Source organism: Salvia miltiorrhiza, chromosome 2, assembly GCF_028751815.1.
Source record: "Salvia miltiorrhiza cultivar Shanhuang (shh) chromosome 2, IMPLAD_Smil_shh, whole genome shotgun sequence".
Taxonomy (NCBI): Eukaryota; Viridiplantae; Streptophyta; class Magnoliopsida; order Lamiales; family Lamiaceae; genus Salvia; species Salvia miltiorrhiza.
In genome coordinates this window covers 45,844,658-45,910,288 of record NC_080388.1, presented here as the reverse complement: position 1 = coordinate 45,910,288, position 65,631 = coordinate 45,844,658, and the positions used below count along the sequence as shown (strand labels likewise).

The 65,631-nt window shown below is 34.8% G+C and overlaps 4 protein-coding genes across 9 annotated transcripts; 1 reads left to right on the top strand and 3 right to left on the bottom strand.

Annotated features, from left to right (window-relative positions):
- Positions 1-6,720: 6,720 nt before the first annotated feature.
- Positions 6,721-9,530, bottom strand: LOC131011691 (early nodulin-like protein 3). Its single transcript, XM_057939484.1, has 4 exons — positions 9,008-9,530; positions 8,827-8,942; positions 8,406-8,750; positions 6,721-7,026 (listed from the first exon to the last, which is right to left on the bottom strand). The coding sequence occupies exons 1-4, from the start codon at positions 9,135-9,137 to the stop codon at positions 6,970-6,972; spliced, it is 648 nt and encodes a 215-aa protein (XP_057795467.1). The 5' UTR covers positions 9,138-9,530; the 3' UTR covers positions 6,721-6,969.
- A 28,283-nt stretch (positions 9,531-37,813) lies between these two features.
- On the top strand, positions 37,814-39,047 carry LOC131011690 (F-box/LRR-repeat protein At3g59200-like). The gene has a single exon (XM_057939483.1). It carries the CDS (start codon positions 37,842-37,844, stop codon positions 39,045-39,047), a length of 1,206 nt encoding a protein of 401 aa, XP_057795466.1. The 5' UTR covers positions 37,814-37,841.
- Positions 39,048-43,315: 4,268 nt separating this feature from the next.
- LOC131011689 (ubiquitin carboxyl-terminal hydrolase 18-like) lies at positions 43,316-46,545 on the bottom strand. 6 transcript variants are annotated; one of them, XM_057939477.1, is made up of 7 exons: positions 46,089-46,545; positions 45,106-45,184; positions 44,919-45,014; positions 44,375-44,496; positions 44,033-44,164; positions 43,859-43,949; positions 43,316-43,775 (listed from the first exon to the last, which is right to left on the bottom strand). In XM_057939477.1, exons 1-7 carry the CDS (start codon positions 46,221-46,223, stop codon positions 43,726-43,728), a joined length of 705 nt encoding a protein of 234 aa, XP_057795460.1. In that variant the 5' UTR covers positions 46,224-46,545; the 3' UTR covers positions 43,316-43,725. The 6 variants fall into 6 exon arrangements, 5 of the variants coding, with proteins under 5 accessions (XP_057795460.1, XP_057795464.1, XP_057795462.1 ...); XM_057939481.1 differs by lacking the exon at positions 46,089-46,545 and adding an exon at positions 45,431-45,664 and having other exon boundaries at positions 45,096-45,184; XM_057939479.1 differs by lacking the exon at positions 46,089-46,545 and adding an exon at positions 45,431-45,664.
- An 8,002-nt stretch (positions 46,546-54,547) lies between these two features.
- Positions 54,548-56,993, bottom strand: LOC131009605 (beta-1,2-xylosyltransferase XYXT1-like). Its single transcript, XM_057937020.1, has 4 exons — positions 56,801-56,993; positions 56,300-56,446; positions 56,100-56,204; positions 54,548-55,701 (listed from the first exon to the last, which is right to left on the bottom strand). The coding sequence occupies exons 1-4, from the start codon at positions 56,958-56,960 to the stop codon at positions 54,548-54,550; spliced, it is 1,566 nt and encodes a 521-aa protein (XP_057793003.1). The 5' UTR covers positions 56,961-56,993.
- Positions 56,994-65,631: the final 8,638 nt, after the last annotated feature.

Below are 65,631 nucleotides of genomic sequence, written 5' to 3'. Positions count from 1 at the left end.
TTCTTCATGATTAAAAAAATAAAAAACTTATATTTTATTCTTTACATAAAATACATATTTTACTATTTTTGTGAAAAATATTCTTGACCATTTAATGTTTTAGCATGATTCAAAAAATAATTAACTTTTTTTTTTTACTTTTTTGACCATTTAATGTTTTAACATGGTTTTAAAAATATTTCTTTACTGTAATTTTTCAAATATTCAAAGAATTTTTATCTTAAACTTAAGCCTCAAATAATTTGGGCGGTAAACTGAGCTGATGTTTTAAAACTTGGGCCTCCAACATGGAGCCAAAATTCAAATTTCAAAATTCACCTTAAAATTTGCTTATAAATACAAGCAGCATCAGCTCATTTTCGAAAAAGGTTTTCAAAATTCATTTTCCCAAAGCTGACTTTGTCTCTCTATTCTTGATTGTTCTAATTCTCTATTATTTTTATTTTGTTTAGAATCTGCTTATTTACTATTAGTCTCAATTACAACTCACATACTAATTATGCTTTTATGAATAAAATTATTCCATACTTTTGTGTAATTAATGAAGTTGATTTCTCTTAAGGTATAATGTTGTGTTGGGTATGGACCATAAGTTTCATTGATTATTTTGCACAAACATAATCGTGCAATTGGTTATCTTTCACATTTAACTTTTTATGTAATAAACATGCTTTTTATTCTATGAGTTACTGATTATTGATTATTTCATAGGTTGAATTTTTTTTAGGTTGCACATTGATTATTCCATGGGTTGGATTCATTTTATATTCATATATCAATGGTTACTAATTATGATATTTGAAACTTCAAAATTTTTTATTCTCAATAATATTGCTTATATGGAATTCTATGGAATTGATTTGTGTAAGATAATTTTTTGTTTATTATATATATTTTATTTTATTTAATATTATATTTTTTCTTATATTTATAATTATATTTCATGTATTTGTGTAATTTCGTATCCGTGCGTATGCACGGGTAAAATTCTAGTAAACTATTTAAAATAAGCGTAACAAACATCCTCGGAGTCATCTCATTGACCCCAACAATTGCTTACATGCTACGCATTTGCGCGTAAAATTATGGCAAATGGCATAGATTGCACAGAAAATGATGGGATTGAAACTATTATTTGTAGCATAGGACATAACATTAGATAAGGAAAATAAAGATGAATATTTAGTCGCTGTTAGACGTCCATTTGATTTGTGGAAGTGACATGAGTATAAAGTTGTTTGGAGTCTTACAAAAATTTCTAAAGCGTTATTAATTTTTTTTGAGGAAAGCGTTATTAATGTTTCATGTCATATCATCCTTTTTTCTTTGTCATCTTTATTTCCTACTTTTGATTAATGAATAATTAAATTTGAAATTCCTTTAACTTCGCATATTAAACATTCAGCACACGCACTTTTTACTTGGTACTTTAAATAATTAATAACGTATACCTTATTAGGTGCATGTGTGCAAAATGAAAACGAATCAAAGCTGGAAAAACTGTGTTTTCTGGCAACCAAATATGGGCAGAGTTTAAAATTCGGTAGCGTAGCGATCTTATTCTTCTTCACTTTTTATTTATTTTTATTTTGTGATGTAATTTCTCAATTTCATATTCCTGAAACTCCATCTCGTATTAATAACCTTTTATGTCTAATGGATCATATTATTGAATTTCATAATAATGTAAATATCGGTTACCCATAGTATAAAGTATAAACTATTTGGAATCATGGGATTATTATTTACTAAATTTACAGTAATTATCACGTAACAAAAAAGTTGTGAAAACTGGAGAGAGTACTAATTTTTGAAATTGTATTTGATGTAAACCATTGGAATTGCCCCTGGATCACATCAGAAAGAAAAAATAATAAAAATTTATGGCAACCACAAGTTTTAAAGTTGTATAGACTATGTGCAAATAACCGAAAACAAGAAAAATAGGAAGTACAAACCCAATGCCAATGCCCTTGACGAAGTTAAATGTATTGGGGGAAAAAAAAAGCCAAATTTCGGCACAAATGACATACAAGTAACTAATTTAGTTGTGAGAAAAATTGTTGAGCTAAAGTGTGATTTGGGTTTGTATATAGAGTTAATGGTAGTTTTTACCCAATTTCAAAGACAAAAATAAAAATATATTCATTATAAAAGAAATGTATAAAATGTATTCATTTTAGGGTTGAAAGTACTAAGATACCCTTAAAACAAAAAAGAAATACCAAACAAATCCCCTTGCTCGCCACGCTCGACATCTCCGCCTTGCTCGACGTTCGATAACTCGAGGTGATTGCTCGCCTTGCTCGACAGTTCTAAAATGCTCGACATTCAATGTTCGACGCTCGATGCTCGAAGTGTCGAGCATCGACACCTCGATGCTCGATAGTTGAATGCTCGACGCTTCAGCGTCGAGCAATGCGCGTATTACACCTAAGGGTAAAAATATCCTACATGGATAGATTTTATTGTTTTGAAAAAAGTGGGTATATTTTATATTTCATCTTTCAAAAAGAATATATCTCATTTTAGCTCCTGTATATATTAGGAGTGTTGAATAAAATGGTAAAGCTGACGAAACAAGCGAGCTAGAACTGACCCAACATATGTCAAATCAGCCCAACATCCCAAATTCAGCCCAACTTATTTTTGACATGAAGTATATGAGCAATAATTTGTAGCTAAAATATTTGTCTGTCATTCATAAAATTTCCGACTGAAGAAACATATACAGATTTGTGATTGGAATAGAATGGAAAGGAATGATAACAACTTATATTTGACAAAGATAATAAAGATCAAATAAAAATCCCATTTAATGTAAAAATTATGAATCGTTTCCACTTACCATATAAAGTATCTACAGGATCACAAAAATGCAATTACTTTATTCAAAAAATTAAATTATTACTTTAATTTAACCATACTTACTAAAATGATTAATTTTTTTGGGTCACTGCATATTGTATTAGTATAATAACCTAATTTATTTTAGAATTGATATGAAAATCTAATTCTAAACAAGTGATCAGGTAAATCACCTTATACTCGGGTGCTAAAAGCATCTGCATTGGGGGTTCCTTGATAGCCTACTTGATAGCCTACTTAATAGTGTTTGTGTTATTGAGTAGGTAGTGCTGCATTGGGGTTCCTTGATAGCCTACTTGATAATATTAGTTTTGATTTTATGTTTTTCATTTAAATTTTATTGCATAATTTAAATAGCATATTTTTGTAATAGTTAAATACTGGATTAAACATAAAATTTAAAATTACTTAAAACATAAAAAAAAATACATAAAAATTTAAAAACACCTAAAAAAATTACATAAAAATTTAAAAAACCTAAAACATCATTAAAATCACATTCCTTGATAGCCTAGGATAGACCACGACGCCTGAGCACGTCGGCGACCATGGACGCGTGCAATGCACGTTGTGCGTCCGTCATGTGCGTCGTATCCGTGTTCAGGAGCTGCATATCGAGCTCCCTCTCCCGGATATCGTTCATCCGCTGGTACTGGGCGGTGAATGCCCTCATCTGCTCGTCGGTCCTCTCCAACCTCTTCACTATTTCTGGTGGAGGATCCGAGCTCGTATGCGACGCTGCTGCCTTCCCTTTCCCTTTGGCCGCCGCCTTGTTGCCAATGGGCCGGGCAGAAGAGATCTCCTCGCCCGACGCCGAGGTGGTGAAGCCGCCCTCTTCCGTAGTCTTTGTCCTCTTGGAGGCATGCACGTCTCCAAGGAGGTACATCGACTTGAACTTGGGATTGTTCCGGAGAACTCTCCACGCGTTCCAGAAATTGAAGGAGGCCCTGTGTGGGCTTCGAGCCTTGAAGAGGGTTTGGGCCTTTTCACGAATCATATCATCCGAATGACCGGACGGCCAATTGTTGCGCGTCTCCACCCAAACAGCTTCCCAGAGACGCACATCCGCGCTCACCCGGGACCAGTGGCCTTGAAGTTGCTTGATCTTAAGGTCGACGCCGAGGATGAGGTTCACACGTTCGCGGATCCGGCCCCAATATGCCTCTCCCTTCTGATCCGTCCCACGGATCGAGTCGTTGGTCTCCTCCGCCCAAATTTGGACGATGAGATCCGTATGCTGTGAAAGGTAAGTATGACGGTACCTAGCTTCCTTGTCGTGCTTGATTTTGGTAGCCTTTTCCTTCCTCCGACCGCCTTTCTTTGGTGGGGAGACACTCTGCTGAGCACTGACCGGTTCCTCCTCGGGCGGGCTCTCCTCCAAGTTGATTCCTCCCATATCGGGATGATAATCGGAGGAGAGATCGGGGCACCAATTTGGATCGTAGAAAGGGTTGTGTGGATCCATGACGGAGAAAATTGTAGGAGAAGAAGAGGTGTGGAGAGAAGAAAATTGGAGAAGAAGAGGTGTGAAGATTGTGGGGGAGAAGGTGGGGTTTTTTAAAGAAGAGAAGAAGAAAAAAAAAAAATTGAAAACGGTCCGTCAAAGGTGCGCAAATCGAGGAGGTGCAGTCAAAATTCGAATAAAATTCGAATTTTCCAATTTTTCCTTTTTTTTTTTTTAATTGGGTGCGTGCATTGCACGCGCCATCCATTCTCCCCTATCGAGCATACCCGATAACTCGGGTACTCCTCGAGGAGCTCCCCCCCGCATCGCCCTCCTCGACCGGCTCCCTCTCCTCGAGGAGCCACTCGAGTACCCGCGTTGCGGGTGCTCTAATAACCTTACTGAAGCCATGATTTTTAGGGGTGGTAAACCGGTTCCGGTTATCCGGTTAAAACCGTAACCGAACCGAAAAAACCGATTATTGGTTAACCGATAATCGGTTTTTATCGATTCGGTTCGATTTTCGGTTAGTTTGTTTCCAGTTAACCGGTTAATCGGTTTAACCGGTCGGTTAACCGGTTAAACTGACTAACCGGTTTATTTTATCAAATTAATTAATACATTTAGGGCTAGGGCATTAGAATCAGAATTTTGAATTCAGATTCAGCCCATCTCTCAACTCTCACGTCTTTCCCGTCTCTGGCTCCACGCCCTTCCGTCTGCCTCCAGCGACCGGTGCTCTGTCCCACCGGCCATCGGCGCCGGTGGAATCTCCAGCGCCGCCGTGCCCATCTCCCTCTGCACCCTCTCTTCTCTCTCTCACCTCTCTCCAACGCTGCCGCGCCCGTCTGCCGGAATCTCGCCACCCTCGACCTCTTCCAGAATCTGCTCGTGAGCCCCCTCACGCCCTCCCTCTCCGAAGTCCGACCTCCATTTTCTCAGGTAAGAAAAAGAAGAAGCAGACGCAAGTGACGCAATTCTCACACCCAATTCATTTAGATATTTCTTGCATGTTCTTGATTTTAATTCAAGTTTTTTAATTTTATTCTTTTACTTTTGGTGATTCGAATCTATTTGGCAAAAGTGCAGAAATAATTTTAATTCTAAAATAATAGAACCAATTGGTTTAGAATACATGTGCTTGTTCATGGGAAATAGATAGTACATCTTTTAACTCTTGGAGTGGTACTTTAGCTTCTTCTGATTTGCTAACTAATTGAACTCAGTATTCAAATAAGAAAAGGTAGATACTATTGTCAAGTTTTCAGTTTCATCTACATAGTTCTTTGGTGTTGGCAGATGATATATATTGTGCAGATGATATATATTATCGATCTACATGTGAAGTAGCTATATAATGTTGCTTTCAGCCTTTACTTGTTACTGCTATAGCAAATTATTTGCTAGATAGGATTTTAGAATTGAGATTAATGTTAGCTTGTTTACTTTAATTGTGCTTAAATTGTTGCTTAGGTTGGGAATTTATTTATTAGAGTTGTTCTTTTTTAAAAAAAAATATAACATTACAAGTCTGTATAAATTATTTTTTTGTTCTAAATAAACATAAAATATTAGTTGGTGGAGTGGATAGGACCTCATCCCTTCTTTGAAAGGGCTAAAGGTTCGAATCCTAGTGCCTACAATATTAAATTTGAATTTTTTGCAATAATCCGATTAATTCGGGTTAAATTCGGTTAACCGGATTAACCGATTTTCTTCGCGAAATTGAAAGTCATCGAATTTATCGGTTAATTCAGTTAACCGGACCGGTTATTCGGTTAATCGGTATATTATTTGGTTCAGTTACCGGTTAGGCATTTAGGGCTTAGCCGGTTCCGGTTAACCGGTTCGGTTAAAACCGAACCGACTGGTTTACCAGCCCTAATGATTTTAATGTATTTAAGACAATTAAGAGCTTGTTCTCTTTTGTGAGTAAATTTATCATGAGAAAATAAAATAATACTAATAATAATTTCTAACTTTTTCTTTCTTTCTTTCTTTCTTTTTCTTTTATTTTCTACAAAAGAAATTTTTATCATCTCATTCCTTCTTTTCACTCCGAGGATAGTATTGTCTTTCTATTTTGGTGTGATAATATATCCCTCTTTGAAGTAAAGAAAAAATATATGAAAAATGACAGAAACTATCTTTTGTAAAAAATCAGGAGTAAAAAAGTGATGTAAAAAGAAAAAGAATTTAATATCTCTATTTTTTTTTCTCATAATAAACTAATCAATAAAAAAGAACACACTCCCACCTATCTTGAAACAATTTTTATTTTGGGTGCCCTATCTATCTTGAGACCTTTACTTATTTGACAAAAAGTTATGCCCTTTATTCACTTGTTCATCTACACACAAAACACTATTTTCTTAATTTCCGTATCAAAAAAAAAAATCAAGATAGTCGGGACAAAGGAAGTAAAATATTTATCATATAAAATATACAAATTTATGATACCTAGTCTATGTCCATCTCAATTAAACCAAATCAGATTGAGGAAGAAGTAAGAAGAAATAATTGATTGTTTTACCAAAACTAAGAGAGTAAAGAACAAAGTGGCAATGATTCCAAAGTAGGGTGAAGGACAGCAATATTACATATGGTATCATCATCACCCTTAAAGCTACTTTTGATTCACAACTCTCTCTCTCTCTCTACACCATCATTAGTAACAAAATTACACAGCTCACTGCTCTCTCAACTCCCAGCACCTGCATTGCCCACACACACCACAAAATTGAGTCATCAATCAAAATCAGCATTATCTCTCTACTTTAGATTTATACAATATGAAGACTAAAATCAACATGTTATCATTGCACAACTACATGCCAAAACAAAATAATATATGCACCACACCCACAATATTTACAGCAAAAAAAGTATATAGGCAGACTCCAACCTAATAACTGGATAAACTCATTTACAGATAAAAGGAGGAGATAATAAAATGTACCATCTCAGGTTCCAAATTCAAGGAATCCAAAATCTTTTATTTTCCAATTTCAATAAATAGGACTATAAGAATATTAAATGCATATACTTTTTTTGATAAATTAATAATTAATTACATAAATAAATTTAAAGACAGCGATACGATGGACTTGATTTCTAACACCTCGAACCTTAGTCATTACCTTAGGCATTAATGCATATAATTTTATGATAGGGCACTTGTGTGTCCTTCCCGAACTTATAATAAGGTGTGATAGATTACACCTTATTCATTTTCATATTGGTTCCCATTCACATAAAAATAATATAAATTAAATAGTTCATGAGCATCATCATATTTCTGAGAATTTATAAATTAAATGTGGCCCATCAATATATAGAGACCAAAGTAATAAATGAATGCTTCTTGAGCCCACATAACTATAATAGTGAAAATGAGAAATCACATGCATGGCATTAAATGCTGCGCCAAATTTCATGTCATCGTGTTTTGATCGTGAATACTTGAATGCTTAGTTATTGCATAAAAATTGCAAAAAGATAAAACTAAAAATAAAAATTATATATATACTAAATAATAAAACAAACAACATCATATTTTTATTTTAAATAAAATATTTAAATATATTAAATTTAAAGATATTAAGACCAAATAGCATCACTCTTGTATGTTAGTTCGATTTTTTAGCATCAACCACTGATACTTCCCAGTATACTAGATTCATTGTGCAAATGATTTTCTTAAATATTTGTGACATTTAAATGTGGGTATTATAATGCCAAGAGTAACGTTGGTGGTGTTGCGTGCTGCAACAGTAGCAAAAGGTGACAGACACAGTAGCAGGACGAGACATAAAAGAGACAACGGAAAGTAAAAGGGTGAAAAAAGATCACAACATTAAAATTTAAAATTGTGAATGATTTACCATCTTCTCTTTTTAGCTTCCTAATACCATTAATTATATCACAAGTACTACGTTGAATGGGAAAATAAATACTGACTTTTCAAGTTATTCTGATTAAAATAAGTAACCACTTCACTTCAGTTGGCAAGATTATAACTAAAATTATTTAATTAATTTTGATCGAGAAGGAAGCCAAAACATTAATTTAAAATTTCAAGAAAATAAAAAACCTGTTTGGATTGTTGGTGTGCAGACGTAGGCAAAGGACGAATGGTGGCGGTGTCAACTTCGCCGGTGGGCAGAGGCACCGCCGGATTACTGTTGATAAACGGGATGCCTTCTCTCTCCGGCGCCACCGGGCCAGGGGCGGCGCTCGGCGGAGGAGCCCCGTCCCGCGGCTGAAACGGCCAAGGGAACGCCGGAGACGACGCCACGTAGCCTCCCGAGGTCGGAGGCGGCGTCGGCGCCTCGGCCGCTGATGTCACCTTCACGGCGAGCTTCTCACCTTCCAAGCATGCTTGCTTCGACCCGTTGTAGAAGGAGAAGTAGAAGAATCCTGGCCGTGATGTGCGCCACTGCAATATTTTTGGGTGAATTAACTTCATTTTATTTCACCAAATTTAGATATTAATAAAAGGAGGTGTGACTTACAGTGTAAACTGAGGAGTTGGGGTTTGTCAAGATTGTGGCTTGAGTGAAGTTGCAGAGAGAGAAAGCTTCTTGGTTCTTGAAAATGTAGAGGCTGTAGTGATATTTGTGCTGGAAAACTGAGAATAAATTAAATTAAATGTTGGTTTTTTTTACTATGTAGAATCAGCAGAGAGAAACTTACTGACACAATCTCCTATTTGAAGCTCTGGATTTTTCCACTCTGATACTCCGTCAACCACAACTGTTGCAGACTCTGAGATTTGAAGTAGTTGCACAGAAAATACGAGGATCAAAATGTAGGAGAAAACCATGTTTTTTATGGCAATATTTTGAATAAATTTTGGAGTGGTAAGTTGGAGCAATGCAGCTACTAAATTTCCTGAAATTTGTAGGAATGCAAGTAAATAAGTGAATAAATAGAAATGGTGGGATCCTTATTCACACACAAGTGTGTGTGTGTGTGAGTTGTCAGAAGTGTTGGGCTTTTCAGAACTAAAGGAGTTTGAATGGTGAACAGAGATGGGAGAGTGTGTATAAATTAAATTAGTGAGGAACAATGTATATTTTTCACAGTAAAAGTTGGAATGATTTTGTCATTGTAAAAATAGTTTCTCCAAAGTAAAAATATGTATAAAGAATGAGGGGAAAGAGCATTTATTTGTGGTGGGATTTGATACTGATGATGGGCATTATCATTCTAAAATGATTCATGTTGTGATTATCAACATGTTGCATAGTAGTAGTATAATAAAAGTACCCATACTAAATGTGAACTTTATGTGGTGGAGGGAGTCCCATTTTATGATTATTTGGTTTCTACTTTATGTTGTTATATATGTACAACAACAGGATTTGTAGATTCACAATGATTCTTGTAAAATTATTTAGGATGAGGTTTCCTAGGAAACATGAGGGTGGGCTTTTTGGAGAAACCGTCCATTCACAATTTTCACATTAATTAAGGATTTGTTTACTTTGAGAATTCATAATTTAGTTGATTAAATTTTTATGTCTTCAATGTCGTGATATATTACTTCAAATACATTTTGTAAAATGTGTGGCATCGAAGGTGACACGCTGAAGTATATTCCAGATATTAGCTGTTAAGTTGAAGTTGCTATTTTTGGTTTTACGTTTTATAGCTAACGATGTCGTTTCAATTAATTGTACTCCCTCCGTGAGTCTTGACACGTTTTTCTTTTTGGGCCGTCCCACGAATCTTGACACGTTTCCTTTTTTGGCAATAATTATTACCTTCTCTCTCCTACTTTATCACCTTTATTATATTCTCTCTCCTACTTTATCACTTTTATTACCTTCTCTTTCCTACTTTATCAATTTTATACTTTATTAATTACACACTTAAAACACTAATCTACAACTCCTTAATTCCCGTGCCGAACTCAAATGTGTCAAGACTCGCGGGATGGAGGGAGTACTGTACAACTATTAATTAAGAGTTAGTTAGTTAGTTGAATATCTTCTTCTTCTTCCTTGTGCGTGAGTTGTAAGCTCAGAGAGAAATAGGGATTGAGAGATATTGTGATCGAGTCGAGTTTCTCGTTGTACTGTTGTAATTCCGGCGTTCTCTCCGGCGAAGTAATAAAAGATTCCGGTTGACCCTCCGTGGACGTAGGCTACGGCCGAACCACGTAACCCACTGTGTGTTGTATTGCTTTCTCAATATTTAGCTTCAAATTCAGTTCGTGTTTTCAACACATTTCATGTATATTTTGATAGATTAACTAGAAAGAGGTAAAATTAACGACACATCACATCTTAAGTGAGATACAAATTTCTTCATTTGTCTCATATAATTTGAAATGTATTTTTTTTCAAGTTATTTCATTTGATTCTGAGTTGTTTCTTATTTAGACAATTACATTGTGCTATATCGACTATAGGGTGCTATATTTAATTTACTTAATTTAAGAAAGCAAGATACTTTATTCATCCACGATAAATGTGGTACAATATGAATGACACAGGTTTTAATAAATAATTGGTAGATATATTTTAAATGAACACATTAACATTGATAATTTGTTCAATGGTATAAATTATTTGTAATGGAAAGTAATGAATATTTGTCGGGAAAAATTAGTGGATTTTATATAATGAAGATTATCAAGAGCGATTTGCGAAATCATATAAAAATTTAATGAGTGGATGAATGACAGTTTGCTCGTGTACATTGAAGAATATTCTTTCAATAATTGACAACAAGAAAATCTTATAATGTTTTCAATTGATGAATACACGTTGAAATCGATTATTATTGATTTCTCAAAAACATTATTTATTTTTAGAGTATTTATAATGTATTAGAATTATTTAATTTATAAAAACATTATTTATTGTTATTATTTTTGAAAGAAGAAAAAAAAAACAAAGCGTATAAGCTAAAATAAATTTAAGTCGAAGACTACCGCCTTTAAACCCTCGTACAAGTTTAATCGCCCTCATAATAATTTCTAGAAAATAAAAAGAGGGTGCAAGAATTCTAAGGTGAAGTATATATGTAAGACAAGAAGCAAAATTACGAGGTAGAAGACGCCAAAAACAAATTTACACAGGCTTGGAAATCTCATGTAACCAAACAACCGCTACAAAACAAATTTCACGAATGATTTCGAAACGTCCAACTTCAATTATCATTTTCATATAATTTTCTTTCCATATCGTCGAAGATTAATAAGTTAATACAAGAATTATATATGCCAAAAGTGTTCGTACTTTGAGGAAGTTCAAAAAATAAATAAATAAATAAAAAACGTAAAATAGAGTTAATTTGATGAAATGGTTGTCTGTTTCTTATCTGACTTGTTGCATACTCGCGTGCGCCCAAATCACTAATCGAGGTATCATACTTTTCGTCACACACTTACCCAATTTTCACTCTGCTCAGATTATAGAGAATTTTTTGTTACAAAGATATGTTATTTATCAATTTTATTTCTTTGATAAAAAATTCGACTACTTTTGTCGTTTTGGAATTTAGTACTGATACGAAATATCAAAAAGAATAATTAAGCTTTAAAAGATATCGGAAATTTTATAGTATTTATTAAATGACGATTTTATATAAAAAAGAAAAGAAAAAAAAAAAAAAAAAAACCTTGAAAGTAAATAATTTTGCGGTGAACTAACGATTACATGCTATGAAAATAAGAACTAAAATTAATATAGGGGAAGACTAAAATAAGAACGCTTTTTAAAATATAAATTAAGAACCATTTTCAATCCTTAGATTGTCAAGATATACGGTTGATTCATCAACCCGTTGGATGAATTCATGGTCCTGAGTTCGAATTCCAAATATTGCAAAAATTTATTTTTCGCAATTCATACTTTTATACAGTGAATTCATATTATACATTTTTGCTGGTTCGTAATTCTTAAAATAAGGGTGGTTTATTAAATAAACCCCATATATATATATATATATATATATATATATATATATATATATATATAGGGTTGAGATCTATGAAGAAGGCCCTTAGATTAGAGATTTAAGAATAAATCTAGACCATTAATCTAGTGAAAATCAATGGTTGGGATCCCAATTAATCTCGGTCCAATTAATGAGAAAAACACAACAAATTATTACAAATTAATATTAAAATACGCTTAAGGGTTTTTTGGAGAATGCATATTTACTGAATAACAGCTAAAAATATAACTAAGCGGTAATTTCGGGATTTACTACCTCAACAAACCCACGTCTGAAACCCTAGGTATACCAAACTGACGACTCACTCCAACCATTGTGCAGCGGCGATTTTCCCAAAAGCTTGAACGGCCGATTGATTCCAGTGATTTCCGGCGAGGACACGATAAAAGAAGGTAATTTATCGCAAAGCAAATCGACGTGCCATTCTGTTGGGAAAATCGGTTTTATGGCTTTCTAAATTTATGTTACTTCTAGCAGAGATAATGTTGTTGGTTTATGGCTTAAATTTTGAGCAGTTAGCTTTCTTCTTGTTGGACTGCATTTTCTGTTGATGCTCTTGTTAATTTGGGTTTTGGCTGAATGTATTTGAATGATTAGTTCTTGTAATTAGAGCCCAATTGGTAGTATATGTTGTGATTTCGATGTTTGAACAAGATGAGATTCTTGTTGTTTTTTAATAGCATTGCTAAGTTGAAGTTGAATTCTATTTTTTCTGATTTGTTATCTATCGATCAGGCTCCATTAGGTATATAGAAGAGTCTGATTCCATGAGCAAGACAAGATGATTGTTTTAGTGAAAGTTGTCAAGGTGGGATGAGTGATCGTCCAAAAAAGGGATATGCAAGCAGGATTTGTGGCTTCGGAATGAGTTGAACAACTATTCATAATGTCAAAGTAGATATTCGATTCTTTTGTTTACTTATTCATAATATGTTCATTCATAAAAATATGTAATATATTAATTTAATTTAACTTATTGTTCAGAATTTATTGTGTGATATTCATTACTGAATAATATTTATTCAGAACTTATTCATGTTATTCAGAATTTATTCATGTTATTCAGTTTCATGTTTCACTTATTCGATTAATAACAAAGTGGTATTCGATGAATTTTCAATATTATTTACTAATTTTAGTGAATTATGCAGTTAGCTTATGTGTTATTCAGTATATATTGTAGTTTATTTGTTAAATTTATATATTTATTCAGTATAATTTATAGTTGTATTTGCAAAATTTATTATAAATCATTTTGCACCTAAAAATATATATATGTGTACTTATATCAGGATATAATTTCATTTTATAATATTAGTCTTACTGAATGGATCTATATTAACATATCAACTTTCAATGTTTGAGAATAAAGAGAAAAATATATTGAATATGTTACAACATATGAAATACAGACTCTGCTGAATGAACCTTTAACTGATCTGAATAATTTAACATATTGTATTTATAAACTGAATAAACTTTCAATGTTTGAGAATAAAGTTAAAAATATATTGAACATGTTACAAAATATGAAATATAGACTCTGCTGAATGAACCTTTAACTGATCTGAAAAATTTAACATATTGTATTTATAAACTGAATAAACTTTCAAGTTGTGCGAATAATGTGAACAATCTACTGAATATGTTTCAAAACGCGAATAATGATCACTCTCTCTCTCTCTCAATCGAACTCCCTCTGAACCTTCAGCCGCCATCTCCATCATCCACCAGCCACGCCGCCGCCGAGCACCGTCTGAGGACGACTACATCAATACTCGTGCAACAGCAGCAACCGCTGCTCACCACCGCCTTCGAGCCTCTCTCCCCGTCTCGCACGGACTGCCGCCACCGCCTCATGCCATCGCCACCTCCGGACAGCAGCGGCAGAAGCACACCACTAGCACGGCAGCAGCGCAGAAACAACCGCTACACCGCTGCTTCATCATCCGTCTTCCCTTCCACCGAGCTCCATCTCCCCCTCCCCGAGCTCACGCACTGAATGCATCCCTCTCAAGCTCGCCGCCTCCGTCGCTCCGACTCATGTCGTTCAACCACCGCAACTCCAGATTCTCATTAAAAAATGGTTCTTTGTGAAGACGTCAATGGCGTGCGAAAATAAAAAATAAGAAGACATGAGAGAAAATAAAATATGCAGAGATAGAATAGAAAGATTAAGCACAAACTATGGGATACACCAAATCTTACCATACTTTTCATTGATATTTTCGGTTACTAATTGTATTGATAATGACTAATCTAACCTTTTCGAAATTAAGATGGTAATAAAATCTGGCAAAGCTCAGCCGTGTGATTGAGCTAAATCAATGAATAGGATTAATTCTTTATTCTTCCTACATTTAGCTTTCTTTTTTGATCCATTCCCTATATATATATATATATATATATAGGGGGCCGCTCCAATGAGACCCCCTAATTTTAGTGAGATCTAGGGCACGATCTGGTGCGTTTATTTTATCAATCCTATGGCTGATATTGTATTTGGAGGGTGATTTTTTTTCACAGGGTTCGAATCCTGGAGGGAGCAGAATATTTTAAATTTTGTTATTCATCAGCATATACTGCATTGTTCATCAGTATATACGGCCCTGTTCATCAGTATATATGTCTTATTCATTACGAATTTTTTAAATTTTATTTTTCATCAGTATATACATCTTGTTCATTAGATACACGTTTTGTTCATTAGTATTATATGTCTTATTCATTGTCCTAGTGTTTCACGAAAATTATGGGGTCTCACTGGAGCGCGCCCCTATATATATATATATATATATATATATATATATATATGGAGTGGATCAATTGAGAAGCTCAAATGTGTTGAGAAGCAATCTAATAGATGAACATGTTAGTACATTTTGATGAGCATGACAATTAGACCCTAGATTAATAAATTATTTGAACATACCAAATATAATTGACGAACATACGAATCTATTTAATTTGTTAAAAAATACGTTACTGCCAAGGATCGAACCCCAGATCAAACTCGTGTTCATAAAAACTAATTGACATATTCATCTATTAGATTGCTTCTCAACACATTTGAGCTTCTCAATAAAACATAACCATATATATATATATATATATAGGGGTGAGATACCGTGAGAGCACATTTTAAAATAAGAAATAAGAGCAATTTTTAATATATCAATTTTATGTAGAATACGTATGAATTCGTTGTATAAAGGTATGAATTGTGAAAAATATTTTTTTGCTACCTTTGGGATTCGAACTCAGGACCATAAATCCATCCAACAAAGTTACGAATCAACCGTAGATCTTGATGATCTAAAGGCTGAAAATGATTCTTATTTTATATCGTAAGAAGTGCACTTATTTTAGCTCTCCCCTATATATATATATATATATATATATATATATATATATATAGGGTGTGGTTCTAGAGAGAACTACATTATATGTGAGAACGTGAGAACCATCAAATCTAATGCATTCACTGTAAAAATTAATGCACTCAAAAAAATAAAAAAAATATCTCCCTTCAGGATTCGAACCCAGGATCTGCATTCATCCAACAAGATGATACATCTACCGTAGATCTTGATGATCGAATGGCTGAAAATGGTTCTCCGTTCTTTTTTTATTTATGGTTCTTTCTTGAACCCCTCCCTATATATATATATATATATATATATATATATGGCCGCGCTCCAGTGAGACCCTCTATTTTTCGTGTAACATGAGGACAATGAATAAGACATATAATACTAATGAACAAGACGTATGTCTAACGAACAAGATGTATATACTGATGAAAAACGAAATTTAAAAAATTGGTAATGAATAAGACATATATATTGATGAACAAGACAATATATACTGATGAACAATGCAATATATACTGATGAATAACAAAATTTAAAATATTCTGCTCCCTCCAGGATTCGAACCCTGCGAAAAAAATCTTCATCCAGATACAATATCAGTCATAGGATTGATAAAATAAACGCACCAGATCGTACCCTAGATTTCACTAAAATTAGGGGGTCTCATTGGAGCGACCCCCTTATATATATATATATATATATATATATATATATATATATATATATATATATATATATATATATAAGATGGAGTTCTATGGAGACCACTTCTTATATAGAGAATGAAGATCAAATATTGTGCGACGATCTTGCTTAATCTAACGGTGATCATTTGTAACGACCCGACTTTTTATTAAGGATCATATACTTTTAATTACTGATTTAAGGATTGATTATGGTAATTAGAGTTCAGCATCCATTAATAAAATACGAACTTATATGAATTTGATAATTTATATATGTGATGATTTATATTTTTTTTATTTTCAATAGATGATGCACTCAAAATATATTTTGAGTCCATTAATTTATTGTGGAGAATTTAACACTGAAGTGTTAAATATGAATCTTTTATCGATTATTTACTTAAGCCCATGAGTAATTTAATTTATGTTAGAAGCAAGCTCAAATGGATTTTATGCTTCAATAAGAATTAGGCTTATATGTCTTAATGTATTTAAATGAGTTTGGAACCATATAATTAATATATTAATCTCTTAGATTTTTTTTTTAATAATTAAAGTTGAATAATCCTAAGCATGCTGAATCCTAAGCATGCTGAAGAAATTCTTACTACGCATGCTGAAGGAAATTCTTCAGTCTTACATGCCAGCTGAAGAGTTCATACCTGTAAGTTGAAAAAAATTCCACAATCCTCATCCATCCAAACCACCCCATTTTTCTTTAAAACCACAGCCACTTTCACCATTCTCACACCACCATTTTCAACTACTGCAGCCCAATTTCACAGCCAATTTTAAGGTAATGCAACAAAGAAATTTCTGCATCTTTCCATTCTCTTCCCAAATTGATTCCTAATTTTTGTGATATACAATATCTGCAGAGACTATTATCCACCTACTCAAGGTATCATCAACCTCAGGGAACCACCAATTCATACCAATTCATACGGCTGTTCAGATATTTCACAACATGTTTACATATGCACATATGAACTGAAATTTATAGACTAGTTCAGTTTCAAGAAAAGAATTTCAGATTTCAATAAGCATTTACAGTATTTGATTTCTGCTCAAAATCCTATGCTATTTTGTGAACTAAATTGTGGCTTGAACCTACTGTGTGTGTGAGTCGAAATCAGAGGGGACGGCAGCCGCGGTGGCTGCCGGCGGTCGACGGTCGGCGACGGAGCCGAGGTTGTCTCCGATCTGCCAAGAAAAAGAGATGAGTATTTCCGATTTTTAATTTAGAAAATGAAAAAGAAAGGATGAGGGAAGGAAAAAGAAAAGGAGAGAAAGGAAATTTGAGTACCTATTTTCAGACGGCGGTCAGCGGCGGAGCCTTGGTGGCTCGTCGTCGGCGGCGGCGGCAGTAACGTGACAGCCGTGACGTCGCCGTTGCTCCGATTCAGCCAAATCAAAAGAGATCGAGAGGAAGTTGAGAGTTAGGGATAGAGAAAATCAGGGCGGGCAGGCGGCGGCCGTGCTCTTCCACGGCCAGGCGATGGCCGTGAACATCCGCGGCGTTGAACGGCGGCGGCGGATCTGCCATGGAGGAGAGGCGGAGGCGACGGAGCGGCGGCGTGGTTGCGCTGCTGCGCCTGGTTCCAGCGGCCGAGGGAGCGAGGGAGTCGAGGGTGGCGACACCTGGTGGCTGGTCGCGGTGGCCGAAGGAGAGGAGGGGAGGAGGCGACGGCGAGGCGGCGCGCCGGAGGCGGCGCCGCCCTCAGCCGAACAGAGAGGGAAAGGCGAGAGAGAGAGGTCCGAGAGTTAGAGAGAGAGAGAAGCTTGAATGTGTGTGTTTGAGTGTTTGTGTGTGTATATTTAGGTTAGAAAAGGGAGCCGGGTTTGGGCCGGGTTTCAGCCGGGTTTGGGCCGGGTTTGAGCCGGGTTTGGGCCGAAAATTTTGGGCTTTCTTATTTGGGCTTATTTTAATTTAATTGTTTGGGCCTTATTCAAAGAAAAACATGATAGACTTAATTTATCTAATTAATTTGGGCTTATATCTATTTAAATTATTTGAGCTCTTAATTATTAATTTAAATTGAGCTTGATTAATTTAATTATATATTGACCTTTAAATTAATTATTTAAATGGAGTTCTTTATTTCAAGTATTTATAAAGGGATTATAAAATAAAATATTTTGAGTTAAACTCTCATTTAAATTAATTCTTTTCAAACGACTTATTAATATGGATTATTTGAAAAGGATTAAATTGTTTTATGTATGAGAAAGCATGATCTATGATGATATAATTTATCTATGTAATATTATAGGTTTTGTTTTTAAATGACGGAATATTTGACTTGATGACATAAATAGAACGAGTTATGATTAATGCGCATGTTGATGTTCGAATAAATAGTTTCGAACCTAAATGATAGTATGTGATAATGTTTTGAGTCTAAGGTTTTGACGAGATAAGATTAATATTAAAATTTACTAATTATTTTAAGGATGATGATGGGCTCACTTATTGGGCTTCATGATTTTATTATCTTGGGCCTCATTTGTTGGGCTCTAGAATTTAATTGATGTTGGGCCTAATATTATTAATGCACTGGGCTTCGAATTTGTTCATTTGGGCTCGAATTAAATTCCTTTTGGGCCTAGTTTATTTTATTGGGCCGGAGATTAATTCAATTGGGTTTTGCTTATTTTATTTCCATTGGACTAATATATATATTGTTTGGACTCTATTATTTTTATAAATGGGCTCTTATTATTTATTTTGATTGGGCTTCTATTAATTGTTAATAATGAATTTATTATTTATTATTAATTGAACTCCTACTATTTTAAATTGATTAAGTTCAATGAAATTTATTAGTTAAGCCCAATGAGATTTATTAATTTAGGCCCCATTATTTAATCCTAATAATTTTAATTAGTGATAAATTTTAAGACTTACTAATTATTAATTAGTAAGTGAATTAGATGAGTAGATTATTAAAGATTAATAATCCGACCTCATAAGACGAGCTTTAATTCCTTAAATAGGATTAACATCTCATAATTTAATTAAAGGAATATGAGTCATGCATAATCATTTCATGCATCCTCATTTATTGAGATTTTTCGAGAATTAGAATCTTATTTTATTTTCTCGAATTAAAGGTCAAGCACCAGAGTTAGAGCTAAACCGTGAGTCTGCTATTCAGGTAGGCTTTCTATGTATAAACTAAAATTATATATTAGAATTGTTAAGACTTTATGCTTATGAATTTAAATGATATTGTCAATGCCTAAATGCTTTATGTTTTATTATTAATTGCCTATCTGATGTTAATCGAATTCGGATTCTGGATGGGACCGCAAATCCCTTCGGAATTAGTGTACACTTTGTGATCGTGAGTCATCTAGCGGGTTGGCCGATCATAGTGTCCGTAGAGGGAGGCCTCCCTCTCGGCACGAGTTACTGATATGGTAATTAATGATATAAAATACCTGCGCGGGTTATTGATGAAAGAAATGATATTATGTTTGGTAAATACGAGTCTTTAAAGGAAAACCCTCGTATCTTACTACTGTTGAAAGGCTTGACAATAAAATATTATGCATGTATGTAAATTTCGGCAAGTGTCCACTAAGTACTTTTGTACTTAGCCCTGCATGTATTTTTAAATGTGCAGGTTGAGCGGTGATCGAGGATGTAGTGTGCAAGCGGAGCTTTGTCAAACTAGGATGATTACCTCAGAGTAGAGTATATGTCTTCATACATATACTCAAATTGTTATTCCGCTGCGAACACTGATTATGTTAAGATATTATGTCAAACAATATGTATTATTTAATAATGTACTAAAAATATTGAGTACCCCGTTTTGGGATAATATTATGTACGGTCCCCTTGTGGCCTTCATTGATATCTAGATATTTCGATTGATTTCCTTATACAAGTCGAGTCATCAAGAAACCGAACATGCCCCTTTCTTACTCCCGCTCCTAAATTCCCTCCCTTAGTCGCGGTTTCCCCGAATTTGCTATCCTTAGCAAGTGCGGTCGTGACATCATTCGTCCATTAATTATTGTAATTTTTCCATATTTATTTATTTCCCTAATTACAACTAATCGAATCTTTTATTTATGCTCAAATCTCTCCCTCATTGATCTGTCCCTCTCTCCAAACTCACGCTCTCTCTCTCTCCCACACGTTCGTAGAAAATACTAATGAACATACTAATGTTCGTTGATATATTCGTAGAAAAACAAACGAACATACTGATGTTCACATAGAAAATACTACTGAACGTCTAATGTTCGTTGCTATGTTCGTGGAAAAATGAATGAACATACTAATGTTCGATGATATATGCGTAGAAAAATAAATGAACAACGTTATGTTCGTAGAAAAATAAATGAACATACTAATGTTCAGCAATTACGTTTATTGACGAATGGTATCACATTAGAAAAGGAATGGAGTATTTCACGGGATTTCATAAACATACCAAATTAATTTAATATCATGGAATTTTATGGTCCCTTGATTCAGATTCATCCAACGAACATGATGTGTTCTCTATTCTCCATCTAAGTAGGTGGTTGCCATGGAAGCTAACCCTATATATATATATATATATATATATATATATATATATATAGGGTGAGGCTACCATATAAACACCCTTAACTACTGTATAAAATAAGAACAAAATTGATGTAGATCAAAGAGCTTTTGGAGAAGTTTGATAGTCACCAACATTAATTATGTTTATGAGCTTTTATTTCAAATCATTCCTTCTGTTACTTTTTTTCTTTCCTTGAGGACTGATCTGCAATTTCTTCAAAAAATTGCATATTATGTAAACACTCTGCTGGGGACTTTTGGGGTTGGTGATTTTGAGAGTTTTAAACATTGGCTTTTCATTTTCATAGCAACTAACGGTATACCTTCGTATCAACGTTCTTGCTATCTTGGTTTTCATTGATCCTCAATCTTTGCTTGTGTTGTTATTAATCGCGGTTTCGTATCCTTTGCGCATCATCTGGTATCGGATTCAGGACGATCAACAGGTATGCCGCCCCGCAATCGAAACCAACGCGATGCCCACGTAGATGACGTTCTGCAGCGTGAGGAGCTTCTTCAACTACGTCGTCAAGTTGAACAACTCACGGCCCAACTCGCCGCCATGAATGCCCAACAAAATACACCCCATGCTACCGACGATGATTCTGAAGGAGGCGATTTCAATCCCTTTGCTGACCCAGACCCTCCTCGCCCTAATGATCGACGCTGGGAAAGTGGGTTGCGTATTGATTTGCCTGAATTTGCAGGTGATTTACAACCTGATGATTTCATTGATTGGCTATCTACCGTGGAAGAGATATTAGATTTCAAATCTGTACCGCCTACTTCTCGCGTGCCCCTCATCACAACTCGTTTAAGGGGACGTGCTCAAGCATGGTGGCAACAGTTGAAAGGACAACGTTTGCGGCAGGGCAAGCCTAAAATTCAGTCATGGGAAAAATTTCGCAAACATATGAAAGCTGCATTCCTCCCATTCAATTATGACCGCGACCTGTATCAACGGTTCCAACATCTTCGTCAAGGACAGAAATCAGTAGACGACTATACAGCTGAATTTTACGCTCTCTTGGCCCGCAACGAATTAACTGAGACTCCCTCTCAACTCGTCTCACGTTATATTGGTGGGCTTCGTTTACCACTTCAAGATATCTTGAATATGTTTGATCCTTTTACGGTGTCGGAGGCTCACCAACGAGCTATTCAAGCAGAGAAACAATTAGCTCGCCGTTCACCTCCGGGACGCAATCCCCCTGCTCCAAATGCTACACCACCTCGCCTGTCTGGTGGTGATTCTAGTTCACTACCTCCGAGTAACCGTAATTCTAGGGTACCTCCTACACCTCGGTCCACACCTCATTTTCGTTGTTTCAATTGTGGTGAGCCGGGTCATCGCATGTCTGAATGTCGTCGGCCCCTTAATCGTACTCTTACGGCTCTAGACCAATTGACAATAGACGCAGAGGTCTCCCCTTGTGATTCGTTGGGTGTTGCTTCATCCGATGTTGATTCTACAGGCGTTGATGTCGAATTCGTAGATGGTGATACAGGGCCATCTCTAATGATCCATCGCGCCTTTCTCAGCCCTCGGACCACATCAGACGATTGGTTGCGTTCCTCCGTTTTCCAGTCCACTTGCACTATTAGCGGTAAAGTTTGTACCTTTATAATTGATTCTGGTAGTTGTGAAAATGTCATTTCTGAAAATGTTGTTGATAAGTTGGGGTTGTCAACTGAGGCACATCCCAAACCATATAAACTTACTTGGTTGAATCGGGGTACTGATATATTGGTTTCACGTCGGGCTCTAGTTGCCGTTTCGGTTGGTTCTACATACACAGATGATATTTATTGTGACGTGGTGCCTATGGATGCTTGCCACCTTTTGTTGGGGCGTCCCTGGCAGTTTGATCGTGCTACTTTTCACGATGGCAGAAACAACACCTATTCTTTTCTCTTTCGTGGTAAGAAGATTGTATTTTTGCCACGCCGAGATAAACCACCGCATTTTGTTGCTCCAGGAGTCTCTCTCTTATCTCGTGCTGCTTTTGAAGAAGCTATGTCTGATTTGGGTATTGCCTATTTATTGATTCCAACTCCAATTTCTGACCCGCACGACCCTCCGTCTTTGGTGAAGGACTTGTTATCTGAATTTTCTGATGTATTTCCGTCGGATCTCCCTAATGGTTTACCACCTTTGCGAGATATTCAACATTGTATTGACTTGGTACCTGGAGCTGCCCTTCCTAATCGGCCCCATTACCGTATGAGTCCGGCTGAGCACGAAGAGCTCCGTCGCCAAGTGGAGGCCCTCATTTCTAAAGGACATATCCGTGCAAGTCTCAGTCCATGTGCAGTTCCATCTCTTTTAACTCCAAAGCAAGATGGTTCCTGGCGGATGTGCGTTGATAGCCGAGCTATTAATAAAATTACGGTGCGATATCGTTTTCCCATTCCCCGCATTGATAACCTTCTTGATCAATTGCATGGTGCCTCTTATTTTACAAAGCTTGATTTGAAAAGTGGTTACCATCAAATTCGTGTACGCCCTGGCGACGAGTGGAAGACTGCTTTTAAGACAAGGGAGGGATTATTTGAATGGCTCGTTATGCCCTTCGGTTTATCGAATGCTCCAAGTACGTTTATGCGTACTATGAATCAAACACTCCGACCATTTATTGGTAACTTTGTCGTGGTCTATTTTGATGATATTTTGATTTATAGTGCGTCTCTCACTGTCCATTTGCAACACTTACGTGATGTTCTTGAGGTTTTTCGAAAGGAGAAATTTTATGCCACTCTTCCCAAGTGTGTTTTCTGTGTTCATACGGTTAAGTTCCTTGGCTATGTAATTTCTTCTCAGGGCCTAACAGTTGATCCCGCTAAAGTGACAGCAATAGCGACTTGGCCAACTCCTCAGTCCATTTCAGAGGTCCGAAGCTTTCATGGATTAGCTTCTTTTTACCGCCGATTCATCCCACATTTTAGCGGTATCATGGCCCCGTTGACTGATTGCTTGCAAGCTGGAACAAAATTTGTGTGGACTCCGGAGGCAGCTGTTGCCTTTGAAGATATTAAGAAGCGCTTGACTACTGCCCCAATCTTGGTTCTTCCAGACTTCAACGCCCCTTTTGAGTTACATTGTGATGCATCGAAATTGGGTATTGGTGCCGTTCTTAGTCAAGGAGGTAGACCAGTGGCTTATTTTAGCGAGAAACTGAAGGGGCCAAAGACTCGATTCAGTACATATGATGTTGAGTTATTTGCCATTGTGCAGGCTGTCAAGCATTGGCGTCATTATCTTTTTCAGCGTGAGTTCATTTTATTCACAGATCATGATGCTTTGCGCCATATTGGCAATCAAGATAAAATATCCGCACGTCATGCTTCTTGGCACTCGTATCTTCAACAATTTACGTTTGTCATCAAGCACAAATCAGGTGCCACTAATCGCGTGGCTGATGCTTTGAGTCGCCGCCACTCCTTGTTAGTTGAAATGCGAACCATGGTTCCAGGCTTTGACTCAATTTCTGACCTTTATGTTGTTGATCCCTACTTTTCAAAGGTGCTTGAGCAAATTTCAGTTGGTGAGCGTGTTGAATTTTATATCGAAGATGGCTTTCTCTATCATGATTCGCGCTTGTGTATACCCGAGAGCAGCCTTCGTCTCCTGCTCATTCAAGAACTTCATGCCATGGGACATGCAGGTCAGGAGCGCACATTTCAGCTCCTCTCGAAGTCATATTTTTGGCCTTCTTTGCGTCGAGATGTTAATCATTTTGTTTCTCGGTGTCGTGTTTGCCAACTCTCAAAAGGTCAGGCTTCTAATGCTGGGTTGTATCTCCCTTTGCCTATTCCCACACAACCTTGGACCGATGTGAGCATGGATTTCGTCGTGGGGCTTCCCCGTACTCAGCGTGGCAATGACTCCATCTTTGTGGTCGTCGACCGTTTTTCCAAGATGGTTCATTTTATTGCTTGTAAGAAATCTACTGATGCTGTGCTTGTGGCGCAACTTTATTTTCGTGATGTGTATCGTCTTCATGGTCTCCCTTCCACCATCGTATCTGATCGTGACACTCGTTTTCTCAGTCATTTCTGGAGAAGTCTTTGGCGTATGGTAAATACATCTCTTAATTTCAGCTCGGCGTACCATCCCCAAACTGATGGCCAAACCGAAGTTGTGAATCGTTCTTTGGGCAGTCTTCTTCGTGCTCTTGTTGGGGACAATGTGAAGTCATGGGATTCTAAACTTCCTCAAGCCGAATTTGCTCACAATAGTGCTGTGAATCGATCAACGGGTTACAGCCCTTTCGAGGTGATTTATGGCATTATTCCTCGTGGACCCGTGGATCTCCTGCCCTTGCCGGATGCTGTCCGCCCTCATGGCGTCGCCTCTGACTTTGTGGCTGATCTCCAACGTATCCACCAGAAAGTTCATGCTAACTTGCTGGCTGCTAGTGCTGCTTACAAGCTCAAGGCTGATCAGAAACGACGCGAAGTTATCTTTGAAGTCGGGGATCTTGTGTGGGCAATTCTCACGAAAGATCGTTTTCCAGCTCACACATATAATAAGTTGGCAGCCCGCAAGATTGGTCCGGTGGAGATTTTGGAGCGCATTAACGACAATGCTTATCGGCTGGCCTTGCCTAGTCACCTTCATACCTCTGACGTTTTCAATGTCAAGCATCTTATTCCATATGTTGGCGACTCTTCTTCCGATGACAACCCTCCAGCTTCGAGGACGAATCTTTTTCAGCCCGGGGGAGATGATGTAGATCAAAGAGCTTTTGGAGAAGTTTGATAGTCACCAACATTAATTATGTTTATGAGCTTTTATTTCAAATCATTCCTTCTGTTACTTTTTTTCTTTCCTTGAGGACTGATCTGCAATTTCTTCAAAAAATTGCATATTATGTAAACACTCTGCTGGGGACTTTTGGGGTTGGTGATTTTGAGAGTTTTAAACATTGGCTTTTCATTTTCATAGCAACTAACGGTATACCTTCGTATCAACGTTCTTGCTATCTTGGTTTTCATTGATCCTCAATCTTTGCTTGTGTTGTTATTAATCGCGGTTTCGTATCATTTGCGCATCATCTGGTATCGGATTCAGGACGATCAACAGGTATGCCGCCCCGCAATCGAAACCAACGCGATGCCCACGTAGATGACGTTCTGCAGCGTGAGGAGCTTCTTCAACTACGTCGTCAAGTTGAACAACTCACGGCCCAACTCGCCGCCATGAATGCCCAACAAAATACACCCCATGCTACCGACGATGATTCTGAAGGAGGCGATTTCAATCCCTTTGCTGACCCAGACCCTCCTCGCCCTAATGATCGACGCTGGGAAAGTGGGTTGCGTATTGATTTGCCTGAATTTGCAGGTGATTTACAACCTGATGATTTCATTGATTGGCTATCTACCGTGGAAGAGATATTAGATTTCAAATCTGTACCGCCTACTTCTCGCGTGCCCCTCATCACAACTCGTTTAAGGGGACGTGCTCAAGCATGGTGGCAACAGTTGAAAGGACAACGTTTGCGGCAGGGCAAGCCTAAAATTCAATTCAACTCAACGGACAAGATTGAATTTTAATAAATTAGATGGTTCGTAAGATAAGATTGTCTTATTCGTAACCAAAACTTCCCAAAGGGTAGAAATGTAACATGCTTCTGTTGACTTTCCGATTCTGTTGGGTATGGATATGGAAAGAATTTTATTCCATATCAAAATTAATTTGTGTTGAATTAATTGAATAGAGAATTAATTACTACCGAACACATCCCACCACTGAATCAGCCATTTTTAGTTTTACGATAAGAATGAGAATTTTATTATGAACTGGGAAGTGGGTGTTTAACGATAAGAATGAGAATTTTATTATGAACTGGGAAGTGGGTGGTGGTTGAGCGAATTTTATTTATCATTTTACGAATTAAAATGTGAGAAAGTTTGCACAAATTTTATTATAATTCATGAAAATTTTCATTGCACAAATTCGTAACAAATTTTTAATGTTGTCACGAATTACAAGTACTGTTGTTACGAATTTCGCTATATTTTCATAAGTAAAAATATATGAATTCAAGGCTGCTCAGAAATGAAAATATAACAACACTACATATGAATTGATAATACTACTGTACAATAACACGAAAATGGATTATGATGAATAATAATCAACTAGTATGTCCGTCCGTGCGATGCACGGCAAGCATCGAAGTAAAACGACATATATAAATAAATAAATTAACAAATATAAATACTCCCTCCGTCCCATTAATAAAGACATATGTCTTTTGGGCACAGAGATTAAGGAGAGGTAGATTAGTTGTTAAAGTGTTGTGGCCCACCACTATTAGTGTAGTTGATTAGTTTTAATTTAGTGTATTTATTTATTTCTATTTAATGTTTTAGTTGAATTTTAAATTTTTGTAATTTCATTAATTTCGAAAATTTTAATTAATTTAAATGAATTAAATAAAAAATATTGTCTGGAAACTCAACCCCCACCTCGACAACCCCCACCTCCGACAACCACCACCGCCACCTCCGACACCACCGCCACCTCAGAAATTCAACCTCCAATTCATACCCAAAATCGACACTACCGCCGCCGCCTACGACAACCACCACCACCTCAGAAATTCAACCCCCAAATCAAACCCAAAATCGAACCTGCAAAATCGAACCCAAAATCGAATCGCGGCAAACCCTAGCCCCTAACCCAAAAATCGAATCGCGGCAGACACAGAGTCGAGGGAGAAAGAGATGAGGGAGAACCGAGAGGGGAAGAGAGAGGAGTCGGACAGAGAAAGATGCGAGGGGAAGAAGGAAGGCGGTCGCGGCGCGGCCCCAGAGCCGCCGTCGGCTGGAGAAGGAGAAGCAGGCGGCGACGGAGAAGGAGAAGAGAAGGGGAGGGGCGCCGCGCTGCAAACCCTAGTCCACCGGCGAGGAGGGAGAAAACGAAGGAGAGGAGGCAAACGATTCCGTCGGAGGAAGCGAAGCCACCGCTGCTGTGCAGTCGAAAGGAGAAGAGAGGGGGGTGGGTGACGACCGAACAGGGGGTGGGTGACGGCTGTTCAGCCGGAGAAGAAGCAGCAGGCGGCGGCTGCACCGCTGAGGCGACGTCTTCGTCGGGCGAGAGAGAGAGAGAAAGAGAGAGAGAGGGCGAGATGGGGATGGATACCGCCGGCCTTCGTCGGGAGGTGTTGCGGTCAGGGCGGCGCCGGCGGCGAGAGAGCCGAGAGAGAGAGGGGGGGTCGATTCTGGAAGAGAGAGGCAGAGGGTAGAAAATTGGTTTAGGAATTTTTTTGGTCTTATTTATACTTTAATTAAGGTGCAATTAATTAGTGTATATTAAAGCCTAATTCTTTCCTTATTTGGAAGTGTGTCTTTATTATTGGGACACCCCAATAAGGAAATTGTGTCTTCAATAATGGGACAGAGGGAGTATTAAAGAGAATAAAAATATAAGCAAATGTTAAATATGTTTTTAAAATAAAATAAAATAAAATAATCAACATTAAATACTCAATGAAAACTCAAATTTGAAAACATAAATTTTCGACTTTATATGAAATGTTATGATAATTATAATTATTAAACAATTGAAAATTATTTGATAAAATTAGTATTACTATTATTATAGAGTATTACACGTCATAGTAAATAAATAGATCTTTTCATACACAAACCTAAATATATACTAATGAATAAAATATAATTTCTTTCTTCTTAATTGCACTAAAAACTATTCCCTCCGTCCCACGAATCTTGACACGTTTTCTTTTTTGGACCGTCCCACGAATCTTGACACGTTTCCATTTTGGATAATAATTTATTACTTTTCTCTCCTACTTTATCAGTTTTATTATTCTCTCTCTCCTACTTTATCACTTTTCTTATCTTCTCTCTCCTACTTTATCAATTTTATATTTTATTAACTACACACTTAAAACACTAATCTACAACTCATTAATTCTCGTGCCGAATCCAAACGTGTCAAGATTCGTGGGGACGGAGGGAGTACTATTATAATTAAAAAAATGTAAATAGAATCATAAAAATTACTAATATAAAAAATAAAATATAATTAATATAAAACTTAAAATAAAAAATATTAAGGAGACATATATCATCCCAATCTTCTTTGAGTTTGTCTGAAAATTAATATTGATAGATGAAAATGTTGTATAAAAGAGATACTCCATCTCAATCTTCTTTGAGTTTTACACGTAAATATACATGAGGTGGTTCAAATAAAAGTTTCTTCTATCGTAATAACCTAAGTAGGGGTGAGCAGAAACCGAACCGACACTGAAAACCGAACCGAACCGAACCATATTGGTGCGGTTCGGTCCCAATTTTACAGGTGGTCGGTTCGGTTTTAGAAATTAAAAACCGAAAATTTTCGATTCGGTGCCGGTTTTGAGTTTTTGGTTCGGTTTTGCACCGAACCGAACCGACAAATAATAATATTTTATTAAATATTTATATTTTATAATATATATTTTATTATCTAAGAAAACCTAAGTGTAAAATGAAAATTAGATTCTTACTCCCTCCTCAACCCTAGGCGCCGCTCTCTCACTCTCCAATCTCCTTTTCAATTTTTCGCCTCCAGTTCGGCAGTTCCAGACTTTCCAGCCTCGGAGTGAGCCCATTCCAGCCTCTCCTTCCAGTCTCCGGCGTCCGCCCGCCGTCCGCCCGTCGTCAGCGTCGCGTCGCGTCGCCGACTCCAGTTCCAGACTTTCAGCCTCTCACTCCCTTCCATTCCAGCCTCTCTCTCCAGTCTCCGGCGTCTGCCCGCCGTCGGCGTCGCGTACTCCAGACGTCCGCGTCGCCTACTCCAGGCGTCTCGTCGCCTACTCCAGTCGTCCGCGTCGCCGACTCGCCTGCCAAGACTCGGCTTCCAGTTTCCAGCGGCGCCGGCGTCCCTCTTCCGGCGGCAACCTAGTCGACTTCTCGGCGGCCAGATGCATCCCCCTTCTCGGCATTCCCTTTCGGTGCAGGCCAACCGGCCAATGGAAAAAGGTATCGGTTCCGAAAACCGAACCGAAACCGACGGTTTTGCCGGTTCGGTTTTGGTTCGGTTTGACACTTTGTATTGGTGCGGTTTGGTGCCGTTTTTTAGGATCGGTTCGGTTTTCGGTTCTAGGTTTTTGGTTCGGTTTTGCACCGAACCGAACCGATGCTCACCCCTAAACCTAAGCCATTATGTATCATTGATTTTGTTTGACCCTATACCATTATAAAATATGAATAATGCTGAATGCACATAATATGTGCGCACATAATTGGATTTTTTTGTCATTTTACACATTTTTATAAATTAAGGAAATAATCAAATTTTAATTGAATTTGTAATTTACATATTTATCCTCTAGCGATAATTAAGGAAGGGACAACTCATTGAATCTTATATATATCTTTCCTTAATATTAAAATATTTTATTTCCTTAAATTGAAATAACTTATTATCTACGTTCTAATTTATACAAATATTAATTTTTTAGACATTAATATATCATGAATTTTTACATATTATATATATATATATATATATATATATATATATATAATATGTATATATATAGGGGCGCGCTCCAGTGAGACCCCATAATTTTCGTGAAACACTAGGACAATGAATAAGACATATAATACTAATGAACAAAACGTATATCTAATGAACAAGATGTATATACTGATGAAAAATAAAATTTAAAAAATTCGTAATGAATAAGACATATATACTGATGAACAGGGTCGTATATACTGATGAACAATGCAGTATATGCTGATGAATAACAAAATTTAAAATATTCTGCTCCCTCCAGGATTCGAACCCTGTGAAAAAAAATCACCCTCCAGATACAATATCAGCCATAGGATTGATAAAATAAACGCACCAGATCGTGCCCTAGATCTCACTAAAATTAGGGGGTCTCATTGGAGCGGCCCCCTATATATATATCATGAAGTCAAATCCTACGAGAAGAATCAAATTGCATTCCTATAAAACATAGTACAATATTTCATTTCTTTAATTAATATAAATCGGAATGCATAAATTATAAAGCGTGGTTAAATTATTTTTTCATATTCATACTTAATAAATGTCAATAGAAATAAAAAGTTCACAATAAACTTAAAGATGAAAGATATAGGATATTAATTGGTAATCATGCATGTTACATTCTGAAATGTTAAGAATTTAATAAAAATTATAAAATATATAAAGGAATGTTTATTTTTCTATAGATTAATTAGTGGTTATTATTGTAATATAATTTATAAAAGGCGTCAAAAATGAAGTTCAGTTATGAACTTTTAGCAATTTTGAATTTTCATATTATGTAACCCTATTTATTTTACATTATTATTATTATTATTATTATTATTATTATTATTATTATTATTATTGTTGTTGTTGTTGTTACACTAACAATATTAAATAAAGAAATTTAAAAGTCGTGCCACAGGGAACTCGAACCCAAGACCTTTAGTATTGAGCAGTAACCATTCACCATTTGGCCAACATACACACATATTATTATAAGTTGTCACATTACAAGAGAATATTTGCGAATGTTTAAGATAAAAATATTTGGATCCATTTTTGTTGAATTGATTAATTGTTTATTTAAATTAATAAATACTTGAAATATTTATAAGTTAAGTTGTGTTAATTTAAATATTAGTATTTGATTTGAAATAATGTATAATTACAATATTATGAACTCAAATAGTATAATATTAAATTTAATGATTATCATATAATAATACTAATTAATTATATTATAATATAATATATTATTTGATTATTATTACATTAGAAAATAGAAATGAATTACTATAATTGAGAAAAAAATATCATAAGTTGACCATATTGCATTGATGGATTAAATAATAAAATTATATTATAATATAATATATTTTATGAATTAGTGAAATTAAAATAAAAATATAAAGGAATGACTATAATTGTGAGAATAATGTGTCGATCGATTACGCAATGAAATCATAATATAGCCAAATAGGGTATTATAATATGGTGAATTGGTGAACTTGAAATAATAAAAATATAAATTAAAAATGAATGAATGACTATAATGGTGAAAATAATTTCATAGATAGATTTAAGAACTCGAATAATGTCATACGCTGACGCATCGATCAATTACTAAATTAAATTATACTATAAGACAATATATTACAATAAATTAGTGAACTTGAAATAAAAAAAAATAAAAAAAAAAGGAAGGGATAGCTAAAATATTTAGAATAATATCATACGTTAACTACTTTCTTTGATTATTTCATAAAACTATATGTTAATGAATAAATAAGAAGTAACAAATTAGTGAACATAAAATTTATTAAACATAAATGTATGATTATAGTTGTGGGAATAATGTCATACGTTGAGTGCATCAATCGATAACTCAATAAAAATATTTATAGGACAATATATATAAATTAGTTAACTCAAAATAATAAATTAAAAAAATTTAAAAAATAAATATAATTATGAAATAATATCATACGTTGAGAACAACGATCAATTAATCAATAAAATTATACCATAATAAATTTAATGAACTCAAAATTAAAAATATAACATATGAAGGAATTACTATAGTTTTGAAAATAAATTAATAAAAATAACAAAAAGAAAAAACAAAACACAAATAAAAAAGGAGATGGAAAGGAAAAACAAAACAAAAAGTGTTACTCTTGTACTATAGTACACTAGTACGCCCATCCGTGCGATGCACGACGAACATAAAAATAACCGACATATTTAAATAAATAAGTATAAATATTAAATTAAATAAAAAATATAAATAAATGCAAATAATGTTTTAAAAATAAATGAAATAATTCATATAAATTACTCAATAAAATCTCGAATTTAAAAACATAAATATTCAATTTTGTATAAAGTGTAATGATAATTATACTCATTAAATAATTTTAAATTTTTTGATAATGAAAATTATTATTATTATTATTATTATTATTATTATTATTATTATTATTATTATTATTATTATTATTATTATTATTATTTTACGTCATAATAAATAAATAAATATTTCCGTACACAAACATAAATAAAAAGGTGTAAGAAAAGAGAAAATAAAATATATTAAAGTTTTCATAATTTATTCATTTTAAATTTATTTTTGATGATTTTTTATATCTTATTAAATAATTTGTCACAAACTTAAATTTAAGATGCATATTCTTCATTAATAAAATTTGATGATCTTTAGAAAATAATTAAATTATATAAAAAAATACATATAAAAATAGTTTTAAAAAAATTAATGGGAGAAGAGAAAGAAAAAAAGAGAGAAAAATTGGAGGAAAAAAAATTCTTCTTTTATATATATTATATAGATTATATAGTTTGTGCAATTAAATATTGGAAGAATATTGTGACATTTTTTAAAGGATATTTAAAAAAAATCGTACTATTATCTTATCCATGATTTTTTTTCTTTAAAACTAATATTAGTAGATAGGATAATGATTAATGAAAATATTTGTATTTTAAATAAAAAGAATTAATAAACCGTTCCATGTCATTTCTAAAACAAAGTGGCTTCTTGATTAGTGGCCATATATATCAAGAATTTGTTTCCAAAATTGTTGAAGTTAATAAAAGAAAAACGGAAATGACGTTTGGACACTTGGTGGCCATGACACCTCAAAAAAACCGCTGGTTTTCCTACTAGCCCAAATGGGCCGGTTTTTAGTCATTTATTGATTGACTAATTTATCCCTTACTAGATATATTGTTTTTTTTTTTTTTTTCTTTCTTTCTTTTTTTTTTTTTTTTTCTGTTTTATGATTTTCGAAATTTATGGTTTTTTTGTTTTCTAATTTTTCGGTTTTTTGTTTCCTTATATTTTCCAGCTTTTTTTTTGAAATTAATATTATTTATTTTTATAGATGATTAAATTATTTATTTATATTCTAAAATTATGTTTTATTTATTTGTTTCCACTAATTTTATGATTCTCTTTAAAAAAATTCTTTTTTTTTGTTTCCACATATTATTTTTTTATTGTTTCGAAAATATTTTTTTCTGAAATTTTTGTATTTTTTCAAAAATTATGTTTTTTTATTTGTTTCCACTAATTTGGATATTCTTTTAAAAATAATTCAAGATTTGTTTCCACTAATTTAGATATTCTCCTAAAATAATCTTTGATTTGTTTCTACTAATTTAGATATTAGATATTCTCCTAAAATAATCTTTGATTTGTTTCCACTAATTTAGATACTCTCCTAAAATAATTCTTGATTTGTTTCCACTAATTTAGAGATTTTTATTCTCCAATAAATAATCTTTGATTTGATTCCACTAATTTAGAGATTCTCATAAAATAATCCTAAATTTATTTAGACATTTATTTTATTTTTCGATTTTTCTTTTTTATTTTGCGAATTATATGTTAATTTTATTTGTTTCTAGTAATTTAGAGATTCCTTTCAAAGTATTCCTAGATTTGTTTTCATTTTTATATTTTTTTTCAAATATTTAATAAAAAAATTCGAAGATGATTTAAAAAAAAAAAAGCGAAATACAAGAAAAAGGTGCTTGGTGGATTTTGAACCTTAGACCTCAATAATATGTGAGTTATACTTTGCCACCTTATCTAGTAGTGGCAACCACATTAGTGAAGCGTTAGAAAAATAAAATAAAATGAATCATATGATGGGGGGCATCAATTGAAAAAATAAATAACATATACTTGGACTAAATGTATTATAATAATCCAGTAAATGCTATATAACAATAGGAAATAAATTTTAATTAATTAATTAAAATAAATTAGTGAAGTTCGGAAAAAAGTGATTGTGAATACGATGTCATTTTGGTTGGAAAATTATATAACATATACTTTAAGACAATGCATTATAATATTTTATTGAAGTCGAAATAATTAAACTCAACGTTCATCAAGTTTAATTATATAATTGAAATAAATTAGTGAAGTTGAAAGAAAAAATACAGTATAATCAATCATACGTAGAGATTTTGCTCGAAAAACTATATGACATATACTTTATTAAAAGCGATATAATAATAAGAAAATGAAGTACGTACTATAGTGTGGGTAATGAAACAGAAAATTTTCAACTAAATCATGCAATGAGATTTTGCTCGAAAAAACTATATTACATATACTTTATTGGAATATATTATAATAAAGTATTATAATCGATATGATGTTAACAAAATGAACCATTATTGTGTGACTAATGATGTCGCCGTAATTATGGTAAAACTATGAAATAATGTTTAATTAATTAGTGAAGTTGTAATAAAAAATGAATTTTATAAGATATATATAATGAAGGAATATTTATGTTGGAGAAACAATTGAAGTTGTTAGGCACAAAAAAAAATGCCTAGAATATATTATAAATGAATTAATATATATGTTGTCAAAACAGTTGAAGATGTTTTTCCCTAAAAAATATAAAATTGCATAGAATACATTATAAATGAATAAATATATTAAACAATGAAATTATGTGATAACTTATTATGGAGGTACAATAATAAAATTGTGCAATTGTGAAAAAAATTTGGATTAGTATAAGCCTTAGTATAATATCATAATGAATTAGTGAAGTTGAAAAAAAAATATACTCCATGAAATAGAGTTGAATTAATTAATTGAAATAAATTAGTGAAATTGAGAGAAAAAAAAATTAAATGAATCATACGCAGAAATATCACTCGGAAAACTATATAACATATACTTGAAGACACTGCATTATAATATTGTATTGAAGTCAAAATAATTAAACTCAGCGTTCATCAAGTTTAATTATCTAATTGAAATAAATTAGTGAAGTTGAAAGCAAAAATAAAGTATAATCAATCCTACGTAGAGATTTTGCTCGGAAAACTATATAACATATACTTGAATACAATGAATTATAGTAATATAGTACAAAAAGTGATATAATAATAAGAAATAATTATACTCAATGAAATAGAGTTGAATTAATGAATTGGAATAAATTAGTGAATGTGAAAAAAAAAATTAAAAAAAATGAATCATAGTTAGGGATATCGCTCGGAGAACCATATAACATGTACTTGAAGACAATTTATTATAATATAGTATTGAAGTCGATTTGATAATAAGAAAATGAACTGCTATAGTGTAAATAATGAAGTCGAAATAATTATATTCAGTGAAATGAAGTTGAATTAATTAGTTGAAATTAATTAGTGAAGTTATATTAAAAAATAAAGAAAATATATTGTTTATTTGAATGTATTATAATATAGTATTAAATGCGATATAATAATAAAAAAATGAACCAACTAAAATAAAAAATGAACTACTATAGTGTGAGTAATGAACTCGTATAATTACACTCAATGTAATAAAGTTGAATAATATAATTGAAGTAAATTAGTGAAATCGAGGGAAAAATGTAAATAAAAACAATTATACAAAGATGCATCGATCGAAAAACTAAATAACACATACTAGAAGTGAATGTATGATAATATTGTAATTAAATCGGAGTGATAATAAAAAAATGAAATTAAGTTGAATTACATAAGATATATAATGAAGGACAATTTATTAAAAATGAAGACTATGTACAACAAGTCGATTCAATTATCCGTTACAAAATAAATATTTATTAATTATTTTAAGTTAAATTAGTTATTTTGAGGAAATAAAAAATAAAATGAGGTGAAATGGTTTATATGAATGTATTCGCTCGCAAGACTATGTACAAAAAATCGATTCAACTATTCGTTGCAAAATAAACATTTATTTTGCACCTTAAAGGGGTGAATTTTTTTTCTTTTGATTTTGCACCTTTTTTTTTCCATTGAGTGATATCTCTTTATTTGTTTTTTGGTTAGTATAATTTCATTCTTTTGTTTGGACTATATCATTTTTTTTAATTCCTTAAGATTGTTAAAATACAATTTTGAACCTCACCAAATGACGTTGAATACTTTACTTAATATCGCCATTTTTAGGATCTCATTTTAAGAATGATAAAAATCATGCAACTATTTATACAAAATTCGTTCAAACAATTTAACAAACAGTTGGCGTGCGTTAAATCTCTTTAATTAATAATCTTATTTAATAATTTAAATTTTAAATAACACAAAAAATATTATTCAATTATTTACAAGTATTAATCTTACTACATTATTAGTGTAAAACAATAAAAAAAATATAATTTTCGAAACAAATAATGTGTATAGAAACAAATCTATGATTATTTTTAAAAGAATCCCTAAATATGTGGAAACAAATAAATAAAACATAATTTTCAAAAGAAAATAAATAATTTAATCTTCATAAAAAAAATTAATTTCGAAAAAAAATAATAGCTGGAAAATCTAGGATTATTTTAACAAGAAACACTAAATTATTGGTAACAAATAAATAACAATATTTTTAAACAAATAAATTAAAAACAATCCGGAATAAAAAATCATATAAGTTCAAATTATACGGTGTATATAAATTTCAGAAATAAGAAACAGTAAAATAAGGAAATAAATAACCGAAAATTTAGGAAACAAAAAAACTTCCATTTTGGAAATCATATAACCGAAAATTTAGGAAACAAAAAAACTTGCATTTTGGAAATCATATAACCGAAAAAAAAAACTCAATAATACAAGGGATAAATTAGTAAACACAAAAATCCTTCAAAACCGGTCCATTTGGGCTAAAGGAAAAAAAATCGATTTTTTGCAAGTGTTCAGGACACCGGGTGTTCAAATATCATCACCCAAAGAAAAAATATCTTTTGAAAAAAAAAAAATTTAAGTCCAAATTCAATTCGTATTAAAATTTGGAAGACTATATATATGGGGCAAGAAGAGAGACAGAAGCCGTCCAAGATTTGAAATCCTAAAAAACCATCCAAATTTTGAAGGCTTTCATCACATGGGGAATATTGATCACAGCAAAATCACCCTAAAAAACCATCCAAAATTTGGAGGTTTTCATCACATGGGGAATGATGACAGCAAAATCGCGGCAGATGGCGAATCCGGCAAACTTCCAGAAGAAATCACGGCGAATGATCACAGCAAAACTGCTGCAGATGCAGATGGCGAATCCGACAAGCTTCCACAAGAAATCATTCAGCACATACAATCTCTTCTGCTTGAAAAAGAAGCTGCTCGAACCTCTCTCCTATCCAAGTCCTGGCACGGCGCGTGGACCACGCGCCCCAACCTCAGTTTCGATCAATCCAAGTTCCGGAATTGCGTGGATGAGTTCCCCATATTCACGAAGAAGACCATGCAGAGGTGTCAAGACTTGAACCTAAATATTAAGAGTTTCAAGCTGACGATATCCAGTAAGAAGAAGACTATGCAGAGCTCCAAGCCAAGGATTGAAAAAGGTAACGACGATTCTGAACTAGCTAGAGAATTGATTTTGAGAGCGATCAAACTGGGGGCTACTGATCTCACCATTGAGCTTCCATTCTCGGAGGCTCGTAGGTTTTTTGTTCTACCAGATGAGGTGCTCGAATCCAAAACCCTAGTTAGATTATCCGTTTCGGGGCTCTTGATTGATCTGGAGAGGAGGAATAAAGCAGTAGCTTGTCCCAATCTGAAACACCTTTGGTTATCCCATTCGAGTGTAAAAGGTGATTTAGTTAGGGATTTGATTTCGAGATGCCCAGGCATTGAGGTATTAACACTTACTCACACGAGGTTGTTTGGAGAAGAGAGAAGAAGAAGATGGAGTCCCTCTCATGACCAGTTTCGTAATCTCAAGCGTTTGCGTTTGATTGGTTTGGGTGTTGAACTGCATCATTGTGATGAGCTGTGGAACAAGTCTCCTTCCCTCAAAGTGTTGGTGATTTGGGATTACAGCTCCGATCACGTGAGAATTTGCAGCCCATCGCTTGAGCGCATAACCTTACGCTTATTCTGTAGCAGAAGAATCTGGGACGGAATCTGGAATGGGGAGTTTGATGTTCCAAATATTCAAAATTTTAAGATTACTGCTGGTTGTGATTTTTTTGCGCCGCTCCTCAAAATCAAAAGCTGTGGTATGGAATGGGAGATCAAAGGCACTGATATCTTGAAAACGCACAAACTATCTAGATTTTCTCTTCAGATGCAAGGTGATAGGTGATCTCCCGTGAAACCGATTTTATGGTGAAACCGCCTTCACAATCATACTACTTTATCATTTGTATGTTGAAGTATTTCACCCAGTTTTTGTGTTCTTTTTATTTGATATATTCCTTATTTGATTTTATTATATTTGTCAAGTAACTAGAGTAGTTACAATTTGTTTCACCATTCACTGGAGTTTTTGTGTTCTTTTTATTAGATATATTCATTATTCGATTTTATTATATTTATCAAGTAATTAGAGTAGTTACAATTTTTTTTTTCTTTTTGGTAAATTTGTTACTTTATATAATCTTCTTTATAATAGTGTCATATTTTCGTATCCTGAAATACTATGTTTTATAGTAGGCCCATGATTTTTTCTTTTAATGCTGCAATTCACCGCTCTTGCAGTGGATTTAAAGGGATTTAGTAATGAAAAAGATAGGCTATGGATGGTTGGCTTTAACATCCTAGTTTGTATTAATTTTCTTGGAGATATAAAACACATAAATAAAATAATCAATATCAATTATTCATTGAAAACTTAAATCTTTTTAAAATTAGTATTACAATTATTATAGAGTATTATACGTCATAATAAATAAATAAATCTTTTAATACACAAACAAAAACAAAAACTTCCGTCAAAAAAAAAAAAACATAAACAAAAAATTATATTTGAAATTATATTTTTAACATATATAACTAATTTTTCATCTATAAAGTTTAACTTGGAAAAAAATGTACTATAACAACTGAAATTTAAAAGCTAACTGAATTATTAAATTAAACTGGTCTTTTGTATAATATATAGATAAGTTTAGTAGCCAATCTATGTTTTTCTCCATCTTCAACGTGTGAATATTAAGAAAAGATTTATGGTTTATGTTTTGACTGTAATTTTCTTTATTTACGTTTCAGAAAAACGTTAGTCTTAGTTATTGGATTTAATATGAAAAATAATATTGTATTAACTAATATAATCCCTTAAATCTTGGTCTAATTGAATCTACAAAACTAAAGTTACTATTAAGTCCTAGCGTGAATTAAAGTGCTTAAAAATAGAGAAAAATCTTACCATCCGATTTTATTGATCTAACTAGTGTATAACCCGTCGAATTTCGACGGGATTTTAAATTATAATTTAAATTATTTATATTATTTTTGTATAATATAATTAATTTTTAATTAATTCAGTTTGATGTAATAGAATTTACATTATACTAATCTTAATTATATTCGTCAATTAAATGTTAACTTTTTGTTAGAATAGTAAAAATACTCGTTTATATAAATTTGGACATTTTTAATATATTGATGGATAAGAATTAATCTAAGATCTTATTTTTCATCTAAGCATCATCTCATCTCAGGATCATCAAGAACTCGAAAGACGATATCTGACTTTTGAGCATTATCTCGTCTAGACCCTAAAATACTATGGCTGACATAATGCGTCAATCGTTTAACATCACTATCTGATGCTTTAAATATCATAATTCACTTCTAAACATCATTTTCATTATGAGCTTGAAAACCCAGGGCTGACTTGTGAAATTATATAATCTGAAGCTTGTGAGATTATAACTAACTTCTAAACATCATCTTATATAGAGTTTAAAAAATCACCATTTGTGCATCATCTTATTTCGAGCTTAAAATATCATAACTAAGTTTCAAGCATCATTTCGTTTGGAGTTTGAAAGAATAAAACTGATTCGTGAGAATCATCTTGTTTGAAATTTGAAAGACTATAACTAAGTTTTGAGAATCATCTAGTCTAAGGCTTGAGAAAATTGATGTGATATTCAAATGATATCATATCAATTTATTTAGTATTTCAATTGGTAAATTTTCATAAAAAATCAACGTGTAATAAAAAAAATTATGCAAAATATCTTATTTCATGACCAAATTAAAATGAAGAAATAATTTATTTAATCACAAGTATTTATTTTTTAAAAAAATTAAATAATTTTTATTCAACTAAATAAATTTGATCAACTTTTAGTGCAATTTAAATTGTATTAATCGCAATCACTTCACCAATTAAATGTGGATTTTTGATTTGGAGAGTAAGAACATCCTTTTATATAGATTTTATCTCATGAAAAATCAATGTTCGATGAGAAGATTTAGATAAATAAGAATGAATAAATATGAAAATGTTTAGAGAATTAGGATGAATAAAAATGCAAAAATATGGTGATGCCACATAGGAGTATTCTATTTTCCTATTAGATATGTGATGATTTTAATACTTATTCTCGTCCTAAACCCATATAATAATATCAACTAATTTCTTTAATTTGTTTAAATTTATAAAATATGTATATAAACAAATAAAATATCAAACAATAATTAGTTAACAATCTCCATAAAATTTCAAACAATAAGAACCTATTTATTTCAAATATATTTACATATATTTTTATTATTTTTTCAAAGATAAGTATTTTTTTATTTAGATTTTTAAATGGTAAAGTTTAATAATCATTTTATTTAAATTGTGAATTGCGAGATTTAATATAGATTCAATATATATGAGCATGTGTTAGATCAATTCGATAATGATAATTCATTTGAAATTATTTTTCATGACCAAATTTAATTGAAGAATCTATTTATTTTAAATGCATCTGAAAAATACCCTTTTATTTATGTTTTTTTCATGGTGAAATCCAATAAAGATCAATGCGCAATGATAAAATATCAATGTGGAAACGATGATAATTGATAAGCTAATATATGAATGAAGATTAAACCTTTTATTTAGATATATCATTATGAGATTAATGTGGAAATGCATATTTATTTCAAATTATTTTACATGAAAAATTAAATTGAAAATTTTATTTATTACACATATATCTTAGTATAAATTCAATATATATGAGAATGTGTAAGATCAATTCAGGAAGGATAATTTATGTGAAATTGTTTTTCCTGAGTAAATAAAATAGAAGAATCTATTTGGTTTAAATACATCTCAAAAGTAACCTTTTATTTATGTTTTTTTCCATGGCGAAGTTCAATAAAGATCAATGTGAGAATGATAAAATATCAATGTGGGAACGATGATGATAAGCTAATATATGAACGAAGATTAAACATTTTATTTAGATATATCATTATGAGAAATGAAGATTTATTTCAAATTATTTTATACGATCTAATTAAATTGAAGAATTTATTTATTTTATATATATCTTGGTATCATTTTCTTTATTTTATATTATCAAATTAAATTGAATAACTTATTTATTTAAAATACATGTAAGTATTATTTTATTTATTTTATATGATCAAATTCAATTGAAGAATATATTTATTTCAAAAACATCTATACTTTTATTTAGGTTTGCAAATATCAAAATCTAATTACAATTTTTTTAGACCTTGAAAATTATGAAATTCGACGGGAAACTACTTTACATTACATAGTCATAGCATATAAAATGATATTTATATAAATATTTTTTAATTAATTTTATTCGATCAAAATTAATTAGTGGTACAGTTAAAATTATAAAAATTCCAGCAATTTTCATTAGTTATATGTTAATTTTTTGTTGAGAGCTAAAATAGATTGTCTTTTATATAAATTTTAATTTGATAAATTTTCCTAAAAAGTTTATTTAAGATTGGAGATTTTAGAAAAATAAGAAGAACAAAAAATATTTAAATATATAGCATATGATGGAGGATTGATACATCGTATTTCTTATTAATTGTATATAAAAAAAGAATTTACTAATTTTATAGGAGTATAATTTTTTTGTATTAATAGGTAAAATATAAGACCACATTTTATATGTGGACATCATCTCATCCGAACCTTACAAGAATTTTGAGCATCATCTTGTTCATAGCTCGAATAATTAAAATTTTGATGAAAAAAATATAATTTATTTATTTAGCCAACTAATTAATTAATTAGCCAAATAAAATTCAAGGTGAAAAACATAAAAAGGATGGGATAATATATTTTATAATCTTTTAATCAGATTTTAAATTCTACATCAATTTTTCTTAATTATTTTATGATCAATTTTATGTTCAACCATGGAGAATAATTATTGATTTAGTACATACCTCTAGAAAAAAAAAGGAAACGAAAATTACTAATAAATTAATCTTTCATTATATAAATAAGAAATAAAAACATAAACTAAGAATATGTATAATGATAGCTTAAGATAAAAAAAAAAAAATAACTATGAGTAATGAGTATAATAACATGCAAGCACATGAATTAAGGTGGTGTTTTGAATACATTATAAATTCAATATACCTAAAAAATTAAAATTATATAATTTAAGAATGTATATAATAAGAATAAATGCAAATGAAGGGAGTTGAGGAATTTTGAAATGGAGAGATATGAGAATGTCATATAGGATAAGTCATTATCCTATTACATATGTAGGATAGATAATCTTTCCCTGTGAGTCCTTTGATTCCGAGAGTTAAGAAAATACAAGCTTGGCAGAGGAAGTGAATCGCAGGTCTTAAGACACCGACCAAGAATTCGCTGCAACCTAGTCGAACTTAGAAAAACATCAGGGATGCTGAAAGAAGTGACCAAGGCAAGCGCGTGCGGCCGGATCTCATTGCAAAGGTTTGCAACTTCTTCCCTCATTGTCGCAACATTCTCCGTTGTTAAGTAGCCATATCAGATAAACGCAGGATCTTCACCCAACATCACCATAACGTACATCGACCTCACGAGGCTCAATACATTCTGCATTGTTCACGAACAAATTTAGGGTCCACACGGATTTTACACGAACATGAAGTTCAATAGTCGAGTTAACTTAGACGCACCCTCAAGGACGCGTCTGTCACGCTGTTCTGAGCTTCCACGAAAGTCTGCAAGATTGCACGGTTGGTGAAGATTTTCAGCGAGCTGATTACTCTGCAGAAATAAGATACATATCATGGGTTAGATATAGGATCGAAATTTGAGATTTAATTCGTGTTTGCTAAATCAGTCAATACCGCGATAAAAGCAGACTCTTTACTTTCTCCCTGAGCTTGGTATCTAGAGATTGATTTATGGAATACATCTACGCCTTCGACAGTGAATTGATCCAAACACTCCTCCAAAGACTCATCATCCCATGGAGCTAACTGTTAAATCCATCATGTGATCAAATCGATTTGATACATTATTGCATTTACTGCATATAACCTGAAGGGCAAAGTGAAAAATAAATAAATAAATAAAAAGATGAGAAGGAGGTATATAGATAAATACATGATTGTGGTGGATATCCTTTATCTATGAAGAAGAAATGCAAATTACACAACTGAAAATAACAATTGAATTGTGCATGCTACCTCAGACTGAAGGCAACCTCCAAATATATGTTGGACAAAGCTCGTCTCTTCATACCTAGGATGAGCAGTCTTTTCTCCACCAAATTCATCAATGAAAAGATAGCATTTTATCAATTGCAAATCTGGCAATACAAAATCCACTTGAATCAGTAATTGTTTACCAGAGAGCTAAAATCACATTGCAAATATGTCCCCAAATTTGTATAACTGGTGAAAAGAAAAAGTCCAATAAAAGCTAATAATATAATTAAATAAATAAATAGTTTGATAATGACCACATGAACTCATGGGATCCTCCTGCTGCCCACACTCAACATTACTATCAGTATTATTCAATCGTGAATGCTAATAGGAATGAATGCAGTATGACTCTTGCTAGCCCTTTCTACATGAGTTTGAAAATCACTCAGGAAACACCATTTATCCATCTGACCTGGCAAAGAAGGAATAGTCAATAGTACAACAATATATACTAAAGTACAAACATGAGTTATTGAATTCTGTATGATGGACTCAGACAGATTTATATGATCAAGTCAATTACATTCTAGCTTGTGGCCTTTCTCCAAGATGTAGGCAGATGTAGCCAGCATGTTGACGGGTGTATATAAGACACTGGAGAACCACATTAGCGAAGCAGCTGCAGAGAAGCAAGACAGATCATGAGCTGACATATTTTAGATGAGCAAGAAATAAAGTGCATAATAAAAACTTCAGTTACTTATTTCCACCATTTATAAGTCCACAAGGAGGATAGCCTAGCTTCTCCCAATTGAAAAATTCCATGAATTCTTTATATGGGAACAAAATCTGAAAATCAAGGACAACCCAATGTCAAAATATAACTCATAATTTCTTAATATTTTGATAAAAATAACACATAAGTGTGATGAGAGGATATCACCTTTCTAGTGAAAGTTATATTTGATGATAAATTTAATACAATATGTAAAGGTTATGTACAAAGTTGTTATTAAATCATGATGATTTTATAAACCAAATCTGGAAATAAACTAAAATTAACCCAACATTTATATAACATGAATTGCAGATAACTTATCACATCAGCTAGCCATCGGTACACCCTGCAATGGAAGAGAATGGTCAGCAGCTAATGGGCATTCTAGATCAGCAAGCAATTCTGGAGTACTTCCAGAACTTCTGATTCGTCAAATCCATTCTTTCATTCAGTAAAAAGGTGGGAGCTCAACTTCAACCAGCATAGTGGATCACTTCAAAGACAGGACATCTTCAAAAGATTTGCCTTTGTTCAAGAATCTTCTCAAGGAGAGAGCTTCATTGGAGAAAAACCCCACTGGATCATATTGGGTTATGAAGCCAGAATATCATGATCAATAATATCTTGTTCTTCTTGGAAATCTTGTTCTCTTTCACGATTCAATAGGACAATGTCATAGATTAACTAAACTCCACATTTCACATATTGACACTTGAAATTCGAAGAAAAAGTAATACACAATATTACTTAGGCATTTTATCGAATAGTTGGTATGCATTGGTATATTTGAATAAAAAATTAAAACACAGTAAAACTTCTGTCACCGAAAATCTCACGCAATAAAATACAATCAACAATTCAGCAACACAACCAACGATTCAGCAAGAATAGATTCTACCACACGTTTAGTTCAATGTTATTTCATCAAAAAATTATCAGGTAATAAATGGAATGTGTATATCATAAAGAACATACCTCAAAAACTGAATATTGATAAACCCGAAGATGACGGTGAAGGAGAATCGAACGTTGAGACAACGATGAAATCCGAAACCTCAAAGTGGGTGGTTGACGAATGTATGGCGATTGCGTCGCGTTCGATTGATTCATATATGATTCAAAGAGAAATTAAACATATGTTTAGAAGAGCAATTAATGGGCGGCAATTGATGGGTGGGAAAGAGTGAAGAAAATTCTGAAATCAAGGCATATTTTGGAAGAGCAATTAACGGGGGCAATTGATTGATGGAAAAGAGAGAAGAAAATGTAAGGAATTATGTGATGCTGTGGCAAGAGAGAAGATAACTGCTGAATCTAAAGGCATACAATGTAGAATTCAAAGAGAAGAAAATACAGGATTGTGGGAGTGCCATGTAGGAGAGAGAATCACTATGGAGGCTGCAATATGTATTGGTTTATAGAATTGATAGATGGACATTTTTATTATAGTTCTCCCCTCTATATATATATATTGAGTTATTATTGAAAAATGTCTCAAGTATTAAGTATTTTTATATATATTGAGTTATTATTAAAAAAAAAAGTCCCAGTTTATGCCGCAAGCCTCTCGGGCGTATAGATTTATATAAATTAGCATTAGTATATGCAGAGGAGCCAGGAAAGGATGCCTGGTGGTGGAGAATCGGTTCTCGTAATCTGCCACTTCACTTACATTCTTTTCTTTATATGATGAACTAAGTGTTGCAATTTGATTATGTTTGATAGATGGTATATGTATTGCATTTCGATCAAAATAAAATAAAATAATGTTCTTCGAAATTTTATTTTTTTAATCTCATAAATTCAAAGTTGGGTCTATTTTTTAATGATAACTCAATATATAAAAACACTAATACGTCAATCTCCTTAATTATTCCAAATTTCCAATACCCACCATAGCTATCCCTTAGAATTGCATGCGCCATGCCCTCTGCACTTACATGTTAGTGCATAACTCGAAAAATAAATAAAGATAAATGTTACATTTAGGAATGATTTTACGGGGAAAATAAGTGGTAAATCGTAAAATGGATAAATTAAGTTAATTAATATATCTAAAAATTTAAAAATAAAAAATAAAAGAAGAATGATCGGACGAGCTTTTTAGCCCGAAAATCTCGGGCTTTTCAGCCCCAAAGCCCAGTTAGCCCGACGGGCTTATTGGGCGGGCTTTTTAGGCCTGGGTTTTTTCGGGCCTCTATTTTGTAAAGCCCAGCCCAACGCCAAATACGGGCGGGTCGGGCTAGCCCTTCGGGCCGGGTTGATTTTGTCAGCTCTATATACAACTACGTCATCGAGACAGATAACTAGATTGTGGCTGATGCTCTAAATCAGAGTGGAGACAAAACACTACAAAAAAGAACAGAGATTACCGACGACATTTTTCGTCGGTATTGACGGCACGGAGGCCGGTAAAGTAATTGCCGGCGGTGTTACTGGCGGCAAATTGCCGTCAGTGATTTGCTCGTCGGTAACGCCATTACCGACGGCGATCGGCTGCCGCTGGCAATGAACGGCGGAGAGTTGTCGAAAAATTACCGACGACAAATGCTATCGCTAATTAGCGGCAGCGCCACCGCCGTCGGTAATGTCCGTCGGACGGCGGTGGCGCACTCGCCGGACTTGGCCGAGGTATTACCGACGGAAAAATGCCGTCGGTAATATTTTTTTAATTAATTTATTTATTTTATTGTATATCCACAATTTATTTCCGTATTTATACAGTATTGCATAAGTTAGACGAACTTTCCAGTCGGTCACCCATCTTAGTTGTGCTCTAAGTCAAACACGCTTAATCTTGAAGTTCTTTTCGAATGGTTACCAGTACAGAACACTCGTATTATTGATATATTTATTACTTATTAATTCATTTAAAGTCTATTTCAATATACAATATCATATATTCATAATTTTAGAATATGTCGAGATTATATCCAAAAAATGTTGTTAATCACGGATTGGGCTCGTTTTCGTCCTTATTTTTATGTCGAAAAAATATTTATTTATTAATTTATTATTATTATTATCATTATTATTATTATTATTATTATTATTATTATTATTATTATTTTATCAATCTAGTTTATACACCATAAGTATTTTATCAATCTAGTAAGAATCTTGAATTCTTACTAGGAATATTATCTTAGATTAGTGATGAGTGATGAGTGAATCACTAATCAAATTAACATTCTTAAGTTATAATTATAAGTTTCTTACTAAGAATCTTGAATTCTTAGTAATAATATTAGATTAGTGATGATTGATGAGTGAATCACTAATCAAATTAACATTCTTAAGTTATAATTATAATTTCTTACTAAGAATCTTGAATTCTTAGTAATAATCTTAGATTAGTGATGAGTGATGAGTGAATCACTAATCAAATTAACATTCTTAAGTTATAATTATAAGATTCTTAATAAGAATCCTGAATTCTTAGTAATAATCTTATATTAGTGATGAGTGATGAGTGAATCACTAGTCAAATTAACATTCTTAAGTTATAATTATAAGATTCTTACTAAAAATCTTGAATTCTTAGTAATAATCTTAGATTAGTGATGAGTGATGAGTGATGAATGAATCACTTATCAAATTAACATTCTTAACTTATAATTATAAGATTCTTACTAAGAATCTTGAATTCTTAGTAATAATTTTAGATTAGTGACACATATTGCTAAAAGAGGTCGTTATCTGACATTTATGAAACATGAATTTGGAGAATTTGATTGAAGTAAACGAAACTTTTGAGGTGAATAATCGATGTTTAAAATTTTCCATTGTATTTCAATATATATTTAATTTTAATATTTTTGTATTATTATCTTTGACCAACTTATTAGATGATAAATGAAAAAAAAATGAACAAAAAAAATAAAATAAAAAAAGGATGAAAAAAAAATTACCGACGGTATTTGCCGTCGGTAATTAGCATTTGCCGTAGGTAATTAGCGGCGACGGCACCACCGTCGGTAATTTTGGCCGGACGGCGGTTGTGCTATCGCCGGATGTCACCGGCGACGATGATTAGCGGCAGCTACAAGCCGCTGGTAAATAGCGACAGCAATTACCGTCGATAATAAATAAATATTATTAAATTAATTAATAATAAATATAAAATAATGGAGTATATATTTAAATTAGCGATGGCGCAAAACCGCCGCTTATTAGCAGCTGCTGTTTTGCCGCCGGTAATAGGCAAAAGGCGGGTCGCCGTTTTTGCCGCCGTCGCTATTTGTTGTCGCTATTCACGCATTTTTTTGTAGTGAAACACTGAGTTGGGTGAGATTATTTCTACATGAAAAGCTATTCTTAGTAGTTACTTAAGTTTACTCACTCTCTATATATTCCTCTTTCTACTTCTTATCGCTAGTTTTTACAGTAAACACTAAACCCTAGATTTGTTTGTAGCGATGACACGCAGGTGACGATCCAATCAGAAGAAGAAGATAACAAGTTAGGTTAATGACATGCCGGTGAAATTGATCGAGCAAAGTCTGCTAAATCTTCCGGTGAAATCGCTCATTCGTTTCTCCATCGCTTCAAATTTATGGAACTCCATAATTTTCCGACCAGAATTCACGCAAAGTTACCGTGGCCGTGACACAATCGTCTTTAGATCATTACAACGGTATAACTCCGACACAAGCTGTGTGTCTCTCCCTCTCTCATCCATGTAGTCAGACAACCTCACAAACAAAACGACGACGTTCGACTTTCCACCAGGTTCATTCCTTGCCTCCTGCGACTATTTCTGGTGCATTGAGTTTGAAAAATCACTGCTTTTATACAACCCTTCGATTCGAATGTATCGAAAACTCCCCGATCCGACATCTTTGAACCGCGATGATAATCATGGTTATACTCATGTAACAAAGTCTATTATGTTTATGGATTGGGATATGATCCTGTGTTGGATGACTACAAGATCCTTAAAATCCGTAGCATGCGTCAGTATTACTTTCACTATTGTTACGATGATGATAGGTGTGATTCAAAGATTGAGACAGAGATGTATTCCCTAAGAAGTGATTGTTGGAGAATAATTGAGCCACAATTTCCACAATTTAGCTACTTAATTCTTGTCTACGAAAGGTGTTTTTGTGAGTCGAGCGTTGCATTGGTTGGTTGCTCGAATACCTTCGTATGATGATTTTGAGGGCAAAGGTAATGAAAATAAACTTATTATATCTTTTAATCTCTCGGAAGAAAAGTTTGGACTGATCGAATTGCCCGAGGAGCTGGCATCGCCTGATGACGAGCCCGATTTGAGGTCCCAACGTTTGGAGTTGATCATTTTTGGGGGAAAACTGCGTCTGTGTCTGAGTTCTCAGACTCGGAGATATGATCATTCGTCACGTATTCGTGTTTGGGTGATGGAGGATTATGAATCCAAGTTATGGATGAAGGAGATGGAGTTGGATTACGGCCACTTGTCTTTAATAAGCTATTCTTATTTGAGACCATTTTACTTTTACGATGGAGTTGGGAATCTGGTTGGGGCACTTGCTTTAAACAAGGAAAGGGAGAAGATGCTCATATATAAAGAAGAAAATGGCTCCCAATCGACAACTCCAACTCTTGTGGAGAAGCATTTTGGTAGCGATGTATTATGCCTAGTTGATAGTTTTACCTACGTCGAAGGTAGATGATGAATTGATGGCAGCTCTAGGAAGATGGAGGATTGACAAGTAGTGTAATTGTTTTTTTTATAAGTTTACACATGCACACATGACTCAAACCCCCGACCTCTTGGTTGAAGATGAAACGTCTTACCACTTGAGTTGCGTTTCGTTGTCAAAGTAATTGTTGCTCTAATAAATATATTGTAATAATTATCTGTTTCTGAGCTAGAGGCTTTTTTAGGACCGTAACTAAAAGGGTAGTGCCGATTCAGGACACTTCATTGCGGGCATACTATTTGAGGACGGTTAAGATTAAAAAAGCCCTCCGTAGGACAATTTTTGGCCCGATCGGGCTAAATCGCACGTGATCGATTACCCGAGCCCGATTACCTACGTGGCTTCCACGACACCTCCACCTCACCATCCTCTTATCTTCTTCTTTCTTCATACTTTTTCTCTCATTCTCTCCCACATCATTCCGATAACACCAGATCCCCTTCGGCTGGACCACCTGCTTCACGACAAAATTGAGCAGAGTTGTCTTCCCATCGGTGCTCTTCACGCTGGAGAGTCGCCGCAACGCCGTCAGATTGAATCCTTACGTGTTTCCCCAATTTGTGCCAGCTTCAATCTGTTAAATCAAAGCAAAACATAAACCAACAATCTTGATTCTTTCTTACTATATCTTGATTAAACAATCGGCACAAAGAGCAATTCAACTCCAGATTCTTCCCGGATATAATTAATTATCCTCTATCATCTTAATGTTATCACATAGAATCGAAATAAGCATTAAATTGAGATTTATTAAAAAAGAGAAAAAGAAAAAACATCCCTTGAAAGCACAAAGACGCAGACTAAGGGCACAAAACTTGAAAAGCGAAGGAGGACAACTCAATAATGAAACTCAGGATAATCATCCATGTCATCCGACCAACGCCCATGGACGACATTTTTCATTGCAATCATACTGGGCCTATTGGTGAAATCAACCACAAACTCCCTCGGCTTGTGACCCCTTTCTTCCGCATTCCTGAGATGACTTTTAATACAACCTTCCGAAATTGCATGTACAGGCTCTCGTCCCTTTACCGAGCCCTTTGGATGACCACGTCCGCGCTTCTGCTCCGAGAGCAACTGCATCCCCTGATTAACCTGCTCCTCTAACCTAATTATACGACTCGCCATCTCATCCGGAGTAGGATTGGACTGCTTATCAAAATCAACTTCCTTAATCGGAGAATTAACCCGCTAGCTCGCTGAACCTTCTGCCCCAACTACCGATTGCTGCTCTACCACAACTCCACTATTCGTTCCCGGAGGAAGGTACTTTGCTCGAAGAACATGCCCAGGAAAGTGTTTTGTTGCCCTCATCTTCGGCAAAACCTTATCGCCAATGCTTCTCACACCCGAGCCTGATCCTCCAACTCCAAAGTTCCCTCCACATTCGAGCCCTCCTTATCACTAGCCAAATTATTGTCCGTGTGAGGCGACCCATCATTTTCTCCCTCATTTAAAGCCACATCTGCTTCATAATTGGAGTCCGCAATGATAGTCTCCTCCACTTTCTCTTCCTCGTCCTCATCAAGCGCTTGATATCGGTTAGCATCCCCGGCCAGAGGGAGATCATTCTCCTTAACCGGCACTGTAGCCGCTTCTAGAAGATCAGGACCTGACAGAGGTTTAGCAATATCAACTTTGGGCTGCCATGCAGGAGTCGGACCCTCTCCCTTAGCAAGATTCTTCACAACCACAGTAGGAGGCTCCTCAGTGATCTTTTGCCTGCTCGTGGCCCTATCCGCTCTCCGGCATTTATCCGTTGAATGACCGGTAAATTTACAACGCGAGCAAAAAATGGGCATAGATTCAAAACCAAACTCAATGTAAAACGATCTATCGCCGTCATCAATGTAGATCGAATTGAGAATAGGTAAAGCCATGTCAAGTTCCATCAAAACCCGCGCAAAATGTCCCACATGACCAGTTGCGGAGGCGTTATCGATTCGCAGCGGATGACCAAGAACACGACCTATACCAGCAATAATCACCGGAGTCCATAACTCCACAGGGAGATAGTATATCCGGACCCAGACCTGAGCCAGAGACGACACTTCTTTATACAAATCGAAATACCTAGTCCATTCATGGAAGCGTACGTGGCCGATTGACAGTTGGAGAAAAGAACTCCCCTTAGCTTTCTTTTTCGCTTCCATCGTCAAAAATTTAACAATGAAGAATCCCTTAGCCATGGGCACCAGTTGACAGTCGGCGCACTGCCATATGGTTCGAAGTTCATGAGAGAGGTCGGTGAACGTGCGCGGCTTGTCCCCTTTACGTTGGATAAGCCTACCGATTAGTGCAAATTGAAACTCTTCCAACTTTTTTTGATATTCCGATTTGGGCACTGAGAGGGTGACAACCTCTCCTTCTCACTGTAGTGGAAGGGCTCGAAGGCCATGCGCAGCAACATCCGGTTTCTTGGGTTGAACTTTAGCAGCGAACGAGACAGCCGGAGTAGATCCCGATACTTCTATCTGCGCCGCTGAAGCAACTCAAGACGGCAGTGGCTGTACCGAACCAGGGATGTCCTGGTTAGGAGTAGATTGGTCACCGATTATACTCGGTGAGAAGCCCGACGAGCGCTGCCCAACAGCCACTGCGCCGGAAGAATAACCCGGCTTTTCGAGGGGCGGGTGCTGAGACGGAACATTGGCAGGGGATTTAGATCGAAACCCGTCAAAGTTAGATGAAACCGGGGAAAGGTTGAGGCCCCCCTTGTCTCGACGGACAGCCGGTGAACTCGAGTCCATCACCAGCAGGAACGAACGACAATTTAGGATTTAGGGCAACTAGGGTTAGTGGCGTGGGGGGAGAGCATATCTGCAATCAAGGGATCTTCATAGAATCAAAATAAGCATATAAACAAGAAATTGGGGAAAGAGAAAGCTAACCGAGCATAATCTGGAGTCGATCCAATCCCGGTTTCTCGAAATCGGCAATAATCTGGTAGCCATGTTTCTGCTTATCGGGGGCCCACATCTCAATGTGATGTAAAATATCAATGCCGGAAGGATAGTGTGACTTGATTCTGAAGTAGTCTTGTTCGCCAAGAACCGCCCTGTACATGGTCGGGAAGTCGATGACGGGGACTGTTAGGGTTCCATCCATGTCGAAGACTAGGCCCCACAGCCTAGGTCTGGGGTTGACGACGGGAGTGACGGCTGAGGCGGATGAGGCCTGGGGGTGACGGTCGGAGTGGGCTCAATTACATCGGACTAACGTCTCATTTTTAGGGTCCTGCTAAAGTAACTTGGTCTTTTTACATTGATTCAAGTTTCAAAACTAATTTGACAATGAATTGATAATCACGTATGAAGAAAGAAGAAGATAAAGAGAGGGATATATTTTTTTATTTTTTATTTTGTTTTTATTTTTTTTATAAAATGTGAGTGGATGGTAAAGTGGAGGCGCCGTGGCTGCCACGTAGGCAATCGGGCACAAGTAATCGATCACGTGCAAGGCACGTGCTATTTAGCCCAGTCGGTCTAAAAATTGTCCTACGGAGGATTTTTTTTTTATTCTTAATTGTCCTCAAATAGTAGGCCCGCAATGAAGTGTCCTGAATCAGCATTACCCCCTTAGTTACGGTCCTAAAAAAAGCCTCTATCTCTCTATTTCTAAGCAAGAGTTATTATTTAACTAAATAAGCCATGAGTTGACAGAGGAGTCTGTAAAATATTCTAATTCAACTAAAGAATGTATCAATTGATTAATAAAGAAATAATAAATAATCTATTTACAAGATTAATCTCTAATAAAGCTCATTGCCATAGCCATGGTCTGCCTGAACCTGTCTACATTAATATTAACATTCTGGCCATTAAGGTACACTTCCGTCCCCGCGTCTACCGGAAATGCACCTCCGGGGTCCGTGAAAGCCTTATGGCTTCGCGATCCGAATATCCTTAAGAGCGAGCTCTCTTCGGGCTCAATCTTGTACCTCAAGTACCGAAGCCCCATTCCCGGGGTCGGACGGCCAAAGTATGCTTCTGCAGCCCATTCCAGACCTATTAAGTCCACCTGCACCAACACCGCCCCGTCGGGCAGGAACACCTCGTTCGTGAGCCCGGCCCCGTGGACCCCCACGAACACGCTGCACGCGTTTATCATGCTCGAGAACACGTTGAGATTCGCCACCACTTTCGCTCTCTTCACCACAATCACTCGAAACCCTAAATCCTCCATCATCGCCACCACCTCATCCTGGTTGATGATCCGCCTCGACGTCGTGCGCGACACCAGCATCACCGTCGGAGTGTTCTTGATCTGAGAGATGTGGCTGTACTTGAGGTCATATGCTCGCCGGAGAAACTGTCGGAAAGTGGAGGTGGTTAGCCCCCTCGGTATGTCGGAGGAGTTCACCGACAAAAAACCGTGGAACTTGAGGCCGACTACCGCCGCCGGGAAGCAGTGGACGCTCCGATTTGCGGCGGGGTTTAGGATCTCGCGGGAAGAGAGGCCAGAGAGGATTTTGCGGTATTTTTTGGCAAAGGAAGGTTTGTAGTCCTCCATTATAAGGACCACGCGGGTATTAAAGAGAAAGGTGGTGATGAAGAGGGGGATGATGGTCTCATCCATCTCGTGGAACGTGTTGCCGACGAATCCGCTAGTCGAGAACACCACTGCTGGGATGTTGTGGCTGTAGTCGCAGGGCGGGGGTGGGGCCATCATCTTTCCTCGCACTATCCTCACCGGGGTTACCTTTTCGATGAGGGTTTTATCTTCCTGCCTGGCGTAGGGGTGGAGCGTCATTTCATTCATGAAAGGATCTTCGGAGGGGATTGTGACTGTCATGGTTGTGGTGTCGATGTGCGCAGCTCGATTTGTAATGCAGTGCTTCGAGTGTTCTTGTGTGTCGCATCCGAAGCCGGTTGCTCTGAAGCTCTTCAGGTCTTCCCCTATTTATTAAGTGATCATGAAAATGTAAGAGCAGGGTGCGTTTACTTTGATCGTTAAATATATCATGAGAAAAAGAGGGAAAAGGAAGGAAGAAAACTCTTACCCTTTAAATCCCTTCTCCATTTTCCATCATTTTCCATAGATAACCTCTTTTCTTCTTTCTTTACACCTCTAGAATAAAAAATATTATCACACCTCGTGATGATATTTTCTCTCCTTGAAGTGAAAAGAAGGAAGAAAAAAGGTTGTCCATGGAAAATGATGGAAAAGTGAGGAGGGTTTAAAGGTGATCAAAATTTATTTTTCCCTCCATTTCTCATGATAAATTTAACAACCAAAATAAATGAAGCCATAGTGAATTGAAAACTAGTTTAGAGAGAGAGAGAGATGTGGAGACCTTGGACTAATCTTGAGAGGACAAAATCTAAAGAATCGGAATCTCCGACAGATTTTGTGGCGGCGGTGGTGGTGGAGATGGTTTGAGCCGGGGAATAATTGGAGCCTGCAGATTAGAAAGGATTATTGAGATGAATAAACATAAGTTAAGTATACTTGAAATGAAATCAATGATAAAATTGATGAAATTACGGAAGATACGTTGCTGGAAGTAAGCGATGTTGCCCCACATAATATCGACGAAGAGCAAAGGAAGCACAATGACGAAGATCGATGTCGTTAGACGCGAGAAGAATTTATTTGGCTGATCCGTCTCCATTCTCAGATTGAAAGAAAAGCTAAAGATAACTTCATTGGTGGGAAGAAAATTAAGAAGTAATCAAAGTTAGTTTGCTCAATGCATAATACAAATATTTACAACTTCTCTTTGGCTATTAGTCTTGAAAATTAAAGCCTTGTTAAAATAATTTTGTGTTGGAATAATAATCACAATGTTTCAAAAATAAATTGAAGTAAAATATTCAATCTCCATTTATATATCTTCTTTCCTTCATGATTAAAATATATTAATCACTATTAAAAATACACCCCTTATTCTGGATTTTGAGCTTCATATTGCTCATCATTTTTGCCTTCTGTTTGAGAATGAGAACATAAGAAAACGAAAATATATAATCAAAATTGAATCAAACGGCAGCATACCTCCAAAATTAAACACACAATTATTCCTACATTTCCACGTGAATATATTCCAAATTCCATCAACAACGCAAAACAAGAAACACTGAATAAATCTATCTGTAACATCAAATATTCGTGAACAAAAGTTTCCCTCGGACTGAACTCGCAAGAAAAGTTGCATGAGAGAGAGAGAGAGAAAGAGAGAGAGAGAGAGAGAGAAAGAAAGAGAGGGACACAAATCACATTCAAAACGAGAGGACGGTGTTTGATCGAGAGCGTGAAAGAAGGAATATTGAGACTATTTTGGGATTCTGGGGGTGCGGATTTTTGGGAGATGTTTACGTTATGGAAATTTTAAATCTTTTCAATTTACTTTATTTTATTGTTGAGAACATCTTTTCAGTAATCTTTTTCTTTTTGGCATGGATATGATCATAGGAGGGAGTGGTAATGTTTGAACCGAAACAAAATGTCCCCTTAATTAGTGACCTTGTTTTGAATCTTTGATTATTCAAAATCATAATATAATTTAATTTTAAATATTCCATATATTTCGTGTCGCTAGAGCTTAGGCCGAGCTAGCCAGCTAATAGATTGTTAGAGATACAATGCTTGCGGGCATATTACACTTTAAACAGAAATGTAGGAGATGAGATTACAAAGAACAAACTGTATTGAAAATACAAATAAAATGAAACCAGGAAAGACAAAGGCCGAGTCGAGGATGATCCTCTATCCGCAAGACGAGATACACCTCGGTAGTGCTCTCGGTTTGGCGTGTCGTCTCCAAAGATGAAACGGCTTCGTCTCGTAGGTAGCAGCACCGCAGACCAACGAGCTCTGGCGAACTGGAACGAAGCGAGAACAGAACTCCGACTATGAAATACAAAGGGAGTGCGTGGATGTAAAGTGCTTGTATGCTGTATGTTCTGTGTGTTGGATGCATGGAGGCTGTCCTATTTATAAGCACATACCACATCAATAGGGGGAGCCTACAGCCTTAATATCCATTGATGAAATTCAAGTGCTGCAGGGAAGTTACTCTTGTAACATTTGTAACAGTAGGGCTGTTTGAAATCTGCTAGGTAACTCTCTCCCGTCCCATTATGACGGGAGTTACAGAGATGTGAGAAGCTTCTAGCTGGGAGACCAACGGGTCCTCCCGTCGGGTCAAGCCCCGTGTGCACGTGTAGGTCAAAGCGGATTGGGCCTCGTTCTTTGGACCGAGAAATCGCTGGTCCAAAAAGATAAGGTCCGTTGGGAGCTAAGGGTAAGCCCAAAGGGCCTAATTCTTCAGACCAAGAAATCGTTGGTCCAAAAAGATAAGGTCCGTTGGAAGCTAAGGGTAGGCCCAAAGGCCAGGCTAAAGACCAATTGCCAAGATCCAAGTCCACGGCCACGCGTCGGGTGACGGGGACCGAGTGCCGGGGACGGGCGGGCGGTGGCGGCGCGCGCGTGTGGGCTTTGCAACCCGTCACGTGTGCACACAGTTTTATTACATGCTCTGATGTAATAACTTTTGTACTGCAATAAATGTTATCCACAAATCAATATGGGATAAACATTAATATTTCTTTAATGCTTATCATTTCTCACAACTCCACGTTTCAAGTACCCAACTTTAATTAATTATTTCTCACTCATCGGAAATCGGTTTTGAGTAAATAAATATACTGTGATCATCTACTCGAAACGTACATCGATTTGTGCCATTTAATTATGCTAAATTAAATATTTTCGGTACTAAAAAATTTAATCAAATATTGGTTACTCAATAACCAATTTCCAACATAGATTTCATAGAGGGAGTGCTTCTTTTTTTTCTTTTTTCTTTTTTCTTTTTTCTTTTTTCATTTTTAATAATAAAAAAAGGTTAATGACCTATAAACTTATGAACTTTTGTCATTTCTCCGAAATATGCGATGACATTGCATCTTTAAAATCCTATGTGGCTGATGTGTGTATTTTAGTTACCTAGTTTAGTGTGTGTTTGCTATGGTTTTATATGCTTTTACATGATTTGTGGTATTTAGATGTAGGAATTGAACGAAAATTGGAGATGGATCTTGTGGATGAAAGAAGTCGATGAAATCGAATTTTGCATGGATTTTGATGAAGATGGTGGACTATGGAGAAGAAGTTTGGAGATTGGGCTTGGAATTAATTATCTAGAATTTAATTAAGTCCAAAACTCTTGATTTTAATTATTTCATATGTTTTATTTTGTAAGGGCCGAAGCCCATTAGCAACAACTTAAGGGTTTTAATTCCCCTAGCTTATTTAAAGTATAGCCGCATAGTTTAGTAATTAATTAGGTTATCTTTTTGTTTTATTAACAGTAGCCGCCATTTAGCATATAGAGGATTTTAGTTTGACTTTGTTAAAAACACCTTTGATTCCTTTTCAATTTAGTACTTCACGTTTTTTTTGGAGATTTGGTTAATTACTTGCTTTAGTTTTTGAAGTTGGCACTACACATTATTTTACTTAGAGAGATCAAGAAAGTGGCGGCTGCATAGGGGAGTTAGGAATTGAAGTTTTATTTTCCTTTTCCTTAAGAATTACTTTAGACTTTATTTTAGTTTGATTTTCGAATTCTTGAACTTTGGCAGAAGACGATTTCTCTTTTAATTCAAAAGTGGTGATTTTATTTTATTCGCAATTTAATTTATTTTTTTGTTTCATGCTTGCTTTAATTTATTTGTTTGTTTTTAATTTAAGTATGAGTAGCTAAACTTTTAATTCGGCGAGAATAATGGAACTCTAATTTAATAATCTGTGAGACCTAATTAGTTTTAAAATTGATTCCTATTGATTTCGATTAATTCCTAGGGTTTAAAGATAATTCTGATTTTATTTAAGTCTGGCCAACTTAGGTTTAATTGGATTACAGTCAATTAGCACCTCCAATCCGTAATTGTTGGAATAGGGCTGATTAGTGATAAAACTACCATGTTCGTAGTAGGAATTAATTGGTATATTAATTATTACTAGCGTATCTAGGATAATTGATATAAATTGGGTTCCTTCTTCTTAATGCTATTAGAATATTAAATTTAGGTCTGGCGTCTCCAGCTAGGTTATATTTTAATAAGAGAAATAAGCAGGTCTGGCGTCTCCAGCTGTTTATCGACACAGTAAGTAGGAATTGGGGTACGTCCGTTGTTTATCGACACAGTAAGTAGGAATTGGGGTACGTCCGTTGCGTTTCACGGTTAATTAATTATTGCGTCGATGATCAGAGCTTTGAATTAGTGTGGATTTATTCGAGCCGAATTACCTTTCTATTGATTATTTTCTAGTGTTATTTTTTTTGATTTAATTTGCTATTGATTATTTTCTAGTGTTATTTTATTTGATTTAATTTGCTTTCTTATTTATAATTAATTTTCTCAAAGTTAAGGCGTGGTGGCATCACCAAAATTATAGATTTTAGGGAATTGAATGATTTTATCTGCTCTATGTGGGATCGACCCTACTTGTCATTATACTAATTAGTTCTTGATAATTCTGCAGAAATTATTTGGTGGTATACGACGTCCACCAGTGGCTATTTCGCCCATTTCGACTGGCAAACAAAATGACATCGTTCCCCTCTACTTGAAACGACGTTGATTTAGTATTTATATACTCCCTCCGTCCACCAATTAAAGGCCTATATGAAAAACACGGGTTTTAAGAAAAAAATGTATTTTTATTAGTTGAGTGGAGAAATGGTCCCACTTTTTAAGAAAAAATGTATTTTTATTAGTTGGGTGGAGAAAATGTCCTACTTTTTTGTAAAGAATATTTGACTTTTTTGATTAAATAATGAATAAAAACTTACCAAAAATAGATAGACCTTGTTTTTGTGGACGGACCAAAAAGGCAAGTAGGCCTTGAATTGGTGGACGGAGGGAGTAAATTTTAAAAAAGGAAAATTAAATGAAATTTCTCTCTCTCTCACTCTCGGTCAACTTCTCTCTATCAGCGTCACAACCGCTAATCATATCGCCATCACCACCGCAACACACAGGCACAATCACACAACTCCAAAGCAAGAAACCCAATTAAGATAATTTAAAGGTAAATGACATGGTTTGCTTATATTCCACGTATATACTAATCAGGCATACAAAACTTATATTTCAAAAATTTGAAGGTACACTCCGACGGATTTCACGAAGCAAGAACTCGCAAGTTTCTAAGAAAATAAAGAAGCAAAACTTATATAATAAAATCTCAATTTTAAATGTTTAATGCATATTAATTACTCAATTTATAGATACTCAAGAATTGTTCCAAATAATTATGATTGAAAATTTATACACAAATGACATCATCATCAGAGTTCGTCAGACTCGGGAACTTGCATATCCAACAATCATAGTATGAGTTTAAAGGGCATTGAAGATATACAACTCAGTAACAGCCCAAAATACACAAGTACTTTTTCCATTTGTAAGGCTTGTTCGACTATTTTTTTTGGACGTGCCCTAGCTAAGTCAGGTGCCCTTTACGTGAATAGACAGAACTTCTCCTTTGTTTATTAAAATATTAATTATAAATTAAATTAACATTATTATGTTATATATATATATATATATATATATATATATATATATATATATATATTAGGGGTTATTGCCAGAAAATACTTATACTTTGTCAATTTTCTGGTTTATATTATGACCTTATAATTTGGCCAGAAAATACATCAATTTTCAATTTAATTGCAATTATAACATGACTTTATTGTCTAGCCAGAAAATACATCAAGTTTCAATTTATTCTCAATTATAACATGACCTTATAATTAATTTAGTCTAATAATATCAAGTTTAATACATTAAATATTTTTAATTTTCTTTTCATCTCACAATATACTATATATAAATACATATATATTTGATAAATATATATCTATATGTAAATAATACATAATATTATTTACTTTTTAACATAGTTTCTATTATATATGTATGCAATTTTTTTTATTGGTCCTAATATTTTATAATTTCATAATTTAAATAAATAAATACTTATTATATATATATAATATATTAATAGAACATTAAAATCAATATATATATATATATAACAAAATATTATATTGATGGCTTAAAAATACATACATATATATATATATATTATGAAATAATTAATCATCTAACTTAATTTTTATAAAAATTAATCAATCAATTATAAATATTTTGTACATAACAATTTAATATAAATACAATAAATATTAATACATCTATGATGAAAAATAATCTAAATAAGGTCATGTTATAATTGAGAATAAATTGAAACTTGGTGTATTTTCTGGCCAGACTATAAAGTCATGTTATAATTGTAATTAAATTGAAAATTGATGTATTTTCTGGCCAAATTATAAAGTCATGATATAAACCAGAAAATTGATAAAGTATATGTATTTTCTGGCAATAACCCCTATATATTATATAAATATATGTAATTTTTTACGTGAATAGACATGTTGATACGCCAAGCCCAATCTAGATTAACCCTATTATGCTAGAGCACATTAGCCCATTAGGTTTCCTTTATCAATGATATAAATATGAAACAATAGGGCCGAATGGACCTATTCAACATACAACATCAAATTTTGTCCACCATTTGAAAAAACATAAATTTTGTCCATTTTTTGTTTGTCATGACTATTCTACCCTTCTCTCTCTCTCTCCTCTCTCCTCTCTCTTTCTCATCTCCCTCTCTCTCTCTCCAACGGCTGCGCGGCAGCGGCGCCGAGCTTGGAGAATTCGTCGGAGCTCTCGCGGCGGTGGTGGAGGAGATCCTTCCCCTCTCTCTCTCTCTCTCCAGCGGTTGCCGCTCTCTCCTCTCTCTTTCTCATCTCCCTCTCTCTCCAGCGCGCGGCGGCGGCGGCAGATCTGGTCTGATGAGGCGGCGGCGGTGGATCTGATCTGATCGTTGCACCGCCTCCTCCATCGGCAGATCTGATCTCCGCCTCCTTCGATTTCAGCCATGGCAGATCTGATCTGATCTGTGTGCTGCACGTATGGCACTTATGGCACTATTAGTGCCATAAGTGCCATAAGTGCACACTTCCCCCCTAGGGTTTAGATATTTCATTTAGGGTTTAGATTATCCATTTGAGGTTTAGATGTTCCATTTAGGGTTTAGATTATCCATTTAAGGTTTAAATGATGTTGTTGTTTTCGTATTGTGCTGCAAGTATGGCACTTATGTCACTATTAGTGCCATAAGTGCCCAAAATGATTATTTTACTTGATTTTATTTTGGATTTCCGTTGGCACTTGTGGCACTAATAGTGCCATAAGTGCCAACGGAAATCCAAAATAAAATCAAAGTAAAATCTTGGCAGTTATGGCACTAAAGTGCCTAACCCGACCCGGCACGCGACCCGCGTGCCTGATCCTACCCGGTCCGCCTAATTAAGGGTAAAAACGTCCAAATCAATAAAAATGACCAAAATTTGTGTTTTTTCAATGTGTGGCCACAAATTGTGTTTTATGCTTCATTTTGGCTACTTCAAAATTTTACTCTATAAATATTGTAATCTCTAAGTTACTCATGAATGGAATGATTATTTTGGTTGATGTTTATCAAATCTCTCTCTTCTCTCTTGATTTCTGGAATTTGAGCTACTCGAATTGTTCCACCATTGATACGGATCGTATCAATTGGTGCTTTCATTGAGAGTTTCTCTCTTTGAATATCCCATTTTTATCAAAAAAAAAAAAGATGTCAAGATCTGAAATCTGTGCCGCCATTGAAGAGCTTCACACCTCCATCTCCAACTTGCAACCTTCCATTTACGCCAATTTGCAAGCCACAAATCCATTCCCTCTATCACCAACTACGGCTCCAGATTTCCGCTGGTGTCCATCCCCTTCCCCACCGCCCATTACTCCAGCCCATTACCCACCAAAATTGTTTCCCCCAATCGTACATACAACTAACTCCATCTCACTTCTTCTCATTCGCCGTCTAAGCCAATCTGAAATCGAAGCTAAAAATGACCTCGGGCTGTGTTACAATTGTGACCAAACTTGGTCCGATGCCGCAGCAAATATTTGATTCTTTTCGGCACCGATGATAAGGATGACTTTGGAGATCCCAAGTCTCCTTATTCCACGGGTGGAGTTGAAGTTAAAGTGAAGGATATCTCCAGCATTTGCGCCTCTGCACAGCCATTCCCTTCGCCCCATCCTTTTACAGGACTCGAACCACCATCTCTGCTATCACCGATAGATCTCCAGCCTCCGCCGCCGTCAACACCTCCACTGCCAATACCACCTTCTCCCACCGAGCCACCCCCAAACGTACCGTCTTGCCCTGCAACACCACCACCATCACCGCCGCCACCACAACCACCGCCACCAATAACTCCTTCGGGAAATCCCCCACCAACGCCCACCCCACCTAGTCAGTCACCACCGTCTCCAACCCACCGTTGCCGCAACAAAAAAATACTCCTTCTGGGTTATGGAGAAGATGACCTTGATCCACCGGGCAATCCTATTTCGGCAGTCGACGATGAGATTATTGAGGGTGTACCCCCACTACCGATGTTGCCGACAATCTCAATTATTCTACAGCGAGCGAGGGTTTATGATGACCCATTGAATCAGTTCTTTGAGATTCATATTTGACCCAAGTCTAAGAATGATATGCCAAGCCCAATCATTATATTTGGGCCCAATATTAGTGGCCTTAAAGCTTTGCTTGTGGCTGCCCATAGCCCAATTGCACAGGCTTGTCTCCGTCGCTTTCTCCCCACGCCACATCACGCCGTCGAAGTTAAAGAGAAGGATCGTGGACTTGGTCAAGAAGTCCAGCTATGTGACGAACCGCCGCCGGATCTCTTGGGATGACCCAGCCGATTCCATACCACGCCGTATCAGTTCTTGAGTTTATTTTTGTACAGGTTTTCGGCTGGGACTAATGTCGAGCACATGGTGGGCATAGCTTTATCAAGCTTTCAACTCGTTTCCAGCCTGAGCTTCTTACCAAGAATGTGGCGGACAATCTTTATGTCGGCACTATTTTGTTTCATTTTTATAATTAGCAAGTTGAATCATCTGCTGACTTCCTACCACCATTTTTTCATATCTTCACCTTGAGGACAAGGTGATTGTGAAGGAGTGGGGAATGATACGCCAAACCCAATCTAGATTAACCCTATTATGCTACAGCCCATTAGCCCATTAGGTTTCCTTTATCAATGATATAAATATTGTAATCTCTAAGTTACTCATGAATGGAATGAATATTTTGGTTGATGTTTATCAAATCTCTCTCTTCTCTCTTGATTTCTGGAGTTTGAGCTACTCGAATTGCTCCACCATTGATACGGATCGTATCACATGCATCAACTTTTTTTGTGTTACTATAAGTAACGTGCATTCGCACGTGAAGAAATGATTTAAATAATTAAATAAACTTGATAAAATCATTTACTTATGTATGATTTTTATTTTTTGTTTCCGACAAATTGCTGAATGAGGTTTCAAGCATGGATAATAATCCAAAACTCTAAATTATACCGCAATTATGTTTAAAAGAATTTCTCATAGCTTGTTTATGTTTCTAATAGCAAAATTAATATCAAAATTTGCCGCAACATACGAAGGAAAAATATAATGTTTCTCAATTATAACTAAAATGTCGAGAATCTGATTTCTGAGATTAGAAAATCAACATATGAAGTGGGACTTAATCATTTAATAAATATGCCAAGTGAAGAATTATACATGTCCATCTTCGTTGTAGTTAATATGCCCAATAATTTGATCTAGAAACCAAACCCGAGACATTTTAGTTATAATATATCTATACATTGAGTATTAAATTTATAAGGTTGG

Bases quoted from the DNA above. Each gene is read 5' to 3' on its own strand.
- LOC131011689 (XM_057939477.1), bottom strand. From the start codon at position 46,223: ATGAATCAATCGAACGCGACGCAATCGCCATACATTCGTCAACCACCC. The intron at 44,165-44,374 runs GTAGCATGCACA...TGGATTTAACAG, and splicing joins GAGGTTGCCTTCAGTCTGAG to TTAGCTCCATGGGATGATGA. The intron at 43,950-44,032 runs GTATTGACTGAT...TTATTTCTGCAG, and splicing joins AAGAGTCTGCTTTTATCGCG to AGTAATCAGCTCGCTGAAAA.
- LOC131009605 (XM_057937020.1), bottom strand. From the start codon at position 56,960: ATGCAACTTTTCTTGCGAGTTCAGTCCGAGGGAAACTTTTGTTCACGA. The intron at 56,447-56,800 runs GTATGCTGCCGT...CCACCAATGAAG, and splicing joins TTGTGTGTTTAATTTTGGAG to TTATCTTTAGCTTTTCTTTC. The intron at 56,205-56,299 runs GTATCTTCCGTA...TCTAATCTGCAG, and splicing joins CATCGCTTACTTCCAGCAAC to GCTCCAATTATTCCCCGGCT.
- LOC131011691 (XM_057939484.1), bottom strand. From the start codon at position 9,137: ATGGTTTTCTCCTACATTTTGATCCTCGTATTTTCTGTGCAACTACTT. The intron at 8,943-9,007 runs GTAAGTTTCTCT...ATTTATTCTCAG, and splicing joins TCAAATAGGAGATTGTGTCA to TTTTCCAGCACAAATATCAC. The intron at 8,751-8,826 runs GTAAGTCACACC...AAAATATTGCAG, and splicing joins CCAACTCCTCAGTTTACACT to TGGCGCACATCACGGCCAGG.
- LOC131011690 (XM_057939483.1), top strand. From the start codon at position 37,842: ATGGGGAATATTGATCACAGCAAAATCACCCTAAAAAACCATCCAAAA.